This window comes from Anser anser, assembly GCF_964211835.1.
Source record: "Anser anser genome assembly, chromosome: 1".
Taxonomy (NCBI): domain Eukaryota; kingdom Metazoa; phylum Chordata; class Aves; order Anseriformes; family Anatidae; genus Anser; species Anser anser.
Window position 1 is genome coordinate 179,622,707 of NC_139720.1, and position 72,089 is coordinate 179,694,795.

The 72,089-nt window shown below is 41.8% G+C and overlaps 1 protein-coding gene and 1 long non-coding RNA gene across 3 annotated transcripts; both read right to left on the reverse strand.

Annotated features, from left to right (window-relative positions):
- Window positions 1-7,526: 7,526 nt before the first annotated feature.
- Window positions 7,527-39,580, reverse strand: OLFM4 (olfactomedin 4). Its single transcript, XM_083821608.1, has 7 exons — window positions 39,396-39,580; window positions 31,786-31,926; window positions 29,903-29,983; window positions 25,061-25,213; window positions 18,846-19,058; window positions 17,711-17,864; window positions 7,527-9,709 (listed from the first exon to the last, which is right to left on the reverse strand). Exons 2-7 carry the CDS (start codon window positions 31,867-31,869, stop codon window positions 8,916-8,918), a joined length of 1,479 nt encoding a protein of 492 aa, XP_083677734.1. The 5' UTR covers window positions 31,870-31,926; window positions 39,396-39,580; the 3' UTR covers window positions 7,527-8,915.
- Window positions 39,581-54,297: 14,717 nt separating this feature from the next.
- On the reverse strand, window positions 54,298-61,213 carry LOC310898432. Of its 2 annotated transcripts, none has more exons than XR_014583292.1 (3): window positions 60,918-61,213; window positions 60,200-60,349; window positions 54,298-57,630 (listed from the first exon to the last, which is right to left on the reverse strand). It is a non-coding gene; the product is annotated as an uncharacterized lncRNA (long non-coding RNA). The 2 variants fall into 2 exon arrangements; XR_014583293.1 differs by lacking the exon at window positions 60,918-61,213 and adding an exon at window positions 60,509-60,901.
- Between the last annotated feature and the right edge of the window lie 10,876 nt (window positions 61,214-72,089).

Sequence of the window (72,089 nt, forward strand, 5' to 3'; positions counted from 1 at the left end):
ACAACAAAAAAATAATTGCCATCCTTCCTGAGCCTGATTCCGTGCCTGCAGAGGTACCTTTGAATCTCTGGGCCACTTCTCTTACTGGCATTACAAGGGGAAAAGCAGAAATTAGTATGAGCTAGGGGAAAGAGAAAATACTCCTATCTCCCACAGAGAACAGTCACACAGTTAAAGCCCCAAGGCCCTCGATAAGAAGACATCAAAGAATCACTTCCAAAACATAATCCGGTTCCCAAAGATTTGCACTAAGAAATCCCTGCAGGAGCTGGTGATGCCAGAAGCAGGACCAACTCCCATTCCAGTTCCCGTCCTGTGTGGCAGGGCACAGCATGAAGCTGCACAGGCTGCACCCCAAAGTTTCTAAGGGAGTCACGTTGCTTGAAGGGAAAACACCACAGCAGTTTCCTCAAGGGGAGGAAAGCTGTGAAAGAAGTGCTTTGCAGATAAAAAGATCTTTCACAACTTACAGCTGACTTTCTCTCCTTCCCCATTTATAAAGTCACAGAATTTAACAGTAGTATGAGGGGCACTATTATATCTTCCCCTTCTTCACATTGAGGTTTCCATGCTAAATTATTGGTAGTGAAAGCCTCTGTGATCCACACATAAAAGACACTATATGAAGAGCTAATCATTATTATTTCCACTTAAAAGAGCCAAGCAAATCTCTTCACCCTTGAAAACACACCTAAAAGGGAAATGCAGGAAATGTTAAACCAAGGTGCATTTGATCACTCCAAACTTTTCTGAGTTCCAAAGAGCCAGCGTCTTTAACGTCACTGTTTCTTGGGGGTATTTTTCATCACAATAAAACGATTCAGCAGAGAATGTTTCCATTCAAAACGTTTCAAATTGCTTTCCTGTCAAATGTATAAAAAGTCCTGCATTATGCATAAGAAGGATTTGTACCTCAGCTTTGCTAACATAAACAGTATTTCCAGCATAGGCAACTGATAGAACAGGTTAATGCTCTGGGGTTTGTTCATAATACAGATGGTAATGATTTGTGCTGCCTGTGTATGTGCTTCCCACATAAACATCAAGACCTGAGTTCTTTTATGCCTATCTTTTGAATGTTGATCTTCCCTCACACAAGCAACGGCAGCAACCCTACACCACCTCCGTTTTTCCAGAGACTTCTTTGGCCCATCCTGATTACAGATCAGGAGATAAATAATTGAGTCATGTGTATGCATGTAAAATTAGCCAAGAACCAAGCAGGTTATCAAAGCTAGAGCCCACTGGGTAGAGCCACAGAAAGAATTCCCGTCTCTGGTTGCAGGGTGCCCAGCACAGAGGAAAGTGCCTGTTGATGTACCCACACCATGCTGAGCATGCCATGGAGTGGGCTGTCAGGTATTTCTAAGCAAGCTGGGCCATCTGTGTTGCACAGTGCTTGTGCTCAGGAAGCAAGTAGTCACATTAGCATAGCCTGCGAGCCAGGTGCTCCTGTTAGCATCATGCTAAAAGAGCTATCCTATTTTTTTCAGCCTAAAGGAGCTGTCTGTTCTGCCAAATGGAAGAGGGCAAAGAGATCTCTGCCTTTGGTCCAAGAGGCACTTGCAGCTTTACGTCCTCTCAGCGTAGGGCCAAGTGTCACTGTAAGGAGTTGCACCACAGGGCACAGACACATCCGTGGTTCCCCACGCAACCCGATAAGAGACCTGAGCTTCTAAAAGGAGGATGCAGAACAACTGACACGCTCAGACAGACAGAAAGAAATGACAAAGACTAAAATCCGCTAGTCAGTTGTTCCTACAATACTAGGAGCCATAGCCAAGCCCTGTACAATAGAGCACATGGACCTTGGCCCCCAAGACAGCACCAGCAGGGAATAACACAGGAGATGGGTGCAGGGCTTAGCTGCAGATTCCCCACCCCTCCTCTGAAAAGAAGGGCTATGAAGATGATTAGAGGACTGGAGCACCTGTCGTACGAGGACAGTCTGAGAGAACTGGGCTTGTTTAGACTGGAAAGGAAAAGATTGAGGGGAGACTTCATCAATGTCTATAAACATCTGAGGGGAGGGTGTCAAGAGGATGCAGCCGGTCTCTTTTCAGTTGTGCCCAGGGACAGAATGAGAGGCAATGGACACAAACTGAAGCACAGGAGGTTCCCGCTGAATATGAGGGAGCACTTTACTGTGAGGGTGACAGAGCACTGGAACAGGTTGCCCAGAGAGGTTGTGGAGTCTCCTTCTCCGGAGATATTCAAAACCCGCCTGGATGCCATCTTGTGCAGTGCTCTAGGTGAACCTGCTCAGCACGGGGGTTGGACCAGATGATCTGAAGTCCCTTCCAACCTTGGCCATTCTGTGATTCTGCAAAAACTGTATGACCTCAAAGGCAGGAATGCAATATTTCTGAAGCCTGATCAATAATGGCAACCTACTTCTGCTGTGTCTCTCTTATGAAAAGAAAGTCCCATGTCTTTCTGCTGTACTTTAGGCAGATTATGTGTATTTCATGCATACCATTCATGAACTTTAGGTACACCAGGCAAACCTTGGGACTGTCCATGCTCAGGGGAATTGCTTGGTCTAGAACATTAACCTCCTTTTTGCTTCTTCTCTTATTTTGTCCTTAGTGCTTTCTTTCAAAACAGATAGGGCCCAGCCCAAACAACAATACAAAAGATGGTCCCAGTTCAATAAGTTCTGCATGAGATTTGCAGGTAACTGGTACATTCTTCTTAAAGATGATGAAAAGAATTGTAGGTTGACTGAAAGACCAACACAAATTTTATAGGATTTAGAAAACATGACCTAGGAGAAAGGGGTGGGAAACTGGGATTTCTTCCCTTTATCTAGAACAGAGAAAACACCGTAGACATGTAAAAGCATTTTCCACCATGTAAATGGTTCTTATACAGATAAGAGTTAACTATGCTTTGAATCTGTTGCAGACAGAACACAAAAACATTACCAAGCTTTAGGTTAAAATAGTCCAGAGGAGGGATTATCACCAGCACACTTTTCTGAAGCCTCTGCTATTGGCCAATATTATGTACAGGATGCTGGGCAGCTGAGCCTATGGTCTGAGCAACAACCATGCTTATCTTTTTAAATCTGCTTAATTTGCAGCAGATAAGATTTATGAAAGATTTCCTAGTTTTGAGGGTAGTTAAGTGCTTAAAGAGGCCACCTAGGGAGACTGTTAAATCTCCATCGTTAGAGGTTTTAAAGAACAGATTACACAAACATCTGTCAGGGGCAGCTCAGACCTATGTGATCCTGCCTTCAAACAGAAGGGTGGACAAGATCTCCTGGGATCTCTGTCCAGGATTCTGCCTCTCTTCTACACAGTTCCAGCTAGAAGCTTTGTACCTGGGTGTCGTCCTGAAGTGACACTTCTGCCATGGGTGCATTCACTAGTTATATAGCAGTATTGTCCATCTCCTTCCTTCTCCAGAATAGTACATGTAACAAAGGCAGAGATGTATGTGGGATAAGGCTGGATCCCACTACTGCTTAGGAAACACAGAAGTTAAGTTTGGGAGCTGCTGTTCAGAGGACTGGCTCCGTTGCTGAGGAGGAGAAATGGTTTAAAGCCAGATTTGCCCTCATCTGTGGCCCAATGCCAAGTACAGCCCAACTGGCCTGGAGAATGTAGGCCAGTGGCAGGAGCCATTCCCTGAAGACTCAAACAGTTGCCCATGTAGCTTCCCTCACTCCATTTGCTTCCCTGTACATGGCTAACAGCTTGCAAACTGGCAGCAACCCAGGAAGCAGAGGGGAAGACAGGATTCCTGCTAGACACACACATTTGGCCTCACACGTGTTCACTTTTACAAAATGTAGCATTGTGACTCCTCAGTTCTGATCTCCCCAGACCCAGCTCTGGTACAAGCAAGTATTTTGATCTGTTAGAAGGAGAACTCCTGGTCTTGCAAAGTCACAGGTGTTTGGCAGAATGAAAAGGATCGTGCTGCAAGCTCTACATGCAGTGCACCCTTGTGCTGTTGGTGTCTGGCTCTCAAAGAGCAACCATCATGCAGTCACAAAAATGCAAAGGAAGAAAGGAAAGCAATCTAATATTTACAGGCAAAGTGATCCTACCCCACAACATACAAATTTAGGGAAGCATTGTAGCTACATTATGTGCACATAACTATTGAAACACAGTTTCCATCAGAATGTTTACACAGTTGTCGGCAAGCATATTGTTTGCCTACTTTTCAAAGCCAATTTATATGCAGCACACGTAGCAGCATGCATGAAAATTCAGACAAAAACACAGATGCATACAACAAGCCCTGGCCAGCTATTGCTTCTGTTTATTGTTTGTTGCTCATAAGTGCCTAGGAGAGAGAAGGAAGGTAGCAGCCCGCTGTGCTAGGCACTGTACCACCTCAAACTAAGACAGGTATTTCCCTCGAGGAACATATAATCTCCATTTAAGACAAGATATGAGTGTAACAGAGAGTGAGGGAGTGACATACGGGAATGAATAATAAGAGAATTTATATGTGCCAACTTCATGCTCGCATGTGCCAGCTAATTGAATACATGATGCAAATAAATACCCGTCTGCTACTGAAGGCAACAAGTTAGCTGTAATCAGTTGGCAGTTTATCAGGAGCTTCACAGAAGAAGTCGGTCTTGGTGAGAAATTTGGAGCAGCCCGGGAAAGCTGATAGATAGATTTGTCTGGAGAGGGCATTGCAGAGAAAAGTGTCAGTGTGGGTGAAAGGGAAGGGTGTGTGACAAGGGAACAAGTAGATGAAGGAGGTTGGTATCATTTAGGCAGCCAGGCAGGGAGTGCTCAGGTAATGGGGTGTCTCGGACGGAAGGATGTGAAACTCATGGAACAAAGAAAAAAGAGTTTGCATCTAACCTGGGGGGGAGGGGGGGGAGGGGTGAAGAGCTGTGAAAGGAAGGCCTGCAAAAGGCAAAAGAGGATGAATTTGTCCCTGCCCTTTGAACAAACCTGAAGGGAATGAGGCCAGTGGGTGACAGGAAAGCCTGAGTGAAAAGGATCAGAGTGAAACTTCTGCCACTGCAGCCAAAAACGATGCCTAAGAAATGGTATGGAGTCACCAAATCAGTAGCAAGTGGTGCTGGGAAATAAGAGATGAGGACTTCTCCACGCTGAAGGAGGAAAGAGGGAAGAAAACATCTCCAGACAAAGCAGGAATAACGCTATCTACAGGAGAGGCAGCACCTGAGACAGAGAGTGAAGCATGCCCAAGGTCACACGTAATGGCCAGTTCAAGAGCATACTTCAATTTTAACAGCTAGCTGTACTGAACCACCGTCACCCAGGTTTCAAAAGGACAAGTTTAAGGGAAGCAGTGAAAAGATGTATTACTCCTTTTCATGAAGGGCTCTGAATGGTTTTGCAGAAGGCACCTCCCTCCCTGCATGTGCTTGTTGCACAAACTGCAGCCTTGTCCCTTGACTTAGGGGCCGAGAGTCAGGCGGTGTGAAAACCACTCATCAACAAAATTACACTGAAGTCGCTGTACTATAGTTGTCCATGTCACTGTGCAGACAGATATCCTCTCCTCCAAACTCTCTGGCAGGTACTATTTATGTTCAATATTGTTTATAATCCACAAAACCTCCACAGAGAGATGCCAAATCAATAGTCCAAGAGCTGGAATACAGTCATTTCATGCCTTTATTTTTCTATTTTTGAAATGACAGTGGTATTTCTACAACTCTGCAAAGGAGCAGTGCCACCTGCCAGGGCCATGGGACCACTAACAGCCCTGACTGTCCCTTCCCAGCCCCGTAGGGCTCCCCACACCCTGCCCAGCTGTATTGGGTTTACATGGCAAGGTTTTGGTAGCTGGGGGCTGCAGGGGTGGCCTCTGTGAGCAGGGCCCAGCAGCTGCCCCATGTTAGATAAGGGCCAGTTTCAGATGGCTCCAAAGGGACCTGTTTTCTGTGAGAACATATTTAAGAAAGGGGAAAAAAAATGCTGCACAACAGCAGCTGGGAGAGAGGAGTGAGAACCAGCCCTTGCAGTCCCCAAGGTCAGTGCAGCAGGAGGGCAGGAGGTGCTCCAGGCACACAGCAGCAGTTCCCCTGCGGCCTGTGGAGAGGCCCCTGGTGGAGCAGGCTGTCCCCCTGCAGCCCATGGGTCCCACACGGAGCAGATCTCCACACTGCAGCCCGTGGAGGAGCCCCCGCTGGAGCAGGTGGAGGTGGCCTGGAGGAGGCTGCGGCCCATGGAGAGCCCCCGCAGGAGCAGGCCCCGGGCCGGAGCTGCAGCCCATGGAGAGGAGCCCACGCAGGAGCAGGGGGTCTGGGGGGAGCTGCCATGAGATGCCCACTGCCCGGGGCTGGTGTCCTGCTCCTGACTGTGGTGGTGGGAGGGATCCTGCCTGCCTGGACCTGCCTTGATGTCCTTACAGCAAACCCCTATAGTGCCCAGTCCCTGGGAGGCCCTGCCACATCCTGGCACCAGCAGCCTGAGAAATATTGGGACAGGACAAAATCAAAGGATGAGCTCAGCCTTGCCCACCCTGAGCCAGCCCCTCTACACAATATATTTTAAGGTTTTCTGAGTGCAAGGATATTTCTGTTTTCCTTCTGATCCTGAGCTACCAATGTCTAATGTGATCGTATCTCATCTTCTCTGCAACAACATTATGTGGTACCCCGAAGAGACAGCTGTCACCACCATCTTCCCACCTCTGGGCCACCTAATTCAAACTCCAGCTGGAGCCCAGTGCCAGGTCACACTGGGGCTGGGACACACCACAACAGAGTATGACAGGCATCCTCAGCATCCCCACCTCCATTGCCACTGCAGAGACATCTGGCCCAGACACACTGCTTTTTCCAAAAAGGAGAAGGCCAGACCACAAGGGACCATCCATGGAAAGGACTGTGGGAATGGCGATTCATTGCCAGAATTAGTCACACCAGATCTCTCCCTAAAAGGTGGTGAGTCGAGGAGCCTCAGGGTCTGTGCCTATGGCATTTCTTGATAATAAGTGGAAAGCTGCTCACCTTTCAAGACACACAGATGTAGAGGAAAAAAATATATATTTTTTTTTTCAGCATTTTTTACTTTCTTTTTCAGCCAAACCCTTACTGGGGCTGTTATGGATTATTCACACAGCAGCCCTGCCTGTGCTGACTGATCAGATTACTGCACCAATGCCTCCATGGCTTTCAAATTCATTTCACAGGTTTCCAAGAAACAGATGCTGATACCTGATAACTGGCAGCACCTGGCTTCAAAACATGTCATCAGTTCATCAGCCTCTAATGTCTCAAGTAACATCCCAGCTTGGTGGAGAAATGTTACGCTAACCAGCTAACATATTTCAGTGTGGGGAAATAAAGCTCCTCTTATGTACTTGTTGACATACTGATTCACACCTTGGTGCTGTTGCTGGAGCTATTTAAGTACATGAAGCCTAAGTGAATACAACGATCCTGTTTCAAACGTTAGGTGAATCTGGCTTCCTATTGCATCCCCAGTTACCTACTTGTCACAAGCAGCTTCACATGACTCTAAAACACAGCTGAGATTCTTTGAAATACCTTTTAATTAAAAGAAAACTAATCATTTGTATATGTATTTTTTATTATCAGAAGACACAAACATGATTACATAGGTAATAGAAGAAAACAAACCACATGAACTACTTTCTTCATTATAGAGCTCTCAATTTCAGTATTTCAGCGTGTTTTCTAACATGATGAAGGTAAGACATCGATATAGTACACACACTCAAAAATTATTACACATTAGCCATTTAAAAAACAAACACCTATCCAACTAGTTTGACCAGAGTTCTGTTTTCCACAAGACCATTTACCTTGCTGTAACACAGAATGACGCAGGGAATTAACAGGACCGTACGCTAACAAGGCTCTCAGAAATCTAATTGCAGAATGGAAAAAATGTTTAATAGAGGCACATTAAAATACACACCTGTCATTCTCTAGCATTGCATGATATATACGCAATTGGCCCATAGCCAATGAGGTCAACAGAAGGATTTGAAGCAGATTACAAAAGGATAAAGGAAAGAAAAAGTGTTTCTTGCACTGTACTTCCAGGAAAGTGGAGCCATGATGACAACAAAACATGGCTTGACTGCAATAAGACCATCCATAAGGCCAGGTCTATGCACAAGGAGTTGATAAGGCCAACAGAGTGGGACAGAGAGAAAGACAGAGAAAGCCACACTGTCCGTTTGGTCCTGCAGGCACTCTGGGAAGCCACCTTGGTGTTGTGGCAGCTTTGGAGAGGACTGAGAGGCCAGGAGGCAGCCACAGGTGGGGCAGCTGCATCAGCAATGGCAGGGACAGTGAGCTCTATGCTGTCCCAGCCCAAATGCCTTCTTTTCACTCCCCATGGCACGACTTCAAACAGCAAAGTTCATTTTTACCCCCTCTCCTGAACCTTGAGCCAGCTTCTGCTGCATTCACCTAACAAATAGGTTGCTGTCTTCAGACTAAGTCCCATTTCCTATATTATTTTAAAGCTTCTATTAATTTCACTGAGGTCTCAATTCACTCTGACAAAGATCAGTGAAAATTCATTCTCAGTTTCTGAGTGTCTTGCCTGTGTTACAGCAGTGTATATTAGTGGTTAATTAGCTTCTCAGTCAGTGGATAGGCTGTATCCATCAATTTCTGTGAACAAAATGCACTAAATCTATGCAGTAAATCTACCCTTAGGCAGGACAATTGTAAAGCACTGAGCACCAATAAACACCAATCAAAATCTGAAGAGCCCAGTATTGCCAAACACTGCTGCCAATAATACAACTGATCAGAGCAGGCAATTTTTAAGGACAGTAATTAAAGTAATATATGTAACACCCACAAATACAGTACCTCAGATTAGACGAACCATAAAGTGGTGATAGCGTTGTCTAAAGGTATATCAGATCTCTTGTTTTAGTTGCTGCCAGTTCTATCAAATGCTTGTGTCATTGATGTACTAATGCTGAAATGTTATGTCATATCTTAGAAGGTAACCATCATTGTAAACATACAGTTTCTGATCTGTGGGGCTATAAGAAATACCCTGGATTGTATCTAACTTTTTATCCATGATGATACTAACACGACCTTCTTGGCCAGTACTTGTGTCGTACATGTAGAAGATTTCCTCTTTCCTAGTGCTTACTGTCCTTGTGGCATACAGAACACCACATAGCATGAAAGCATTAGAAACAGATGGCTTGTACTGTCTTGTATGCCAAGTATTTATCACATCAAGTGTGGTCTCATTGAGTTTGCTAATCACAATGTTGCCCATGTTATTTTCTGTTGAATATAATACCCACAACCCATTTTCATCTACAGCAAAATCTATGTCTTGCCATGATACACCTGCATATGAGAAACGGTTACCGGTAATGACATCTGGAAGTGCCTTGCTCAAAACTATTTTGTCTTTTGTTATATCGTACTTCACCATGTTTGTTGAAGAATAAGCATGATAGTACATAAAATTATTATAAAGAGCAGCACCACTTCCTTCTCCATATGTTATTCTTCTTTCATACATGGATTTAAACAGCAGCAAATCATCAAAGGTCTTATAAATTCTAAAATATTCTAAGTATCTCCCATTCGTATTCAATGGTGCAACCCAATAGACTTCCTTCTCTGGGTCAGAGGGAGAGTAATCTCTACCCCAGGAACCATATTTGTAGGAAAATCCTTTCCAGTTCAGCTTTACTACATAGGGCTGGCTAACATTCAGTAGTCCACCGTGAATGCAGGTACCTGCAATCAAAGAGAAAAAAGAATAGGTTTTCCAAATGTCATCACTAAAAGAGAGGTTTTGCATAGTGTAGCCTCTACAGTGTGCTTACAAGGGATTAGCTTTATGGCAAAGCACAGACATAAATTCACAGCTTCATGTGTAAAAAGCCTCATTTGGGACCATGGTCATCAACTGGATGTCACTAAGTGTTTCAAGTTGACTTAGAAAGTTATTAAAAGAAATATATATATATATCATTACAGAACATTTTGTGAGGAAAAAAAAAAAAAAAAAGATGGGGACATCCATCCTCAGGATTAATTTGCAGAAAGTAAGAGCTCACAGCACCTTTCCAGACAAGGGACAGATTTTTACCCATTCGATGCATGGTACACTTGGAAATCCCTTGATAAATACAATTTGAGAAGCATTTTAGGTTATTTTCTAGTTCAGTGGAACTGAGATTATTGGAGATAGGAAAGAGGAGCATCTGATTTCTGTGTATTTTGCTGAGGAGGGGAAGAAAGGAGAAACAGCAGCAGTATTTCCAGAGCCACATTTCAGATTAGCATTCTGCTGTCAGAATCACAGTTTTGCAACAGTGCCATCACAGCCACATGGTGCCTTCCACCTCAGGCCCTCAAAGAAATCTGCAAACAGTAACAATCACAGCCTAGGAAATATAGATAGATATTACTCCAAGTTTTAATTTGAAGCAGCTCTAAAGCGAATGTAATTTCAAGCTGAACTAGAACAGTTTTGTTTTCTGTACATCAACCATAAAGCCATTTTCAGGGTCATGAAAATATTCTTTTTTCTTTATTATTTTTTCCATTTTGCTACCCAAAATGTTCTACTTTTTGCACCTAAAGAATATTTTCCATGATGTGCTACTGAGCTGGGTAGAATTTGTTCCACATTTACTAGGAAAAAACAACAAAGTAGAATGAACATTCAATGACGATGAACAGTATTTGGAACAAAAATGTCCAAATGATATTATACACAAGAAATGCTTTCCCTTTACTCATAGTGAACATCAGTGACATTGGTTTCCTGATAAATTCTGACCACCATAAGTCACTAGTGAAAAAAATCCTCTAGACAGAAATGCCCATACACCTTCAATGAGTCTGAAGCTTCCACAGGCAAAAACAGTACACTTTTCTTCAAGTGTAAAAGCATTAGCTTTTGGTATGACTGCCACAGAAGGGTCCCAGACTTTTCATTGTAAGGATGTGTCCACTTGTAGTAATGGAGGCAGAGATATCAAGTGACTGGCATTAGCTCACAAGCTTAGTGGTACTCTGAGGTTTCCCAATTCAGTGAGGCGTTCCAGCCACCCAGCTGTCTTCCTTCTTAAAGATGAAGTATAACCTGAACAGACCCAAGTCTCACATGTCAATTAACCAACAAATTAACAGCAACAACTTTTTGGTGTTAATAATGCCTCACAGCACAGGAACTCCATGTACCACCAGCTATGGTGTCAGTGACAAAAGTCAAACGTAACTTTTGAGATTTTAATACTTTTTGTAGGTAGCATCATGATTGTTTACCATCTGTATGAGAAGACCAGATGGTTATAAACTCAGTCTTATGAAGGAATATGTAGCATATAAATAAGCTATGTCTTAGCACAAAGACGACAGAGGAATAACAGGGAGAAAATTTACCTTTTGCCATCAAAGCTGCCCATCCTTAAGAAAGGCTGGAGCACACTCATGGAAATGAATTGAAAAACACTTAAAAACACTGCTAGGAAAAACCTAGGAGGTATCTTGTGTTCAAATGCATCTTAGTCTTATCCCACAAGTAGAAATGTGGAGAGAGACTAATCTGAGACACTCTCCTTTGGAAAACACTGGGAAACAAGATATTTTGTGTGAAGTAGACTGTTGCAAATGTAAAATGTAAAAAAAAAAAAATGTAAATGCAAATGTAAAATGTAAAAAAAAAAAAAAACTTCTTTTTAAGAGGTAGGGAAAGGTGCCCTGCCTCTGGAACAACAAAATTTGTGGTCTGAACATTAGAAACATCCAAGAAAGAGGGTAAGATTTGTGTGTCAATGTGTAAAATCAATTTGGGCAGTGAAGCTCTCCATGTCTCCTCCTTTCTCAAAATGTGGTATTTATCTCCTTCCACAATGTAACATCCTCACCCCTCAGAGTCTTGTACTCTCTTGTGCTAATGAGCTAGGGGAAATGTGATTCACCTGCAGCCTCCTCTCAGCCTCTCTGAGGAAGGTGGGGAGTATCTTTATGTTAAATATAAATCACTGTGCAGAACTAAACCCCTGTGTCTCCAGGCCACATTGGCAACTCCCTTGGGGTCAGTAATCCCTGTGGGAGCAGCTCTGCATGACTTGAGAGGGTGACACAAGTCATGAACAACCCTGTGTCCTCACTCAGTCCATTTTCTGTCCTGAGATTCTCTCAAGTAAAACATGTGACAGCCCCAGTTGAGCACTTCTTCGTGCCACCAAAAATCACAGCAAGTCAGCTTTCCTGGCCGTGGGAAGACAAGCATTCAGGCATGCACTTAAGTGCTTCACAAAGGATGAGACTCTGGAGCAGAAAGCTCTTTCAAAACACAGCACACAAGGAAGGCACTGCTGTACGGATAGCCGGGCTGCATCTTATGAAACGGCACATGGCATGGCTAGCAACATGGCTTCAGCACTTGGCACAAATACTGATGTTTGGAGGTGCCCATACCTCAGCTCATGCAAGGGCAGAAAACTAAGGCAGATAGTGCAAAATGGCTTGCAGCCTGCCAGCTCCATAAATCAATTTGGACTGTGTTTTTCTTATATCTCTATTATGTATTGTTATCTCTGGCATGAGGGCTTCTTTTAAGCTGGTGACATATTGAATATATTACTGTGCTTAAATCACAATAAACTTATATCAGAATTAAATGGTTATTAAATGCTCAAAAACTCTTGATTTGTTTAGAAAAATATAGCACCAAAGCTTGCAGGTAGTGAAGCACGGCTAAGCTCATCTATATGCGACCTCAAATAATCTTTCATGTCATTAAGCAGAACACAATTCCAGATTTATTTTAATAATTCATACATTGTTTCATAAATAAAAAACAAACGTGTGTTCAGCAGAGAGACCTTTTTTTACAAAAGAAATAGTAAAGTATTATTTCTCCCCTTAAAGAGATCTCTCTGCTGAACACTTGTTTGGTTTTTATTTATGAAACAATGAATTATTAAAATAAAGTTAGAAGCGTGTTCTCTTTTAATGACATCAAAAATTGTCTGAGGTTTCTATATAGTATATGCTTGATTTTGAAAACTCTCCCAGATATATTTTTTTTAACAAAAAACTCTGTGGTAGTCAAGGGGTGATCTGTCTTCTGCACAAGTTCAGAAGAACTCAATGTTGTTTATTTAATCTAAACTTGCCTCTGTCTCGATCTTGTGGGGAAAAAGATGCACAAAGGAAACAAAGTGTCATGTAATTTTGTAAATATTAGAAGGTACTTGAAATATATCCATATGCATTATTCAAACTTTCAAGTTTTTAGCACCTTTTTCCACTGTTTTGGGCCACTGATCAATTAAGTCCTGGTATTTTTGCCTTCCCTTGTTTAATGTTTTTGTAGCAAATAGGGGAGAGGAGGACTGATGCAGATACATAGACACACAGGTCTCTTCTTCTCCCTGCATAAAGCACTTGTATCTCAGCCCTGTTGTTTACTAATGCTTCTGATCCATCAGAAAAGGAGCTGGCACTCAGGTGTCATGACTGAAAAAAGCCTGATTTCCTTGGCTGATGGGTTGGAGAACTGAGCATGAGATGCATCCTGTTAGGTCTCACTTCACCTGTTTCACTCTGAAGCACTCACCAAGCACATCTGCTTCTCACTCCACAATACAGGTGCCAAAAAAATCCAGCAAGTAGCTGTATCTGATTTCAGAAGAGAAGGGACCACAGTTCACCTTTGCAGGTGAAGATCACAAACAAGGTAGCACCCACGTTAAAGGGAAATCCCATGAGGGGCACAGAAACCGACAGCAGGCTGGTGCTGCACACTCACATGCACCCCACTGCATCCAGATGTGCACCCTCCTCTCCCATCTGCATCCAGATGTGCGAGCTGTTACCAGCCTTGCTATAGCTTGAGACACAAGAGACAGAGCAGCACAGGGAAAAACTTATCTTTGCTCCTACCATCTCACTAAAAGGAAGACCCACACAGACAGTCTTCAGTCTCCTTCAGTATCACTGGGCATGGGCACAGACTGATGGAGCTGCGATCAGAGTAGGCTTACGTCTGCAACATCTAAAAGGGGATGGGCTGGAAGGCTTAAGTTCTTCTGACTTGCCTTCAGGCAGCTAAAAGTTCAAGTGCCTTTATAACCAGCAGAGAAATGCATGTGTCTCCGGGGGCAGTTCAGGCAGTTGGAGAGGGGGCACTGGCCAACTCCCTTCAGGTGCCTGTAGGCATCAGTCTCTTTCTGTATGGACATATCCATTTCAGAACACAATCCAAGACACCCCCAAAAAACAGACATCTTGAATAGGTAGGAGGTAAAGTTTAAGGTAAAAGTGAAATTTTTGTAAGACTCCACTCCAGTATGAGTGTCTGAGTTTCAGCATTAGGCTACATCAAGTCTTCCTCCTGCTGAGACCTATTCACCAGTAACTTGAAATTATTAATTTCTAAATGTACAAAACCTGGGAAAAAAATTTATTCTTTTTCTACCTTTTTTTTTCTCTTTTTTCTTTTTTTTTTTTTTTCCTTTGAGAGTTCATCTGACTCACTTCTCCTTGCTGCCTCTCTCAGATCATTTCAGTGAGATGTGACAAAGAATCTGCTGCTGAATCCTCAAAGAACCATCATGGGGTCCTTTTCTCTCTACACTTGTCCTGATGCAGTGAGATGAAATCAGTACAAAAGAAAAACAAATGGATAAATATTTCTTCCTACTCATGTGGTGAGGAAAGAGATAGTGGGAAGTGCTGCAGATAAGAAAGTTAGTGACGTTGATGAGGATGAGTAACTACATATTTGCTGACCCCATCTCAGTCACACAGACACCCACCTCTCCAGTTGGAGGGCACAGCAAATGGAGACCAGCGATTTTCAGATACTTTGTTTGAGAAAAAGGGCCTGCTCTGAGAATACAGCAGCAAAAGCCTTAGGGGACAGAGTCAGAGGGGCTGCATAGTACAGCACTGTGAAGCAAGAAGCTTTAATTAAACTTGCCTTTAGACTCATGGTCTTAGACAGCTTGGGGATTATCCAAGCTCTCTCTGATTCATATTGCCTACCCAAAATATGCAGGAGAGAGGAAGAAGGGAGAAAGAAAATGCAGTCTGAAAACAGGACAAAGAGTCAGTTTAATACAAACATTATAAATATAATATGAACTAAAAGCAGGGCAAGGCCAAATGGTTTGGCAGGAATTCAAGGCATTCAAGCTTGCAGAGAAAACGTATGGAAATTGTGTTCAAACGCACAAATGAGCACAGAGGCCTAGGTGTGAGCATCCATGCAAAGCCTCGAAAATGACCATCTAGAAAACGTAGCTGTCTCACATACTTACTCCATCTCCCCAGACAATAACATTGTCCTACTACTTGTTTTCAGACACAGTCTGCAGTACGTGTAATTGCTCTACAAAGTTCTCTGCCCAGAGGAGGATATTTGCTCCCCATCAGGCACAGGAAGTCACGGTATGTCAATAGTGCAAGGATCAGCAGGCATCTGAGCCTATGTAACACCCAGATTATCTGTATAACTGGCTTCTCCAACTGTCAGGAAACTTGCCAGCCCTCCACAAGTGCTCTGCCAGTCCCTTGTGCTAGCCTCAGGGACCACCGTCACCCCAGAGGTGACCATGACAATACACCTACATCCATCTTCCAAGCCCTCTAGGCCTCCTGTTTCTGGAGGCATGAGATAAACTCACAGACAACACTGGAAGATGTCTTCAGATGATGTCAGTTGTGATAATTCACAGGAAGTCAATAGAGGTAGTTCATACCACCCGGGGTTTTGGCCTTCTAGATTATTTTGTGCTCTGTGGTTCCCACACAATGCTGAGCTGTACCTGAACTAGCTGACACACCAGTAAGGAACAAGGCAATGCTCAAGCAATACCAATCTGATCCCAGATAAACTCTGTCCATCTCATCACCATGCCCTGACAAGCAATGCTAAATAATTCTACTACAGTCACAACCCTGTGCAGTTACATTTACCCCATCCCAGAGATATTGTCCTGCTCTAGGCATGACTTGCCTATCCCCACATGGAGCTGCACCATGAAGGGCAGACCTCCTTCTCCCACTCTGTGAAAGCTCCTATGTTCCACAGACTCTCACAACAACCACCCAGGCATGAAAGCAGCTCCTTCCTCCATCACTCATGGAAGGGCACAGCATTCTTGTTCCAGAGCTCTGTACGTTCCCACCGAAACAAAGACTTGCGGTAGGCTTGAAGAGAAAGTTGTTTCTTTCCACACACCAACACTCTCAATAAATCAATGAGTTGCCCTTCAAATACTTTTAAAACATTGCTTTTTTTTTTTCTTTTTTTTTGTGTGTGTGTGTGTGTGGTTTGCTGTTTTGTGGGTTTGGTTTTTTTGGTGTTTTTTTTTGTTGTTGTTGTTTGTTTTGTTTTGCTTTTTTTTTTTTTTTTTAATTGAAGCATTTTAAACCTTTCTTGAGGAGCTGAGAAGGGCCTTGAAATTTTGCAATGCAGGTCTTTTTTTCAGCTTTTTCTCCCACCTGATCCCTAGACAAGGTGTTGCTTGCACATCCTGTCAGAGCATTGGAGCAGCTGCCTGCACCATCATGAAGCCCTGAGGAGATCAAAATAGGAACGGCTGCTAACCCAAGGAAAGCTTGTCTTTCTACCAGTCGTTGCCTCTCAAATTTTCAGTGAGACACCTGAACTAAGCTGACCCAAAGATGATGAGAGGTAAATGCTCGTAGGTGCAAATCTGTGCTCCCTGGAAGCCAGACAGCATGCCTTGTTTTTTTATGGGTTCCTTTACATTTAATCTTGTTGATTACTAGCCAGCTTATGTGAAAAAGCAGGATTCTTCCCCCGACTACTGTATACAATAGAGTTCTTCCTTTTTTATAATGCTCTGTCAATAGAAACCCCCTTTGTATAAATTACTCAAGGGTTCAACTTTGTCCAATAAATCCTACCATCTGTAAGCAAGTGGGAAACTTGACCCAGCATAACTAAACAAGTGTTTCCTAAACATTTTCCTCCAGTTTATCATCCTTGACTCAAAATTTCTCAGACTACAATTCATTTGCAACAAGATTTTTCAAACTGAGCACACCATCGAGAGAAAAATTATTCCAGTTGTAAACTAATTGCCACATGCCCTGTGACAATTTCTACTTTTATTATGAACTGCACTCTGGGAACCACCGATCTAAGCTCCTGGACATAACCTTTCCTATTTTAAAAACAGGTAAAATCCTAGTTCCACTGAAATCTTTAATAAAGCTCCCACTTATTTCCCTGGGACCAGAATTTCCCCCCAAGGTTCTTGACCTTCCGATTTAGAAGAATCTTTTGCCTGCGAAGCAAAAGTAATCATCATGCAAAGCTACCTTCCTGAGTTTGCATACCAACAGCTTTAGTACATCAGTTGTTGCTCATACATTTCCCAAGCAGGATTAGAGTAAAATTGCCGTGACATAGGTCAGTTTGACAGGAACTATTAAAAATCAAAGCTGGACTGAAAAAAATGTTTCCTACATTTAAAAAAAAAAATGTTTGGAAAAAAGAGAAGGTGGGGGGAGAGACTCGCTTTTCACACTTCAGGTGAGAGGAAGTTTACAACTTTTTCCAGTTGAAAACAGCTAATGTTTCTGGAAGAGTTTGTTACCCGCCCTCGTTTTCCTTTTGAACCTGTTGAAGAAACATTAGTAGCTGTCTGCTTGATTTTTCAAAACTAAGTAGTATCATTACAATTGTTTTTAGTATCCATGTATTATTTTATTTCTCACCTGATATACAAGAGAAATGCTTACCTGGTGGGAAATAAGGGGGTACTGTTGTTTGGTTTCTGCTCTCCTCACACTCCTTCAATCGATTTTGAAGAGACACAATTTGTCGACGAATTGCAAGGATATTGTTTTTGTCCAATGATTCTAATTCATTTACTAGTATAGTCAGATTTCTGATCTAGGGTGAAAAGAAAGAAAAAAAAAAAGAAGAAGAAGGAAGGAAGCGAGAATGAAAGAAAAAAAAAGTTTAAATTCCTGTTAACTTTATCTTATAGATATTTGCAGGCAGATTCGATCATATCATGGAAGATGCTACAGAACAAGTTTTAAGAAATATCCCTAAGAATAGGCCTTTTTCTGCTAGCCTTACATTTCCAGCAGAGCTTTGTGATCACAGGGAGCTGTTTTAACACTCAGTTCTGTACCATAATGCAAAATATAGTGTTATTTTATATGTAGTGTAAAAATATCCAATAAGTCTTAGGCAAGTGCAAGCAATTATATATAAGAAAGTACTTTTTCCAGTCTTGCAAAAGTATCTTCAAATTTTATTTGCAAAGATAATGTTTTCAATCACCTACTTGATGATTTAGAGGACAATGGAGAAACTAATGATATTTCACTTTTCATATGAAGCAATTATTCTCTCTAGGTGAGTGATTAATTATAATTTTGAAAATGTGATTTATAGTCTGCTGGGAAGGTGATAGTCTTTCCCACTTCTTGATTTCATATTGATTGGGCCACTGCCCCCACAACCAGAAGTTAATTTTTTAATTATCTAAGTTAAAGCGCAGAGGCTTTCAAGCATGGGGGTCTATAAATTAATATTTATTTATAATAATTTAATAAGTTCATGTGCTTAATGCTATGCAAAAGCATTTGCTTTCAGGCAGATAGTTGGCAAAAAATAAAGAAGACCTATTTGTTTGGGGTTTTTTTGGTTGGTCAGTTGTTTTGTTTTGTTTTGTTTTTCTGTGTCCTGTTTCAAGGAAAAGGATGTTAATACATTTAAAGTCAAGCTTTCCTTTCATTTATGCTGATGAAATGCTAAAATAGCTGCAGTAGAGAGGGGCTATATTTCCTCAACCTAAACACGAATGAGAGAATTTACTGTGTATATTGACCCCTTTTTGGCTAATTAAGAGTCTAGCAGTACCTCCATATATATTTGATCAACGATGACATTGCTTCCAACAACAGTGGATTTCAGCTGAGTGACCAGTCTGTCTAGGTCACTGATTTCCACTTTCAGTAACTGGAAGTCCAGTTCTGTGTAAGATACACTGCTCTTTTCCATGTGCTCCACTCTGATGGTTAGATTAAGAATTTTCTGTTGATACAGTTCAATCCTTTTTGAGTACTCTTTAACCTTAAAGGAAAAAAAAAAAAAAAAGTTACATATTCAAGTCCAGGTTAGCAAATAAAACAAGCCTGCTTGACATCTTTATCATATTTCTGAGTATCCTATACATAACTTCCCCATGCTTGATATATTTATTCTTTACATAAACTGCATAAATGAAATTCTCATCACGTACATAAAAATGTAAAACTTAACCCTCATTTATTGTTGACAGTTCCACAAAGTCCCTTCAGGAATGCCTGGGGATAAATGAAGGCAGAATTTTACTCAGAATCTTCCATTTTTGTAATTCCTTGCCAATATTGTTTCTGAGCTAATTTTATCCTCAGTATTCCAACAACTTACATTGGCACTTTTTTTATTAGGAAATCTGCGATGCTTTATCTCATGAAAGCAACCCAAGGAGGCTGGAAAATGCAATAAAGAATTCCCAAGTTTTTCAACTTTATTTCCTATTAACTCAGAATCCAAATATGATTTTAACCTGTGTACATTTGAATTGTGTCAAAAGTTTGCAGAATTGGTTTGTGGTTTATCTTTGGGGGGGGGGGGGGCAAATGTTTAAACACAGTGTTGAAATCAAATCTGGTTTAAATGAAAGTGAAAAATTTATTGCAGGCTTTAGCTAAAGTAATTTACATGGCAGCCTCTTCAGCCTCTGAACCATTAAATAGTTGTCTGGATAAATATATTTTCACATACATACCTGCTGAGGTAAAGGTCACAGCACAAACATTGCGATGCAGAATGCTAAGAATATTATATGGGCTTGGAACATTCCTTGGAAAATTTTAGTTTCTTTAAATTCAACACTTGGGAAATTTCTCTCCCATATGCTTCACAGAAATCACATCTGTTTTCCCTTAAGCCAATGTAATTATATCACAAGAGGTAAGTAGGAATAAATATTATCAGATTGTTGCACCAGTAACTCCATATTTATACTCTCAGATAGTATTTGTATTAGTCCCTCTCTCTATAGCACTACAACTTCTGTAGCTATTACTTCTTCAACTGAAATATTTTTAGTCAGCATCCTGTCAGCCATTCTTATGTTACGTTTACATAAACCAAAAGTCAGTATTTTTCCCCATTGGCTCTGGAATAGCCTCCAAAACCCTGTCAGGGAATGAAGATTGTGGAATCCCTGTTCTCCTAGGGTTGCAGCCCCTGGGACTGGAAAGCCAGCAAGAACACTTGTCAAATAATTCTTTGTAATTTTTCCTGAATCTCCTGTGTACCGACGAACATGTATGGGAGCTCATAACGTGAAAATTCATGAATGACAGAAAAGATGTGTTAAGATCACATGGTACCCAGTGATTAGGTTTAAGAAGGAGAACCCTAAGTGAGAAGGCCCTCTTTTCAAAAGTATAGTTTTCAATAGTGGCATAACTACACTACAAATCTGAAAGAAACTGGCATGCCTCCATAAGCTGCAGTGGAAGCATCCTGAGTCAAAAAAAAAAAAAGGATGCTCTAGATCTCCCAAGTCAAGCCTGGGTAACTTCACACTAAGGAATAACTAAGATATTTATTACAAATAAGGATCATAAATGATAGCATATAAAGACTTAGACCCAACTCCTTATATCTGGCTGAAAAAAGAGGCTGCTGAGATGCCTTGCCTTAGCTGTCATCATCATCTGTTAGGAAGGAACATTAGGAAGAACTGGGCAATGTTCTTGGAAAAGCCAGATGTATATGGACCTTACACTTTCACTGATCACCAAACTCAGTCTGAAGTTGGAAGATATCGTCAAAAAAAAAAAAAAGAAAAAAAAAAAAAAGAGAGAAAAATTCTTCAAAGTTCAGTGTCTAAACTGTATGTCTAGATTTTGCACAACAACAACAAAGAAAGCAGATATGATTACATTCTGAGAAATGTAAAGCTGGTCTATGGGTCTATGAACAAAATTGCATTGCTATGTGGTACTACATATATCATAGAGGTATTTGGAAATCTATCTAGGTATTACCAGTCCTTCTCACGGTAATAATAATAATAATAATTCCACAGTGCAGATCAAGTCTTAAAACCGCTAAAATGGACCACTGGAATTAGTGATGGCTATTTATTATTGAGAAACCTGTGAATTTAGAGTTTTCTCCAGGGCCTTGAGACACTGGATAAATGCTGAGGGCTGGGCCGAGGCATACACAGTTATTTCAGCCCTTACTGCAGTGTGCTGCAGGACACTGACCAGAAGTTCTCCTCCCGCATCAGACCATTTTCACTCAGTCAACCACCCAGGTCATTTAAGAACATGTCAACACCATCCAGTGGATTATAGCTGAGAAATACCTATGAGTTAAGGCTGAACTAGCCCCAGCACTCCACAGTGCTCTAAACAGCACAAGTCCACTTAGCCCATAAGTCCTGGGGCTAATTATTAGGCAAATATTATTTTATCAGTGGTGCTGCTCTAAAAGGTCTATACTGCTTTTGTAGACAAATCCAGCAAATATGCCAAGCATGTCCACTGAGCGGACGTTCCAGCCTCCCTCAGACCTGGCTCAGGAGTTTCTGTAGTTTAGAAATATCAGTTGAAAAAGGAACATGGTGTTGCTCTATTGCTTGGCAGATACATTTAAGCAGCTTGCAATCTCTGCTCTTCTACTGTATCAACTTGCTAGGGACTGGCTGGTGTTTATTGATAGACTGGCACAGAAAATGTGTATGTGGCCCATATTTAGGGACACCAACCAGCAATTGGGACTGATTGCTGCCACATTTGTCATAAAAGTCTTAAGTAGGGTATGATGAGTGCATAGGGCTTGTATTAGTCCTTTATAGGAAGAGAATAGAACCATCTGAGGAACATGTGGGGAAAAAAATAAAAATCCTTAGCTCCATTTTTTCCTCCTTTCCAAGCATTATCATCCTCATGGAATGAAAAGGGCAGGAAAAATCTTCAATGCGCATATACTGTGTCATTTACCTGCAACTGGTATTTATCAACACGGGTTTTGCAGCATGCAAACAGACACTTCTCCAGCATGCAAGTGGAGAGTACAGAAGGGGGAACAAAAATGCAAGATGAAGGTGTAAAAGAAAGAAATGAGAAGATGGGTAGATAAGAAAGAAGTGACAAAAGCATCAGCCTTATAAAGTCACCTGGCCCAGGACACTGGCTTCAGGCAGGTGTGACCTCCACAGACCCATAAGGAGTACAGCTGGCAAGCAGTCTGCGAGCTGACACCAAGAAGAAATCCACTCCAGGTTAATCTGTTTTGAAAACAGCTGTTCCTGGTGGAGGGCAGGAGTGCTTTCTTCTCCTGTTTCAGTTACGTGAGGATGTTGTTACCATTATGAGCTGAGTTCCGAAAGATACTTTCTCTCCTTGGGATGAAGTGCAGATCCATCCCTGTTACTGATGTCCTCTCCCCTTTCTTATTTAAAGGAGCAGCCAATTCCTGCTTTACTCTGAAAGGTTAATTTTCTTCTGTAATCATAATTATGTTGGCAAAGGTTGATGTGACAGAGGAAAAATTAGTCTGGTATTTTCAGCCTACAGTTTGCACTCATTTGGCACATGAGAGCATCTCTTTATCTGCAAGCTTCCTTGCCAGCTGATTCTATAAAAGGACCCCCTTGCTTTTTGAATTAGCCTACAATCAGGCAAAAGGTTAACGATTCAATCAGGTTGTTTATCTGGGACTTCTAGCACATGGAAAGCATCCTTAAGAGGGTCCAATCCTGCAGCTCTTACCCAGGAAAAGCTCCCATGAGCTCCAAAGGATGTTTTAGAAGAGAGAATAAGGCAGGGATTCTCGGAGTCAAAAAAGCAAGCACTTAGTAGAAATTCCCACCCCTGTGGTGAAACTAGGTTAGGTTTGAGCTAAAAAAGTCAGATTGGGATATGAATTTCCTGCAAAATTGCAGATGGCAGAATGATTCTCCAAGATTTTGCTCGGGATCATATCTAATAATGATTAATAATGAGAACAAGGCTTTCCTGTTTCATTATTTCCTTCTTTCTTTCCTTAAGTATTATAATGACAAACATAACATATTGGACTATTTAAGGGGGGCTTTTTCCACAACTGGGAAGGTGAAGAATTTGTGTGCATAGAGACTTATGCCCCACAATATCTTAGATTACTGAAGTTCAGAAATCAGTAGGGCAATGCTCAACAGCTTTCTTCTTTCTACAGAAAAAACAATTTCATAACTGAGAAGACTTATACATACACAGTTACACCGAAATACAATCTGTTCATTTTCATTTCTGACCCAAAGTGTCTCTTTGCCTGTATCATAGTGAAGTGTATGTCACACTTCATCTAACTAGATGTATTGTAACACTGCTGGGCTGATTGGTCTCGACAGGATGAAATTCAGTGAAGCCTGAGTGAGGTCAAGAATTTCCACTGTCTGCAGCTAGAATTGAAATCCAAGTTTGGCGGCAACACTGCGGTACATTGCTGGGCACCTGAAGACAATAGAGTTACACCAGTTGACAGCAGCTGGCAACCTAGACATTAAAGTCCACAGCAGGGATTCAGCTTGTCCTGACATTAAAGGTAAGTTTCAGATACAAATTTAGACACCTGGTTTCAGGTATCTATAGTAACCTGTGTCTTTACAGGAGCAAGATGCCACCCATTATGGTCAATGAAGATATGAGGTTGTCCATACAGAGAGGTCAAGCAGTGCTTGAGATGCTCTGCAGATATGCATGGGTCTGGCAGATATGGCACACATCCTAAAGGAACAAATACCATTCTGAGGATAGTACTGGTAAGAGGCTGGTTACACCATGGGAAGAACCTGGAAAAGGTGGTACACAAATACCTTGAAGAATCACACCAAGTTTCTGGCTGGGAATCCTGGCTCTGATCCTGTCTCAGTGCAGTTAGTTTAAAGCTCTGGCAGTAACCACAGTGGGAACAGTATGAGAATCTGAAATCTCAGTGATTGTCACAGATCATTAGCTGAGCTACACCTCCTTCCTGCAAGTGATCAGGTAATTTCTGTGCTTGGAAGCAGTGGGACTTCTGTCAGCTGGCCCTTCACATCCCTGTTGACAGCCAAATGCGTTTCATCGTCAGCTCCGGTTCTTTCAAAACAAATGATTTGAGCTGAAAGATATTTCCATAGGATCCTCTGCCTGTTGTGGGTTTTTATGCCTAACTTCTTATCTGTTCTTGATTATACCAGAGGAGGTTTATGAATATTTATGGTTAGAATTCATAATTTAATGCTGTGCCTTTTCTGCTGATTAATTCAAGGACACTTCATTTGTTAAGATGCCTAGTTCCTGAAGAAAACACTTTCTGCTGGACACCTAATCTGAATACTGAATATTTATCCACTATCAAAAGTCAAAGGCAGACTTCTGCCTTCACAGGCAGCTTCACCCAGTGCACTGTAGCATGTGTGGGTTTGCCCGAGTTCCTCAAAAAATGGATCTGAATTCATGCAACAAGCAGCCGAAGTAGCATAAGGTGTGTTTGTCTTCAACAACAATGTATAATTCAGCACTCTCACTGCCACAGCTTCAGATGTTGACACATATGTTTGCTTGTTTGTTTTTTAATCCATGAAATCGAAAAGAGTGAGGGGACAAATATTCACCTTCTTCACTCTGGACTGTATTGACCTTTCTCCTCTTTCCCTTCATTTCCCTCTTACTATCTGGCTGTCCTGATACAAATAATAACACATGAAAGAGCAGGAGGCTTGGCTTCCTATAGCTCTGTGTAGCAATCACAGACCAATAAAACCAAGCCAAAAGAGGAAAAATATAAATCTTCTTCCAAAAATACCATATGCCTCTAGCTGAAAAGGCCTAGAAAAGAAAGCTAAGAGTATTCAAATGTTTGACATGTTATAACGTCAAAGATCTGAGATTTAATCACCCTTCTCCTTGTTCTTACAGAAACCCCTTTTCTCTGCTGTCTGAAAGAGGTCACAGAAAAGTGCTGACTGCTGTACTCTTCCACAGGAAACTACTTTTCAGTAAAGATACAATTATTGTATTTATAAGAAAAGAACACCTTACCTGTGACAGCTCTCTCTCAAATTTCTCCACAAGCGTTGTGGCTATCACTTGCAATTGCTCAGCCTTCTGCACGGGAAAGGTGGTATCCGGCAAGTACACAGAGCACTGACAGTTTCCACGGTCATCCAGAGAGCCAGACACATTGGCAAAGAGCTGTAATAATAAATCAATGAGGAAAAAAGTGTTAATATTCTTCTCTAGAATCAGTAACTAATGTCTGACAGTAATCTGAGCTGTTACAATCATAGGATCAACAACTTTGCTGCTAGACATCTTTCACATTTTTATTCCAATGAGTTCATAATATCTGATAATTTTTTTTTATTTTTTTTGACTCAGCCTTACAAATCTTCCTGAAAACAGTTAAATACTGCTGTGAAGATTTTACCATTGGAAAAACAGAAATACATAATAGTCCTTACTTTCCCAACCTTGTGGACAATGGTCCTAAGATAATGAAGTAAGTTTTCCAGGAGATGGAAAAGCACACAACTGCAGGAAAATAATAACTTAGCAACTTACTCTCTTACTGCTCTGTTAATATGAATTGAATCAATCAGATCATCTAGTCGTTTCCATACATAGAGCTCAAAGCACCAAGATAGAACTAGTAGCAGGAAAAGTTTTGAAAAGAAATGTGCTTCATTTGAAAATTCTCAGCCAGCCCCAGCAAACAGACATATGAATTTAACTATTCACCACTGAAAGGTGAAGAATTAAATGTGCAGGCTCAACCTAACATAGAGATAACTCTTTTTCTACAGTTCTCCACATCATGTCTACACATCACAGCCTGCTCATCCTCAGTTGTGGATGGTCTACAAATCTACCACCCATGCCATTAGCACGAATCTCCTTCTCCTGACTGCACGCTCAGAGCATCATCACTGGAGCAATGGGTATGGTGTATGGAAAGGTCAGGGCTGGCAATTCATGATCTTGACATAATTTACAGCCAGATCACATTTCCTATAAACACTAGGCTGAATGCAGAGTGCGTTTGGGGCAGTGATGCATTTGGGTTTTGCTTGTACACAAAACATTTACCAGTTCATAAATCTATCACAAATTTATTAATAAAGATATTTGATGTTACTTTAAAATATTCTGGCACATACTTCAATGCAGCTGCATATTTTAAAGCTACAGGCTTGCTCTTCAAAAACATTTCTTACTATAATCTCTCCTCCTGTCTTGCAGAAATCCCAGTGTTATTCATGTATTTTCTCTTTCTTTCTCCCTCTTAAAAATAAAAAGGCAAATAAAATTATTAACCAAAAGCTGAAATTTCAGCACTTCTTCTCTTGCTTTTTCACAGTGATTTCAACTAACTTTTTCACCGCTGAACCAGCCCAGAAAACACAGTGATGGCCAGCAGCAAAGCTCTCTTGCTCTGTAAGCCCAAGAAAAGAACCAGCGGCATGCAGGAGTTCACACTTCTGGCAACCTCTTTTCCACAGCCATAACAAACAACATGCATCTCATTTTGAAAGAAATCATGAAATGACAGTTTATCTGTGTTATTCAAGTACCATGGGCCTTAAAACTTCACTCCAGGCCAGACTGCTGAAGACATTTAACATGAAAAGAAGCAGAGAAGTATCTCATAGGATTCCAGAGAGTCCCAGCATTGATTTCCCTGCCAGGTAGGTTACCAAAGCACTTCTGAAAATCCCACTGAGAACATACTGCAAACTATTTCTAAGGTTCTCAGCCCATTAAAGATATATCTATCAGCACCTCAACTGGTATGAAAAACAGGTTCCCAAGTCAGTTAGGTCCTTTTGCACCTCTGAGTCCTCTGTGTGTGAGCATGACTGGGACAGCACATTTCTCAGAAATAAAAGGAAAATAAACAGCAAATAAATCGAAGGAAGGAAGGAAGGAAGGAAGGAAGGAAGGAAGGAAGGAAGGAAGGAAGGAAGGAAGGAAGGAAGGAAGGAAGGAAGGAAGGAAGGAAGGAAGGAAGGAAGGAAGGAATATGGCTTCGTGAGTATATGGGATCTTCTATAAGACTGTCATTTGCACTGGCATACTGATTTTTGTATGGAAGGTATAGTATTCCATCCCTTCTGTGTATAACACAGATATATATGTACATACTTATGTGCATGTGTATACCAATACAGAGTTTGCCATCCACAGAACAGCATAGTATGTACTACACATATGCATATGTTTCCACATATAGGATAGTGTGATCTATACATTGTATACTCAAGTATAAACTACAATCTTGACTACATAGAGCTATCATCTTTTCTAGAGGTACCATGCTATTATATATGTTAAATAAACCCTTCATAAGTGTATTCAAACGTTCAACCAAAATGATCCTCCCAAAAAATAACTCCAAGTTGTACATTTAAATTCCCTATGAGAAACAATCATTATATTTTAATATTGGTGTTGAAAGAGAGCCTAGATTTGAAGGCAGAGCTTCACTTCAGTAAGTGATATTTATATGCATGCCAAGAGATGGTTTCCCCAAAGGAGCAGGCAGCCTGGGCAGGCAGAACTGCTTCCACTCTTCCATTGACATTACTAACACCAGCATCACGATGTTGATGAGACCAAGAAGCACTGTTTAGTTAAGATTCTCCTGGGTCAACAAGTGTTTCAATCAAAATATAATACCAGTCAAATGATAACCATATAAAAAAACTGTCTTCCCTCATCCTGTGGAAAAATGCAAAAGACAGGCTGTTACTTTTGATGGAGTTCTATGTTTTTTAAAGTTTAATAATTTACACTGAATCTTTAAAAGAGAGCAAACTGTCCTAGCCTACAGCAAGGACTTGACAGCAATATTTCACTCTGTAAAATTAAGTTGTTAAATATACATAGTTGAAGCTATGAGAAATGTTCCTTTCTCACATCCCTTCAATTTAAGAAGGAGAGTAAGAGCCAGCAGACACCTGATCTGCTGAAAACTGGGAAGTTTATTCATCTGCTTAAAAGCGGACTTAGGGTTACAGCCTCAAAACAACCTAGCCATTTCAGTGCTTAACATCCAGCTACGCTGCAGTCCAGTGGCATTCACAGATTATAATTCTGAGGTAGCTGCTCCCTCTTCCTAAGAAAAAGGATGGGATCCACAGAAACTACATGGCAGGGACAGAAACCGTCTCAGCTGGACAAGGAAATGGAGGGGGTTTGGGTCCCACTACTGAGTCTCAGAGAGAGACTCCTAACTCCATTTAACTTTCCAGAGGGACCTGTATCGGGTTGAGAGGTGGGCATGTGCAAACCTCATGGAGGTCAACAGGACCAAGTGCAAGGTTCTGCATCTGGGCTGGGGCAATGCCAAGACTAAATAGAGGCAGGGCAGAGAATGAATTGAGAGTGGCCTTCGGAAGAAGGACCTTGGGGTGCTGGCTAATGAGAAGCTCACCATGAGCCAGCAATGTGCGTTTGAAGCCCAGAAACCAACCGTATCTTGGGCTGCATCAGAAGTGTGGCCAGAAGGGTGAGGGAGATGATTGTCCCCCTCTGCTCTGCTCTCGTGAGACCCCATCTGGAGTGCTGCTTTCAGCTCTGGGGCCCTCAGCAAAAGAAGGACATGAACCTATTAGAACAAGTCCAGAGGAGGACATGAGGATGATCAGAGGACTGAAGCACCTCCCCTACGAAGACAGGCTGAGGGAGTTGGGGTTGTTCAGCCTGGAGAAGAGAAGGCCCCGGGCAGATGTTATAGCAGCTTTCCAGTACCTAAAGGGGAACTACAAGAAAGCTGGGGAGGGAGTCTTTGTTAGGGAGTGGAGTGGTAGGATAAGGGGGAATAAACTTAGACTAAAAGAGGGTAGGGTTAGATTAGATATGGGAATAAATTCTTCACTCAGAGGGTGGTGAGGCACTGAACCAGGTTGCTCAGAGAAGCTGTGAATGCCCCATCCCTGAAGGTGTTCAAGGCCAGGTTGGATGGGGCTTTGGGCATTCTGATCTAGTGGGAGGTGTCTTCTTCCAACCCAAACTATTCTCTGATTCTGTGATTCTAAACTCTCCGCTGGAGGCAAAGATTTAATGCTCTCTCACAAGAGGTCCTTCCACAAATTCCAGATGCCACACTGGGCTAGCTTGGATGATGAATTCCTGCTGTCAAGTTGCATCTTCGGCCTGATCTGGAACTGTGCATTTTGGATAAACACTGTTCTTGACAATTAGGTTGCAGGCCCATTCAGAGCAAGTGTGTTCTGTTGAATCACCTCCAAAGGAAACACGCTATTGAGCTGTCACTGACAAAGAGAGGGAAATAAACCAACTCCTGAAATCCATAGGCCTTGGAGTTGAGCACTGTACAAGAAGGTACAAAAATCACATTGAAGCCCTCTAACAGGAAACAGATGAATACAATTTCAGCTAAGTAGAATGAGGAGAATCGTGATTTTCTCAGCCCCAGCAACCACCAACGGACACTTCTCATAGGTGACAGAATGTAGCTTCAAGGTCCTGCTCTGGTTTACACGGGGAAGGCGGAGTTGAAAAGCAGCCTTCACCTTCCTCCAGGGAGACCACCACCAAACTGTTTGGCATATTGCCATCAACACCCCATGGCACCAGCTGTTTCATGTCTGGGTTCCCATTCAGAAGTCATGAGCACAATCTCAAATCTTTAGATGTGACCAAAGCACTGAATGACACAGAAGCATTACTAATGACTTTGGGAACTCAACACCGCCTAAGCCATAGATATAAAACACCTACAGGCCTATTCCTGGGCAGCCTGACTTACCTGCATAATGATTAAACCTCCAAGTGACTGCATATCATTTAAAAAATAGGACACAATTTCTTAATTATGCTCTTTCCTGGACTTTATTGAACAGTAAGTAATGGTCATACCTCTGGGGTCATGCGCAGGCGGCTGGCAGTTGTCTCTCTAGGCTGACTCAGATACTGAAGAGTCGTATCGATAAGAGGAGTCTAAAAAGGAAAGAAAAGCTTCTTTAAGTGTGAATTCCTGCATTAGGCACCATCCTTTCCCCACCAGCTAGCCCCCATCCTGCAGCTCCAAAGCACTTTGTTTCGATTATGGGAGCCATCCCCAGCAACTGTAAAATTAATTGGCTTTCCTAATCAGCAGCTAATGAGACTAGCATTTCCCACAGCACAGTGTCACTTCGTGGACACCTCTTCTCAAAGAAATGTTAAGTGTGACCAGGGGAAGGCAGGGGATGCTCAGCCTGCCCAAAAGGTGTGAGCTGGGGCTCTGACAGACATATCACCGAGAGCCTACCATGGCCCCACGCAGCGTGCTGAGGATGGTGTATTGTGGTGATGCAGCACACTGTGACCCATCAGAGAGCCTCGCCAAAACCCATGGCAAGATGGGAACTGTGGTGAGGCACCCTCAACGTCAAATGGCGTAACAGACTGAGCACCAAATGGGCTTCCCCCACAAGAGGACACCCACCACTCCGTCTTTCTGCATTTCCCAAACCCCAGCTGGAGCCCCATTCCTGAGGAATGGTGGGGAGTTCCAAGTGGCTGGCAAAGGGACGGTCTATTAAAGAGCACAGCATAAACAAGCTTTTGTGGGACAGTTTGTCAAAGAAACCCATTTGAACAACCATTTGTGTGTTCAGACGATCACACTGGAAATCGTGGGGGCAGCCGGTAGCAATTAACAGTGGCAGGGCAGAGAGCACCACAAATTGTGTAAATTACACACATTCAGAACTAACTTTAAGCCAAGCAGGATGAGAATAAATTTCTCCCATGTTAAGTTTCCTCTCCTCAGTTCAGCAGCATATATTTAAACCTCTGTCTTAACTTTTGCAGCTTTCTGTTCCTTACCCAGGTACTTGTACCTTCCCAGGAGATGCTAACTTCACTTACTCTATCCACAGCACTCCCAAACTTCAAAAAAAGTAACTAGGGGAATGCAGGATTTTTCTGGTTGGTGACTAAACCAGACAAATCAGAAAGAGTCATTGGGAACCACAGTGGGAGTCTTCTTAATGTTAACTCAAAAAAAAAAAAATTACTATAAAGCAGTCATTTGGGGTCAACCTAAAACAAAATATTTTGTTCCACTTGGGAATGCTTTAAAGCTATTTGCAAAACTTTTCTTCTGACAATTTGACTAGTTTTAAATTAAAAAAAAAGAAAAGAGGCAGTACAAAATCAAAATAAATCTCTCACTGATGCCATTTTTTACTTTTTAAAATATTTCAAAGTTTTCTCTTCTCCCCTCTTCCATTATTTTTTTTTCTGATTGATGGCTTTGATTTGAACTTCTCTATTGCCCAGACAGATACAATTTTAGGGCAAAGAGGGAGAGCACCTCACAAAGAACACCCAGCATGGCTTTCATGTGCCTGGACATTGATTATGACAGCAATGATGCATCTGGTAAAGCCCCCACCTCCCAACTCCTTCCACATCAAAGATGTGAATCCTTTCCTGTTATAAGCCCTTGCTAATTAATTAGAAGCTACACAGAGCATTAATATCCACTCAGATCCTCAGTGGGAGTTGCACTCATCTAACCAAAGGCAGAATTTGACTCTGATTTTAAACCCGTGCCTCATTTTTACACTTATTACCCAGTCCCTATATATTAGCGGGGGGGAGGATGGGGGAATACTTTAAGGTTTCTCCATGTAAAGATCTCAGCATTTGACTAATAACTTCTCAGCAAGCTGGAAAGATTTTACACCAACCTAAATGGCATGAGAAGAAATGAAGGCATCAAAGCTTATGTTATCAGACCCCCATCTTACCATGTTTGTCGTTGCCGCTGTGCTTGAAGCCTGTGTGATCATGCTCAGCATGAGGAGCAGCAGAGCCACCTGTATGTGCTTCATCTTCTCAGTCAGCAGATGTGATAGCCAGGGGACAAGGGAGCTCTTTTATTGTAGACTCTGGGGATTTCCCCAGCCAAATCTTAAGGAACTTGCATGATATTTTTTAAGTTTTTTGGGGAAGCGATGTCATGAAGTCATATAATAATAGGTGTCAAATGACTAATGTACAAAGAACATACAAGTTACGCACTGTCAGAAATTAACTACCCTCCAATTACTTAACAAGAAAGCTTTCCCATATGGTGTAGTATCTAATCTTAATCTAGGTTATGCAGGATACCAGGTGCTTATTTGCTACGGTGGGTAGATAGACTTTTCCTCTTAATGTGACTCAGACACAAAATTTCTCATAGACTCATTCTGAGGTATGCACACAATACAGGTCAGAACAGCAGGTCAGGTTAGACTTTTCACACACCAGGAACACCCTCCCTGTACTTCAAAGGCCAACAAACCTTTTACGATCAGTAAAATGTGTGGTCTCAACTCTCACATAGCACAGGTGGGACACAGTCAGACTGCCTCCTCCCATTTCCCTTCCAGTAGTTATATCTTGTACGTTAACACTGTATCCACTAGTGTTTACCCATATGTTAACTCTGTGTACCCACTAATGCTACTCAATAGTTCTCCTTCTACAGAGCTGCATGCCAGCTGACCACAATAATTCACTGTCCTGTCTCTGAAGCTCTGATCTGAAAAGCAATAAAAAAAAGCTGTAGACAATGTGTAGTGTAGCCCCACGCTCCCTATCTGCAGCTTGGAGTTAGAGCCCTTTTCCACTCCCATGGTCCTAAATGCCAAGCTCAGCTCTCTGGCTTGGGACAGGCCATCACACCACCAGGGATGCTGGAAGAACATGGAGAGACATGGGTTTGGTCTACAGGTAATTTCCGTGGAATAGCATTAAGGATGTTAACATTGACCTCAACCCTACAGCTTCCTCCCTAAAACTGTTCCCTGCTTCCTGAAGGGCAGAGAGGGACTACACTACAGTATGAGTGGCAGTATTTGCCTGCAGTTCCCAAGGCATTCAAACCACCAAGTGAAATCCCCACTTCCAGCAAGCTACCAGCTATCACCCTTGTGGAGTCAGCTGTGAGCCCTCAAGCCCGCATCCAGCAAAACAGAAATTAAAATTACTCCCCAGACTTTGTAGATGTCTGAAAATTAGCTTGTGAGGAATTTTCCATTTGGGACAGAGAAGATGACCATGTCTCTGCTCTTGCCAAAGAAGCCAAGAGGTCCCTAGACCAAAACATGTCACCTGTTGTCCCTTCCTGTGCCAGTGCCTATATCGTCATGAAGCATTTGCAGTTTCCTTCTTCATTCTGGCCACTGTGTGTTCAGTGGCTGCAGTGGTGTGCAAGTGGAGAAAGCGGCTGGCAGACCCTTATTTTCAAACACTGGAAGGCAGCAGTAAGAGCAGGAGCAGCAGTACTACTTCATGTGAAACATGTCTGAAACAGCTTTCTTGTTGCAATCACAGCATTATCAGCTCCAGTTTACAAATGGAAAAAAAAATGAGGCTTATGGTAGATCCATACTAGGAAAGTCTTCAGAGCAATGAAGTCCATTATGAGTGATGTTTTTAACCACCGTTTTGCATAAGCTTAAGCCCCCAATAGATTCATGAAGCTGGCAGCAGCATCTTTTTGAGTAGCTTATTTTGTAGGGCACAGATATAATCTGTTCTTGCAAAAACACTTTTCACAGCAGAAGTGGCATTTCCACTGGAGGATTTCATGGTACAGATAATAATTTAATGTAAGGTAGACAAGACCTGGAAGGCATGTAATAGTGTCTAAGCTCAAAGAACCAGAGCCATGGTGGTAAAGCAAGAAACCAAATCCAGGCCTCTTCCTCCCAAGTTATAGCAATCTGCTTTCCTGGGGTAAATCACAGTTCTTTAAAGGGAATGGAGAGACCTAAGCTGTCGTTAGTGTTTTCATAAGGGCTGAAGCCCTGAGCCCCTATCCAAAAGGAGCACACTGGCTCACATCATAGCAGTTATAGGCTACCAACCATTCTCTGCACCGCAAGAAAAACGCTTTGCACACTCCAGAGCAGAGTTCAGGTGCAAAACAGCACATACATACTGAAGGCAACCAGTAAGCCTATGCTAAATCCTGGTTTACTCTCAGATTGTGGTATTCTGATATTGCATAACCACCACTTCTTTCCCAGATAGTCTCTTTGTGTGAATGAACTAATCTTCTCCAAACAAAACTAAGGACATCCTGGAAACAGACCAAAAGGTGCTATTGATGAGGGTTTGTTCCTTATCAACCCTGTTTGGTCCTAACCAGCCCTCCAATGCTGTCCACCCAGGTCTTGTTCTGACAAATACCTGCCATCCTGGCACATCCCTTGTTAGGAAATACTGCTCTGGTGGGCTGCAACCCAAGTCTCAGGTTATGTTCAGATGTTAGACCAAAAGGGCCCAGAAAAGACCCAAAAGGACAAATGCTTCTTCACTTGGATATGAGGGAAACAAGCAGGCTGCTGTAACGAGTAAGCTCAGAGCAGGGTGCAAACAGACCACCCCGCATCACTTTTCCTTAAAATCAGGCCTCATTCCCAGGGACAGAGACATTTAGCAGGATAGATGTAGCCTCAAGGGAGAGCCTAGTACAAGGAATAGGGAAACCGGCCTGACGGTACAGATGCACCTATACATACGTACAGGAGGCTCAGGGGAGACCTTATTGCTCTCTACAGCTACCTGAAAGGAATGTGTGGGGAGCTGGGGGTCAGCCTCTTCTCACAGATAACTAGTGATAAGACTAGAAGGAATGGCCTCAAGTTGCACCAGGGGAGGTTCAGGTCAGAAATGAGGAGACATTTCTTCTCAGAAAGAGCAGTCAGGCACTGGGATGGGTTGCCCAGGGAGGTGGTGGAGTCACTGTCCCTGGGGGTGTTCAAGTAAAGGTTGGATGTGGTGCACGTGGACATGGTTTAGTGGGTGACATTGGTAGTAGGATGATGGTTGGATCAGATGATCTTGGAGGTCCCTTCCAACCTTCGTGATTCTATGGTTTTATAGACAGTGAACAAGCTGCATGCTCCATTCCCAACCCACACGGCAGCCCCTTGGAAGCCTGCAAACTGCTTGAAGACAGCTGGCTATGGCACGCACAAGCCCACTGACCTTGCTAAGGCACCTGGAGTCCTGCTGGCTACAGAGATGACAACCTGGCATCACAGGCAGCCACACTTGCAAGCTCCAGTGTGTAGCAGGCGAATGCAGATTCAAAGGCAGCTTTGGATAGATAGCATAGACACAGCTTGTGAGTTTGGAGCCTGGATCTCTAATCAGGAGAAAAACCTGCTTTCTGAAATAACAGTGAGCCTCTGTTCCTTCCATAGACCAGTACCGCAAATGAACTGCAAAGCTCACATAACAGCTTCTCGACGGTTTTTCTTTTAACCATGAGAGCCAGTCCCGATAAAGGAAGCAAATATTAGCCAAGCAATGATAGCTAATCAGTCTTTGGCAATTTCTATTGTATACCTGTTTGTACATTGTCTCGCAGAGACAATGGGGATCTACATTTTTCTTCTTAGTCTAGGCAAAATTACTAGTACATGTAAGTATCTTTAGATCAATGAAACACCCTTCATCTGAAAAATAAGTCAGGCTTTCTGTCTGCATTTTAGAGGAGAGAAACTTTGCTTACATGCCATAAAGGAAGCTTGCACTTATTTAGGAATTTCCACTTGGAAAAAAAAAAAAAAAGAAAGATAAATACAGGAATTTTCTCTTTGAAGAGCTGCACCCACCATTACTTCCTTGTTGTGCAACAGACCTAGTGGGCAATCCGGGGCAAAGTCCCTTGGGCACAGACCTTCTGTTTGATTTCAGAGGGAGTTAGACACCAAAATGCTTTTGCAAAGAAAAGAAACAAAAACTTTATTCTCTCAGAGGCCTGTTCAGCAGAGCTCTTCTCAAACCCAGCCTAATTTAGCCATTATGTTTATTACGGCAGGGATTATTGTGATTATCATTCAGCAGAGATAGGTGATTCAGATCATCTGCTGTCCAAAACTGCTGGCTCAGTCTGAAGTCTTTGGAGTCAAATACTATTTGATCATACTTGGTGGTATGAATATAACCCATCTACATATGGAAAAGGGAGTATTTCCATGCCTCAGAGGCACATGTTGACATCAAATGCATTAACAAGAATAAGAGGCACTTATCTGTTACAGGAACAGGAACCAAATTACACATGCAGAATTAAAGGCACAAAGATATACCTTGTCTCAGTTAGCTTAGCAGGCCAATGACAGGATGAAGAATTGAATGTAGGTTATGCATCTTGGTTCCAACTATCAAATCATCATGAACTCATATATTTATTAAAGCTTACGTGACAATCTCATATTGTTTCTGAACTGCTCAGGACATTCCCAGGACAGGCTTATGGTGTACTTTCTTACAAAACAAACAAAAATTAAAACCAAGAAGATTCAAAATGGGATTTAGTGTCTAATTGTGTTAACCTGACAGAACAGTTCAGAAAGTACTGCACTGCACCTTACGTTTTGCAAGTCTAATGTAAAAACGTTTCCACTCTTCGCCTGCAGACGCGATAAGACACCAAGCCTCATGGAATCAGCATTCCAGTGCCTGTCGTCCGGTTCCCTGTATACTGTGGATTTAGAAAAGCTTGCCTAAAGTTTGTAAAATCCCCCCTCCCACCAAAATATGTATTTCTGAAGCCAAAAAGACAGAAAAAAAAATATTAATTCAAATTCATCCTGTGACACAAGAATATAACAGATAATATTCTTTTTTTTCTTTTTTTTTTCTTTTTTAAAGGTGATTGCAAAATAGTTCTTCCTGAATCTAACTAGTTTGGGCTTCTTTGGTTATAGGATCATCATGTAGTGAAACAAGAAGGTCAGGGTGGGCAGCGCTCTTTGGTAAGATATTACGTAACAACTGACACCATAAAATCCTACTATTTCCCAAGATCATTGTCAGATATAGCCCTATTCTACTGTGCTAATCACTTTACATATTACTTGCTCTTTTTCCCCTCTAAGAGATTTATGTGCTTATGCAATGTACTTTGGTGTCACCTATCAAAAAGACCATCTTTTTGGAAGCCATTATGCAAATACTTTCATTTAATCCCTTTATCAGTAGCATGTCAGGTTAGTGTTTTAAAAGCCATCCCTCTGGGCTATGTCCAAAGTAAGAAAGAGTATGAGAAATGCTATCTCCTAGTTTAAAAAAGGTTTTAGTAAGGATGAGTCTCAGTTTTACAAGACTGTAAGAAAGGGGAATCTTTCTGTAGCAGAAAAAGGCACAAAGTACTATCTGCAGAGAGGGCAAAATTTCCTTTACAGCTTTAAAAATGCCACTGACATAAGCTGAGCTGATTGAGCTGCCAAAACTGAAAAAAAAAAAAAAAAAAAAAAAAAAGATTACCTACAATGTCAAAGAAGAAAGACTTAAGCAGAAGAAGACAGCAGGTGAGGTATGTGCCAGACAGAAGGATGAGGAATGATTAACAACAGATTCTCTGGCTTGGCAGAAGAGCTTGTTACTTTTTGAAACAAAGCAACCTAGAGACTCTTGGATAAATTAATTATGTCTAGTCATAATCTGCCTGTGAGTTCAACGCCAAAAGAAATCAGGGAAATGTAGTCCTGTTCTGTAAGAACAGGAAGACAATGAGCAGAAGAGAGAAAGCATGGCATAAAAGAGAGAGCATAAACAAAAACTGGTACGTTTTGTTAGAGAACATCAAAATTCATGAAAAGCAAAACCTAGAGGAGACATAAATGTGTATATATGAGATATGGACAGCAGTGCCAAAGTATGCTGATATGGCGAGTAAGAATGAAATCCCACTGCAAGGACATTAAAGAAAATGTAATAACTACTTCATTAAGAGAAACAATAATAAATCCAGAGAGTGGGGTATATTCATACAGCATGATAAAGAAGGGCAGAAGAAAACATTTGGGATGAGAAGGGTCAAAGGACAGCAAGGCTAGGAAAGAGGTGTGTTTTTGCACTCAGATTAAGATACATTTGCATGGAGGGTTAACCACATGTATAAAGGCAGGAGAAACCGTCATGAAAATGCTTTTAAAGAGAAAGAATAATTGTTCAACCATAACCTGGAGCAATGACAAGGCAGGGGGCTTGTTATTGCTGACAACAGATAACTGCTCCATCGAAAGGCATCTTGGAAATAGAGCCAGAAAGAAGTTGAAGTGAATTATTCACTTCAGTATTACATTGAAGATAAGTTGATTTTCAGAAGTAAAATTCAATGCACAGTTAGGAAAGACTCCAACCTAGTAACAGTTCTCTTCTCACCCAAGCTGCTATTTTTTTAGCTCTTTAGTACACTGCAATCGAAACGCTCTGAATCTTGTGTTTTAGTTCCTGTCCCTTCCCCTCTAAATCCACATCCAGTGATGAGAATCACTATGCCTTCAGAAAGACTTGTCATTCATACTTATGTCCTCAGTCTCAGGGAACAGAGGAACATGCGGTCATGGTCTGAGCCACTGACTCCAAACCCAACACTCACAGGCACCCATATAATAAAGACTTAATCCAGAAAGGTTCTTGAAACATCTGCTCCACATACCACCGTATTGCAGATCCCAAAACATTCCACCCCTTTGAACAACAAGACCTTTATTAATAAAACAAAAGCCACTTCTCTAATGCTTGCACATGCCTCTGGATGGTGAATATAAATACAGCCACTTGGCCAAAGGGAAGGCTCCCAGCTGCTTTTATGACTCGGCATGTTCCAGGCAAACTGCTGCCTCTGTCAGCTCACAGAGCAGCACTAGACTCACGCACTGATGGCCCCAGCTGCTCCATGAATGAGAAATGTGGCTGGTCCATGCAGCAGGCAGCAAGTGTTTCATGACCACATGGCTCAATACGCACGTTCCCTGCTGTGCTGAGTTAATGGATAGGAAACAAAAAGTCTTCTCCCCCATAATAAAGCCACATCTGAATGTTGTGGTCATCACTGAATCATAGAATCATGGAAGCCCAGAATGGTTTGGGCTGGAAGGGACCTTAAAGTCCATCTAGTTCCAACCCCCTGCCATGGGCAGGGACACCTTCCACCAGACCAGGTTGCTCTAAACACCACCCAGCCTGGCCTTGAACACTTCCAGGGATGGGGCATCCACAGCTTCTCTGGGCAACCTGTGCCAGTGCCTCACCACCCTCATAGTGAAAAATTTCTTCCTTATATCTAATCCAAATCCCTTTTGCCTTTTAAAACCATTACACCTGCCTTGCTGAACTTCATGAGCTCCACACAGGCCCAGCTCTCAAGCCTGTCCAGGTCCCTCTGGATGGCATCCCTTCCTTCTATCTTATCAACTGCACCACTCATCCTATCTGGTCCTCTTCTTCTTACTCTTTCTACTCATCTTGTATCTCAGCACAGGGTTGCCTTCACCACCCTAAGGAGGTAAATGCAATAAGTGATTTTTCGTAGAAGTTGTACCAATACTTTCCTTCTCACGGATACAAAAAGATCTCCCCCCTTTTTACTTAAACAATGTAAAGTGCAATATGTTCAAGTGCACCAAAAATGTTAGTGACCACATGCTCTTAAAAGGCAAAATCTTCTTGGCATGGTAGCAATAGGTCCTCCTTCAGATCTTCATCTTCAGCCAGATATCACAATGAAGACAATATGGAAAATACCTGGAGCTGGAATAAGAAATGAAGAAACCTATAGACTATCGTTTGGATACAGCTACAACTTCATTTAGCCATTAGCATCATGAATATTTTCACATTAATATTATATAACCCCAAGGAGGCCCTTAACATGCATTTCAAAGGCCTCATTGGCTCCCAGCAAGGAGAATATTCTCATGCCTTTCCTGTGGCACACACACAGAGTTACACCTTCTCTACACCTACTGAGCCTGCTTGGAGCATTGTTACCACCAGAGCATTCATATATCCAGGATCAAGGTGTGGCCATTGCATCTTCAAACAGCCCGATATCATGTGGCATAGACGTGATGCATTCATACATGAGATAGACTACACAGGGACTTGAGTATGATCCAACAAAATAGATGAGCAGCTATTTGCATGAGTATTCTTTTCAGCTACATTCATCATTCTGGAATTAGTGAAAAAAAAAAAAGGAAAAAAAAGAAAAAAAAAAGAGCTCACACCCAGATTGACCCTAGAAAAGAAAGTGCTCATTTGGTTTTATAAACTATTCATCTGTTTTGTTTTGCTGTACTTGTAGACAGACATGTGCTTTGGGCTTTACTATGGACACAATAATACATTCTGACCAGATAGACACTTTGCATAATGGCAACTGCAAGCAATGCCAGAGCAACCTTGTTCTCCTTGAAATAAATAGATGGAGCACAGGAGAATGTGCATCCTGGGCACAGTGGAGGAGGGACACGCTCAGAGATATTCTCTGTAGCTGATTGACCTGAACTCTAACAAAAGTGGCAAGCCAGATATCTGCAAATCTCAGGATGGGATAGGCTGTGTCACCTGCAGTTGCTATTATGCAACTCAGCCTGCTTCTCAGAACAAATTAGCATACCTGTTTTCAACTTTTGAGATGAATGAAGCAAGGAAGTCTGAAGAAAATAGTGTGGCCCAAGCAGCCCACCCTCTCCCCACCCTGGGGAGCCTTGAGCAAGGAAAGCTTTCCTACAATACTGCTCACACTATAACATGCATTCTGATTGTTTTCCCTGCTGTTAAGAGTACTGTAGGCTTTCTACAGGCTCCAGAGTTTATTAGTCCAATCCATCCTCAGCTGCAGTGAGTTTAATCCAGTCGCGCAGAGAGCATAGGTAACGACCCCTGTATTAACACATTTACAAGGGCAAATGCCTCATTTTCAGCCTTTTGTAATAAAGCCAAATTTCAAATGTCTGAGTTCAGTGTTTGCCCTAATGTTTTTCTAAGACTCAAGAGGACCAGAACAATTTTTTGTTGCTATTGCTTTGAGAACGAGGTTAAAGGAGAACAGACAGTTCTCCTGAATGCTGTTTTTTCGGCAGAATTGTGAAAAGCCTCACTGGCTTTCAGAAGGAACCCAGCAATCAAATGAACCTAGTGCAGGGGCTGAAAAATGTTTCTTGCTGAGCTCAAGAGAAATCTGATTGAATTTTGCCAAGTTATAAATTCATATTTGTTGTGGTTTAACCCGGCTGGCAGCTAAACACCACACAGCCGTTCGCTCACCCTCCCCCCTCCCTCTCTGGGATGGGGGAGAGAAACGGGAAAGTGAAGCCTGTGAGTTGAGATAAAGACAGTTTATTAAGACAGGAAAATAATAATAACAATAATAATAATAATAGTGATAATGGTAATAGTATTAACAATAATAATGTGTAAGAAAACAAGTGATGCACAATGCAATTGCTCACCACCCGCTGACCGATGCCCAGCCTATTCCCGAGCAGCCGGCCCCCCCACCCCGGCCAGCCACCCCTATATATTGTTTAGCATGACGTCAGATGGTATGGAATACCCCTTTGGCCAGTTTGGGTCAGCTGTCCTGGGTCTGTCCCCTCCCAGCTCCTGCTGCACCCCCAGCCTGCTCGCTGGCAGGACAGAGCAAGAAGCCGAAAAGTCCTTGGCCTGGTGTAAACACTGCTCTGCAACAATTAAAACATCAGCATGTTATCAGCGCTCTTCTCATCCTAATCCAAAACATAGCACCCTACCAGCTACTATGAGCTACTTAACTCTGTCCTAACTGGAACCAGGACAATATTTTACAGAAAAATATCACATACACAATACAAGGTCATTCATACAACAGAGGGGAAAGTCTCTAATGCAGAGACCCAAGGGTGAACTGCTGAGCCACGTTACCTCTCAGGCATCTTTGGACAAGTCTCTGTGCCTGGTTAATCAGCACCAGCAGAAGATGGTGTTGCACCCAGCTGCCCCCCTGCAACAGTACAGAGCCCCCTCAATAGAGTCAAAGGAACACAGTATGAGCCCTCACCCCCATTCCAGTTCACAGCCCAGTTTAACCCGTTAGTGAAACTGGGTTTGTGCTAAGATGGTGCCCTGTGAACACGAGCGGTGAGACTTGAATGAGCACATGCTCCTGTCTGATATCTGCCGCCCCATCAGGAACTTCTGACAGAGTGGCTGTGATAAACAGTAGAGAAGGATGGGGAAGTGATAACATCTTGAATTGCTATAGGTTGAATTGCACATGAACGTGAGTTGGAGTACTCACAAAAGCTTGCAAATGTAATTCAGAACATATGGCATGTTCCCGGGGGCCTGTTTACACAACAGTGTATTTAGACTGAGACACTGTCAACTTAAAGAAAAATAAGACTCTCCTCAATCATTCTTTGCATGGGCTCTCTTATTTCAAAATATGAGTGACTGATTCTTGAATAGTTTAGTCCACCCTGACTTGAAGTAGGCTAATTTGAAAACAACACCCCAACTATGGAATTGGAGCACCCGCCTAGAGAATGAATAGATATTAATAGATCTCTATGTAGACAAGTCTGGAGCAATTTCTCTAAACACGTATCAAAAACAGGTTAGAGTGTAGCAGCAGAGGAATGAGAGTAAAAAGGAAAGATGAGCAGTGAGAAATCTGGGTGTAAAAAAAAAAAATATATTATAACGTTGACCTATCTAGCCATTAATTGCTGTAAATGCATCTTTTTGCATGCCTGTCTAAATAGTCAAACGGAGTAACTGCAAAATATATGGATTTTTTTCACAGATTTTGGCTGTGGAACCTGTTTTTTTCTTTACAGTTTGGATTTCAGCTTCTCCCTGAAGGTAAATGAGTGTCATGTCATAAGCTTGACAAGGACCCATCTGCACCTCTACGTATTAAAAACTCAATCATCTTCCCATAAGACATACTCCCAATCACTGTTTTAGCAGAACAGCAGCTAATTTCCAATAGCCTGTGGAAGGCTGCCATTGGAATTGGAATTTCCTGCCAGGCTGGTTTCTGCCAGTTCGTGACAGAATTTGCACTGCTTTATCATCACAATCTCACTAGGAATCTGAAGCAGTGGTAAAAATGGTATTTATACAGAAATAAACCTTGTTCCCATACAAATACATTCTATGACATCAGAATAGTTCATTTTTGCCCACAAAAATTATTAAGTCCGTTATAATGAATGATTCTGTGCATTTATCTATAATTATCATGAATTAATCTGCTACATTTTCTGTTTCAATGGCAGTTTTTAAATAACATTGTTAGCATCCTCATCAAACAGGATCTCATACTTAGAGATCTGATCTCTTCAGTTGTTTACTTAAAAAATGTATCTTCACCTTCCTTATATACCAGGTTTTAAACTCTGAATGAAAGTAGAAATTCAGTACCTGAAATTCAAATTCAGTAAATTCAGTAAAATTCAGTAGAAATTCAGCCTTGGATATGGGGAAAGCAGACTTCAGGCTGCTCAGGGAACTAGTCAGCAAGGTCCCCTGGGAAACTGCTTTTGAAGGCATTGACGTCCATCAGTGCTGGTCAATCTTTAAGCACTGCCTCCTAAAAGCACAAGATCAGGCGATTCCAAAATATCGGAAGGCAGGCAAGCAGGGCAGAAGGCCGGCCTGGCTGACCAGGGAACTTCTACTGGAGCTTAGGCAAAAAAAGAAAGTGTACAGCTGCTGGAAGGAGGGTCAGGCGACAAGGAATGAATACAGGGATGCTGTTTGTGTATGTAGGGAGAAAATTCGTGTGGCCAAAGCCCAACTAGAGTTGAAGCTGGCCATGTGTGTGGGAGACAATAAAAAGTTTTTTTTAGATATGTGAACAGAAAAAGGAGAACCAAAGAAAACATAGGTCCTCTACTAGATGGGGAGGGTCTCCTCACAGACAATGACATAGGCAAAGCAGAGATGTTTAACGCCTTCTTCGCCTCTGTCTTCAACACTGATGATGGACTTCGGGACCCTGGGTACCCTGAGCTGGAGGACCATGACGGTGGGAATGACAAACTCCCAATCGACCCTGAACGTGTGCGGGATTTGCTGCTCCACCTGGATCCATACAAGTCCATGGGTCCGGATGAATTCATCCCAGGGTGCTTAAAGAGCTGGCTGATGTCATCACGGGACCTCTCTCAATTATTATTCAACGATCTTGGGAATCTGGAGAGGCCCCATTGGACTGCAAGCTGGCAAATGTTGTGCCAATTTTCAAGAAGGGTAAGAAAGAAGACCCTAGCAATTACAGGCCTGTCAGTCTCACGTCAGTGCCTGGTAAAATTATGGAGAGGATGATCCTTGAAGTTACTGAAGCACACCTGGGGGACAATGCAGTCATTGGTCCCAGCCAACATGGGTTTATGAGGGGTAGGTCCTGCCTAACAAATTTTATTTCCTTTTATGATAAGATCACCCATCTAGTCGACCAAGGGAAACCAGCTGATGTAATCTTTTTGGACTTCAGCAAAGCTTTTGACACGGTTTCCCATAGGATCCTATTGGACAAAATGTCCAGCATACAGCTAAACAAAAACATCATACAATGGGTGAGCAATTGGCTGATGGGCAGGGCTCAAAGGGTTGTGGTAAACAGGGCCACATCTGGCTGGCGGATGGTCACTAGTGGGGTCCCTCAAGGCTCCATTTTAGGGCCAGTCCTCTTCAATGTTTTTATAAATGATTTGGATGTAGGACTAGAAGGAGTTTTGAGCAAATTTGCCGACAACACCAAACTTGGAGGAATTGTGGACTCAGATGAGGGTGGAAAGGCCTTGCAGAGAGATCTGGACAGATTGGAGAGCTGGGCGAACACCAACCACATGAAGTTTAACAAAAGCAAGTGCTGGGTCCTGCACCTGGGATGGGGCAACCCTGGCTATATGTACAGACTGGGCGATGAGATGCTGGGGAGCAGCCCCGCAGAGAGGGATCTGGGGGTTGTGGTTGACAGCAAGTTGAATATGAGCCAGCAGTGTGCCCTGGCAGCCAGGAGGGCCAACCACATCTTGGGATGCATCAAGCACGGCATTGCTGGTCGGTCGAGGGAAGTGATTGTCCCGCTCTACTCTGCGCTGGTGCAGCCTCACCTCGAGTACTGTGTGCAGTTCTGGGCACCACAGTACAAAAAGGACATTAAACTGTTGGAGAGTGTTCAGAGGAGGGCGACGAAGATGGTGAAGGGCCTAGAGGGGAAGACATATGAGGAGTGGCTGAGGTCACTGGGCCTGTTCAGCCTGGAGAAGAGGAGGCTGAGGGGGGACCTCATCGCAGTCTACAACTTCCTCATGAGGGGGAGTGGAGAGGCTGGTGACCTATTCTCCGTAGTCACCAGTGACAGGACCCGCAGGAACAGTGTTAAGCTGAGGCAGGGGAAGTTTAGGCTGGACATCAGGAAGAGGTTCTTCACCAAGAGGGTGGTCGCACACTGGAACAGGCTCCCCAGTGAAGCAGTCACTGCATCAAGCCTGTCTGAATTTACGAAGAGATTGGACTGTGCACTTAGTCACGTGGTCTAAACTTTTGGGCAGACCTGTGCGGTGCCAGGAGTTGGACTTGATGATCCTTATGGGTCCCTTCCAACTCGGGATGTTCTATGATTCTATGATTCTATGAAAGTCTCTCCCTTCACCTTTAAAATGCAGTTAGTTTCTCAACTCACTAGTTTTGATTTTAATGGAAGGAACACTGCTCCATGTGTTGCTTAAAAATGGGGAGTAACTCTCACCATCTATAGATACCAGGAGAACCTGAAGTCTCTGACAGATGAGTTCTGGCAGCTTGTGGCACAACACTGGCAGAGGGTTCTGCATCCGGCTGCCTCACTTTGCTGGAGACATCATTCAGTAAGACTGCAGAATGCATGGTACTCCCCACCTCAGAGGAAATGCCTAGAGGAAGCAGTGTTTGCATCCAGGATGTGCTACCCTTTGTTCACTACCTCTTTGGTTCCAGGAAAATGTGGAATATGGGGCAGGACCAGCAGTAGAGAAGTGGCAAGGGTTGCGACGTCTCCTACATGGGTGACAGCAATCGATCCAAGCCTCCATGAAACAAGGTGTGCAGGAATGGAAATGGGAGTACCCAAGGCAACCCAGCTCTCAGAAGAACATGGCATACTGTGAAATGGATCTTAAAACTTGACTCATTTCCCCAGCTGGTTCAGCTACACTCAGCTATGCTATCCAAGCCTGGGTGAAGCCACCTCGCCGAGCCCAACAACACTGCTAGCCACTGGCAAGGCACTTTGTGGATGTCAGACCATAAAGAGGGAAAAGCACGGGAGAGAGATGCTACACTCACACCAAATGCTGTATAGATACTGTACAAGGAGCTTTCCTTCTGTTGGATTTACTTGCACCTGCTATAATCTAATTAGGAGGAAATTGGACTTGTCTTGCTCACATCATAAACACAGGCAAACATAAATGTATAAATCTTCCTCTTAAACTCCTTTTTCTTCCTTCTGAAATGCTGGAAGACTGCCCTGTGAACCCAATGTGTAATTCTCTTTTGCATAGCATGATGAATAATGGATCAAGGTTATATCTACCACAGATGAAAATGATGCTGTTCTGAAATCCATTCACTGCTTCATGGACCCCAAATCCTCTAGGTGCTATATATTTCAGCTGTCATAAATCCATGTAATGTTCCTGTGCATGACACTATTCATTTAGATCACCAATATAGTTAAAATGACAGATGTGAAAAAAGCACATGTAACCAAACAACTCCCCAGTGATCACACAGCTGCTGATGCTGAAGGGACTGTATGTTTTATTCTGCAATAGTCAGGCATTTACCACCTGCTATCAATACAATGTCAGGTGGAACTATGCAGTACTCCTTCAGCTTACTTGTATTCCAGCTGTTCTCCTGAATTTTTTTGCAGACAGTAAATGGGATCTTGGCCCCACTGCCCCTGTGGTTCACAGGAGTCTCTCCATTGTTGGATCAGGGCCCAGAGACCAGCTCCTGAAAGATGAGGAAACCTAGGAGCTGATCCTCATTTCATCTCTTTCTTTGCACAAAACCCTTTTGCACATCAAGAAGAATTGAATATAAAACCAGAAAAAAAGGGCAACACCCTAAAGAAAGGGTATCTATTACACTTATGTTTAACGTTTAGATCCTGCCGTTCTCTCTACAGTTCAAAAGTCCTTATTCTGTAAGTAGTCTTGGGTGTCCTCAAAGTAGTTTGGGGACCTTCTCAAACCCAGCTGGGCAAGGTGTAGCAAATCAGGCTATTAGGTCTCTATTCAACAATGCCCTTAAGCAAGTGGTTATGACCCTTTAATGAAAGTAGCCATGTGCTTTGATGAATTGGGTCTTTAAACAACAAGGAAGCCATATTTCAAAGTGTCTCCATATATCTCTAAAATGAACATATGGCTCTTAATGTTCTCCAAAAGGCATTTGTTTTACAATATGCGTCAATTTATTGTGCAGTATCCAGTATTCCCTCATTTTTAACATAATGAAAATTGTCAGGATAAACTAAATTTGCTTTTCTGATTGAATGAACAGAATGTCTTCAGATTATATTTCTCTTTGTTATATGACAAAAAAAAAAAACAACAGAGGATGTGCTTTCTTCACACAGAATTCACCATTGTCTTGATATGAAATGGGAGAAATACATGCTTTTCTGCTCAAATCACTACACATCAGCTTTCATCGTGGACTTTGTGCATAAAATTAGCCTGCGTAACCATCTAAACAAATAAATGAATCAATGTAACATTGTTTTTATATGGCATATTGTCATAATTCATTAGCAATTTAATTCTGCATGTGTTCTGCAGTTTGATAGACAAGTTGTGCACAGCAAAAAAAAAAAAAAAAGAAACACGACATTCTTAAAACTTTGGCACCTAGAGCTAAGCTGTTAAATTCATATTAATGCATCAAAATAGGTAATCAGCAACTCTGAAAATCAGGTCATTCATTTTTGTGCCTAAATATAGGTCTAGCTGACTAACTTTAGGCATTCACGGTTGAAAAATGTTCATCCAAATGTGTCATCAGGGAGAGCTGAATAGAATTCTAGAAGAAACACTTGAGAGAAAATTTCTAAACGATAACAATTTGGATGATAAATAGTATTATGATTTATTATTCATATAGTTCTATTAGTGTGCTTGGCATTCTAAAAGCAAGAGAAGAAATACAATAAATATGTGATTCTAAATATACATTAAAGACTAGAACTGAGGCTATGAAGATTTAGAACACAAGTATGAGTGATCAGCTGATTGTAGTATTTATCTGAGGAAAGGATTTATTCAGAAAATTTTCTCCTCTGCCCTATGAAAATAAAAGGTATGATGACACTTGTGAGCTTTCACAGACACAAACACAATCAAGCAAAATTCTCCAACTAGACCTAGATCCATATGGTTATTTAGGTGAATAATTTCTACATCAACACCCAACTTCCCACTGACATCAAGGCGAAAACAATGGAAAGCAGGGGTAGAATTCAGCTCCAAAATCTATAGAGAGAAAGGTAATTCCAAACAGTGACTTCTATTACTCTATAGTATGTGTCTTAGAAGGGTCCTAGATATGGCTCTCTTTCTGTTAATTAGATGAAGAAAGACAACTAGTTTTAACTGGACATCTGACTTCTAAAGGTGAAATAAATCCTTTTGTTCGTGCCTTCATGAAAGTTGTGCTCCCATATTTCTTTTGGATTGAAGCATTACAAGGTAGATGGTGACATCTAGGTATATTCAGCACTCAAAAATCCCATGGATTTGTATGAAAATGCATGACCTCTCTAACCAAGTTTTGCAAAGGGAACAGTCACACTGCTGATGGAGTGAAAAGCAAGAGTTCATTTGGACTGAGAGGAACAGGTATTTGCACCCAGAAAAGATGTGCTGCTTTTTAAAGAAGCGTTAAGCAATTTACATACTGCTGGTCAATGCCCTCTTGGCTGCCTGTGTAGTAAGCAGTGACCATATGAGTTTCATTCGGTGCCAGCTTCTATATCTAGCCTCCCAGCCAGTTAGCATAACCTGCTTCACATCCTAATGATCTAAGAGCACTAATGAAGAGCTATTGATCAAGTTAAAATGATAAAGAAAATGGATTATGGCTGGGACATTCGCACAAATAACTTACTAATAACTGCCCATTTTTCAAAGAGGAAGACTGATTTGTTTAGCAGAGTCTTGTTTGAGTAAAACACTCATTTCAGTTCTAGAGAAATGTGTCATCACACATTACAGAGAAACCATTCTTTTTGTGTCTAGGGAGAACACATTTGAGGTGTAAAAATTTCCCATGAAGACAGCAATGAGGCCAGAACCTAGAAAGCATTTTAGATGTGCAAGCCTGCATTACATCTAAGAAAAAATGATTACAGATGAAATTTCAGCTGTACTACCACTCCCCAGTATGAGTCCATCTTCAACAGTCATACTAGATTTTTTGTGGAGCCTTCCAATATCAGACAGTCCATCTTTGCAGACTAGTCAACACAGGTGGTGAAGCTGAGGCTCAGACTCCGGTAACTATAAATGATGCAGCCCCCCTTTCTTTTCATAAAGAAGAGAAGCATGAGATGGTTCAGAGAGGGTCAAGCCCAACTGTGTAAAATAGGAAGGATGGATCCCCTCTCCCTCTTTTCCTTTCCCTCCATTGGCAGTAGAGTATAGAAGCAGGTTGTCAACTAGCTTAGACTAGGCACCTAACTTTTGGACAGTGACATTTGGATAACACCAATGCAGGGAGTAGCCTACAGCAGGGAATAGCCCTAAAGCACCAAGATCCAAAATGTGTACTGAAAGCTCAAATGAAATTGTCTGTGTGTTGGTAATTTAGCTCCTTGCTACCTCATCTGTAAAGTTCCCCTCTTGGTCCTGTTGTTTTAAGCCCCTCACCTTTAGTCCACCATAACAGAGCAGGTTCCCCGGAGGGTAGCCAGCCAGGAACAGCAGTGATTTTCACCTGCATATGAGGGCCAGCCTGAGTGAAAATGACATTTGTAAGTTAAAGAGAAGAATTTTGCTGTAACAGAAGTAATTCTTACAATCTGATTACTGAAAGAAGAAGGGTAATAAAAAACATGCAAACTTCAGCAGAAGCGAGGCAAACCAATATAAATGAGAAGCATACATTTAACTGGCTTCACCACCGCAAAACTGCATGTAGAGGCGTGCCATCCTCAGAGCGCAGCTACACAAGCCATGCATCAGCTGGTTACCAAATCTGAAAAGCACAGGCTGTCAGTGCTTTCCTGACATCTCTAAACTTCTGCAGGACTCCTACCATGCCAGCGGAGCCTCTGTCTTTGTACAGTGCATTTCCCACCAGCAGGTCATACAGCAGTACAGTTGCGGGGGTGCAGTGGATACAATGCCAGCTCATGATCACCCCTGTCATCAACAAAATTGACTACCTTTCCAGGGCTCCTGAGCAGCCCCTGATGAGGAACTCCTACTGGGACTTGTCATTTTGATAGAAGGCATCAATGACCTGTTTTCTCCCTCTGACAACTCTGGCAGAGGTCCCACTCTTCCTTCTATTGTCTCTGCACATCTTTAACGAGAAATATTAAATTCTCACATTCTCAGAGTCCTCCCCACTCAAGCCCTGCTTGCAGCAGGGTGAAATAGCAATAATGAGACTGAATAAATCTCCAATGCAGTGAATATCACTTTCCCAAGGACTGCTCAAGAGCAAGCCCAAAAATAGTTTTGCATCCTGCAGCCTCCATCATCCTCATGATTTGGGTCCTACTAATCTAGGCCTGGATCAAATATCATGTGACAAATTTGATCTAATCGATCAGACAAACAATCAATCTCACAAACAGAAAACACTTTAAAAAACATAATCATACATTTAAAGTAAACCTATTATAGAAGAGGGTAGAGAAGTCATTTAATTATAATACACATTTTACACAATGTTTACTAACACTTTTCATGGACTGGAAATTTTTTGACTGCTTACCAAGGCAAATATTCTTCTTTAACCTGCTCAGTGCTGGTGGGAAAACAGATTAAAGAGGATGTTTACAGTTTATGGATACATCTGGTGATGCTGAAGTTCTTGAGCCACACTGACATCATTGGAGTGCCATCTTCCACCAATTAAATACAATCCCTACAGTTCCCATGTCAAACAGTTTGAAACTGGACCTATTTGAATCAGTGTTTCAAATTTTCGTGTCTTTCTAGCCATTTGAAAAAGAAAATTGTAATTTATAACCATGTGCTATTCTGCTACCAAAGCAGCTAAAAGGAAGAAGTCTTCATATTCATAGGGCTTTCACATAGTTGGAGTATGTAACCTTGGTGACCTGCAACATCAAATGAGAAAAGACAATGCTCAGTCTTTTAGCTTTTAGCTTTGAGCACTTTGAATCTACAATGAAGTCAATTCTGGGCATCTGGTCTTTTTAACCCCTTACATTCAAAGGTCATTTGATCTTCAGCAGAGTCAAGATTTGTCGATGTTATAGACATCATTCCATACTTATTAAGAACGGGGAACAGCTTGTGATATGGGAAATTGGCTACACTGGGGTTACATGTTTTTCCAATCCTTCCTGTTACTTACAATTTTGTTGAAATGCTAAAAAAATAATAATAATAATAATAATTTTGACCATTTGTATGACACATCTTATAGCAAACGTGGTATGGGTTGTAACAGTTTACACATGCTGATGAGAGTTAGTGATTTGCAAGTAGCTCAAGCTGTCTTTTGTCTTTCCTTCAGACATTTATCTTGTGGGTTAGCTTGGTTTGACTGGTTTGATTGGAGCCACAGCTATTTTTCTAACTCGGTCGTGTCCTGGTGCTGAAGATAGCAGGTCCCAGCTGCCACTGTAGTCAATAATATTCCTAAGATCTTCAGCCTGTACAAACAATTGGCTGAGAAAAAGTTGTAACTCTTTACATTTTTATTATAATATTCTGTGCAGAGATCGATCCATCTCTGCAAATCCCAGTGCAAAATTCACATCCAAACTTCCACCTGTTTCACTGATATTGGGTACAATGCATCGGCTTGGATCTCTACTTGAGATAAAAATGAGCAGCAAAGTCTAGGTTTCTGTCCCAGCTTTTTCAAATATGAAGCTTTCCAACACAAAACTTGTGGATCTTAGTGTCTGAAGTTCCTTTTAGGCAGTTCCCCAATATTGTGAAACTATTTTTGTGACCCTGCTTGAAGCACTAAATTATTCACCTTGAACATCCATCCAACTTGAACATCCAGCTTGTTCAGAAACGAACTCTTACTTCAGTTTATATTATAAAGCTGGTAACTATAAAAGATGCACTACTCTTACAAACATTTAGGCTTCATTTAACTAACTTACTGAAGTCAATTCTACTATTCGGCACACAACTCGAAGCATGAGAATTCAGTACGCTATTTAGAAGGCTGGGAAAGAGGTGGGAAAGGAAGAACTGATTTCACCTAATTTGAGACAACTCACTGAGGCACTAAATAAGGAATTTAGTCATCTTAAATGTTTTTATACAATGCAAAAAGCAGAAGAGAGATCTCCAGAGAGCAATTCATGTTAAATCACCCTTAGCTGGCGTTGTCACACACCCCCAGCCCAATACTTCAGTGCAGGATTGATAAATAATACCAGAAGGCAGTCATCTTTTTTAACTGCTTCTTGATTACCATTCACACCAGAATTAGCATATCAAGGTAGGAAGAAACACATGAATATTTATTGCCTTCATTCCTACAAGGAAGCTTAAATGAAGAATTTGCAGGAACGTGAGGGACAGACCTACAGATGTCATTGTGTATAAGTGTACTTAAGTAAAAACCTCTGAGCTAAAATTCGGATGACAAAGCCATGACTTTGAAGGAGCGAGAAAGCCATGTCTGTGAGCATGTTATTTCCGTGAGATATCACTGAAATAATAGAAACAATCTCCCTAATTGGCTGTACTGACAATGAGTGTAATCCACGGAGCCCTTGAAAACAGGCAGCTAGGAAACAAGGGGAAGAGCACAGCTGAAGCTGGCTGAGCAGTGGCAGCACACATGGAGCCAACCAGGCAAGCACTGCTCGGGAAACATTTTGGCACAATGGGGATGCATGAATTCCCAGGACATCCTTCCTTTCACCCTGTAAATTTCCAAAACTCCCATCCTCTGCCTGGCAGCTCCTCCCCATCACCAAGCCCTCCTTCCCCACAGTTGCTGGCCCGAGGGAGTGCAGGGAAGGCACTGCTGGAGGTACCCGGCCATCCTCAGGCATCAGGCACAGCATTCCCACAAAATGGTTCAGGGCGGAAATCAGCCTGTCTCGGTTGTTCTAGATATGAGACAGCCATGCATAACCACACACCTTGTCTCAGCATCACACAGCCCTTGCCAGCCCCTGCCTTATCTCAGAAATTACTAGTCACAGTAATGTGTGAGTCTCCATTCATTTTGTTGAATGAAGAGAGGAACATATCTAATTTAGGAGGTTTTCAGAGGTGTCCGCCTTTCTCAGGTGCCCACCTTTCTCCGTTGATTAGACAAAAGAAGCCAGGCACTCCCTGTGGGAGGACAGATTAACCCTCCCAGGCAGAGGTAACAAAACTTGTGAAGGAAATTAAAAATAATGGTATGCATTCATCACATCGGAGCGGCTAGCCCCCCTCAAATCATGCAGCATCTGTTCAGGTGCAGAGAGTATGAGAAAAGGGGGTTTTTTGAGAAGGAGAAAGGAAGGGAGGAGGGGGAACACAGACAGGAAAAACAGAACAAGGAGGGGAGGATGAGAAAGAAGATCACTGAAAGCAACTTTCACTGCAGTTTAAGATTAATGATTGCTCCTCCACAAGCACTCCACAATCTGAGGTAAGTGGAAAAAGCTGCAGATGCTACTCAGTAGCCAGTGTAGCCCCTTGCAGACACAAAAAGCAGTACGGTGATGTTCCCACTCAGACATATAAAACCAATGTGATGTATGTAGCTTTTAACTGTTGGTATGGTATAAAAGTTTTATTGCTGCTTTGGCTTCAAGAAAGCTACAAACCTTGGTTTAGGAATTGCAACCCCTTGTAAAAATGGTTATGAAAGGCATCTTTCCTAATCACGTTAGCAAACCCTTCTCTCCATTTTCCCTCTCATTAAAAAGCTTAAATATTTTACAGCTATAGTGTGCGGGCTTATGTCCAGATTACCCTTCATTAAATGACTTTTACAGTAGCTGGATACAAGCCTTGTCTATTATTACACACCAGCTAATTATGTCTCCTTTGTTTTCATTTCATCATTTTAAACAAAGCTTTTGGGGACCCAGCCACTCTGTGAGAGGTGTTGCCAAGCTGAACGCATTTCCAGCAAATCCCAGCTGGGCTGCATTCATTTCAGCTGATGATCTTTGCAACATGAAGTAGGTCTTTGTAAAAAAAAAAAACAAAATAAAATAAAATAAAAAGGGGGGAAATGGGTGGGAGGGAGGGGAATAAAAATAATAACAACAATGTCCAACCTGCAGTGCTTACTGTAGTTAAATTCAAAGATGACTTCTCATTGGGAAAAAATCCAGCAGGGTGTCAGTGAAGACTGAAATATGATGTACAGTGATTCTAAACATCATAGATAAGCTGTGTGAGAGACTGGTACTATCAAGCGTTTTCTGATCTCTGACAGCATTGCTGTTTTCAGATTACCCCAGTAATGTTTCCACAGTGTATTATTATACTCATGGCAAGAAGAAGGGGAGGAGGCCTGAAAATTACTTCCCCCCTGGCAATGAATTGTCATTTAGGTCTCACATTGAGCCAGCTCTTTGCATTGCCTGAGAAGCCAAGGGAGCCAGCAAAAAGATACGATTTCCCCAGAGCTGGGGGGACAAGGGAAATGATCAGGCATCTGAAGTCTCCCCAGGGTGTAAAGAGCAATAGCAAAAGGCTTTGCTAAAGAAAGATATTTTTCAGTATCTGTTCAACTAAAATCTACATTTAAATCTTATTTTAGTTACAGACTCCTATCTAGGATACACGAAATAAACAAAATAATATCAGAAACAATAATGAGAATTGTTGTGTGTTTTTGTGCGAGCAAAGGGGGATATCAGTCTCTGTATGTAGTACGTAAGATGGATGGCCCTTGTGCCACAGAGCCAAAAGCCCATTTGTGACATGACAGAGAAGCCAAATGAGAAAGGAAGCTGTGCGTCACTTCATGGGGGTCTCAGTTCTCCTTTTCTCATTGACATTTTGTAATTCTTCTTTAACTTTTTTTTGACTGCTTTTCAACTCTTGTAAGCCTTCCTTGACCACATAGCTTTTTAGCCTCCCTTGAGCATGCCATCAATCTAGAGGTTTATTGAGTTCTTAAGGGCCTATGTTAACCTTTCTAAAAGTTTTTGGAAAACTATGTCACTGGTAAGGAATTCAGTAGAAAACTCACTAAAAATATGACCACGTCTCTACTGAATATCATAGGATAGTTCATCTTCTGTTAAAACCTGTGAAGTCTTTCTGTGGCATTCTCTGTCATCACACATTCTTACTATGCACTGAAGGGGAAACACTCCTTTGCCTCCTAACTGCTCTCCCACACAGGGGAGAAACGAGCTGGTGAAGGCAGCAGATATAACAGCCTTCCTTCAATCTTCACGTCTTGGAAAGAGGTTGTGCACGGGTGGATGTCTTCATGCTTTCCTGTTCCAGTTCCAGGTTGTTCTTTAGCTGAATAGGATCCAGACTAGCCATTCTTCCCAAAATATCAGCTCCAGCTGTCTAAATGGCCCATCACTGCATTTCATCCCTAATATTGCCAGAGCAAAATGACCAATACACTCAGAAGATCAATAGTCAGCAAGCATAATGTATGCACTCTGTTCCAGCAACCCTCCTTCTCCAACCACTTCACCAACTCTTTTTCTAACAGCTAACTTGATGGTTTGTTTCAAAAGGACCCGTGAGACAAGAAGGCATTTTTATCTCCCACTGACACAGGGCAGGATGCCACCTCCCATTCTATTAGCCCACAAAGCACCAACCCCATTTGCCTCATACAACAGCAATGAGTAACCACAACCTCCCTCCCCATGAAATGCAATAGGAAAATGAAAAACAATCTGGCAGAAATTGATCTCTGCAAGCTTCACAGACAGGTTATCTTTCCCAGTTGTGCATGTTTTTCAGAGGTATTTGTTCGTGGAAAACAATGATATGGAAAATGCACCCACTTCAGCACATGCAAGTGTTGCCCTGATTTTCCTCTAAAAAAAAAATCCCTCTAAAAATTTCCTCTAAATTTTCTCTAGGAAAAAAAAAAAAGTCAACCTGAAGGGAGAGGGCTAATCACACAGTGGGGCACTTAAAAGCCTGTGTCCTTCTCCTTGTCCCGTCACACCAGCTTTGGCAGCAATACAGCAGGGGTCGCAGCAGCTGTTGGAAAGCCTGCTTGGCTTTGCCTCTGCTCCTGGTATTTGCTACTATGCTTGCGGTATAAATACCATAAAGAAAAACCTGTCAAGCAGACCATTTCTCATTATTTGGAAATTAGCAACCTTTATACTGTTTCTAAAACAAATTGTTTCCATTATCAGAACATTGCAATGCTATATGCATCCACAAGAAATCACCACATGAATATATTTCTGGCTTGAATATAATACCTTTTTTTTCCATGAACAATTTAACTCCCTTTTTCCTGGGTTTCCATTCAGGAGAAATACAATAAAAACTCAGGTAAAAACACAGTGTTTGCAATAATTTTCTTGTGCCCCTTCAGTACCAGGAGAACAATTTGTTCTCTTTAATTTCAAAAGAGAGCAACAATTAATTAAACTAATGAGAATTAAAGGGGGAAAAAAGTACTTCAAAGGATTTCTGACCTATGAAAAAAATCTTATTTTGGTCCTGATGCAAAAATAAAGTATTTCCTTGCATAAATAATTTCACAGAAGCTGTATCCTTAAAATGCATTCCCAGGATTGTGGTTTTGGCAAATGGGGATTCAAACTGCAGTTATGTTGGTGAACTGATTTTGATATGTGCATCTGCTTGTAAAATCCTTTGCTAAGGGAGGATATTATCACCAAGCTGGGAGCTAAGACACAAGCCCAGGATGTTATCCAGTCGTAAACTGGCCAAACATTTGTGTGTTTGGCAAAAGTATACAGACATAGGCTTTTTGACTGTTGCTTTACTAACGAGAAAAAGAAAAGAAACAGGAAAAAGAAGTGCATTCACTGGTCCAAAAATCCCCCTTAGCAGAGAAAGACCTGCAGGGAAAAGAAAACACATAAAAATGCACTGAAGCAAAGTAATGCTCCTTGAAGCTGACTGTGCCCCTAAACTATGCTCCTGAGATTATATCCCGAGGCGGCAGGGGGCATGGTTAAGAGCAATTCTCTCCGGCTCCAAAAGAATGAAGGCAAGTGTCAGCACTGCCATAAAATCAATGCATGGATGACTGCTCCCAGGGTGACTCGAAGCAGCAGTGACATGAGTCTGGACATTGTGCTGGTGAGGAACCACCCTTAATGGCTTTCCATCTGATCCCTGGCTGCAGGGGTCAGCTGAGCCACTACACAAACACAGGGCTGAAATACCAGGTCACAGATCCGACGCGTCAGTGTGCAGCCAGCTCGCGACAGTGACACTTGTTGCACTGTACAGAGAAGGCTGCCAAACAGGCTGGTGGATTTTAGGATACCACGCAGATCTGGCAGGCTTCCTTGTACTCTCTTGATCCTCTGTTTCCGTACCTTCTACAGCACTCTTGTGTGTTTTCTCTGGCTTGGAGGTCTGAATCACAGCTTGATCATCAGTCAGATCCTGTTAACATGGGATAGATTAACATGTATCATCATAATGCAAAGGGCCTGGAAATTATTTTTTTCTGTGATACAGTCTTTTCCATATGTGCTAGCCTGATCTAGACGGCGCAAACCAGTCTTAACACTCCACTACTGGCATCTCTCTCCTTACCACCAAGGCTGTGCTTGCACACAGAATTTGTGCTAGAATAATTAAAAGTGTTTTTCAAAATGATTCAGCCTTTAGCTAGCTCAGCTTCTCTGTACAGGGATGTTTTCATCAGCTTATCTTCAGGTTCGACTGGCTAGCACAGGATTCAGTCACGCAAAGCATTCAAGATACTGCAGCTCACCAGTTGCTATCTGTCAGCTGAACCACGACTACATAATCTAAACCCCTTCCTGGCCTGTCCCTAGTGCCCAATAACATTTTTAAAAGCCTCACTCTCTCACTCCCCTGACCAGCTTTTCAAGATCCCCAACCACCCTGGGGCATGCCAAGCATAGCTGGGACTTCTCAAGCCTGCTCTCAGAGTCAACACAGCAGCTCCCACTTTCTGCCAGTATGCTTAGCACCTTCAGCTCATTTCCTCTTCACTGAGCTATGCAGCAGACCTGGAAGGTGAAACAAGGGAGACATATGCCCTGAAATCCCAAAATGGTGAAACAAGTTCCTTTCTGTGTTGTATTCTGCTGCTCGTCATGAAAGAAATGATGGTAACACAACAACCACTGGTGCAAATGCTCCTCTGCTCTCGGTGGCACAGCAAAGACAGCAACGACATAGCCCCTTACACTGGATGTGTAAGTGGGAGGGTAATGAGCTTGTTGGTCTTCTGCCTGTCATCTTTCTGTATTCTCCGCTCCCCAGCTTCTTGCATGTTCCCCTCGCCACTTAGGGTAACCACTGGTGGCAGCTCAACCCTGGGCAACAGCAGAAGCAACAGGAACCCAAGGAGTAGTGTCAGGGATGAGGGAGAGGCCATTACAGACAGACAGTTCTCACCATTTCTCTCTCATACACACATCACAGCCCTCAGCACCACCTTAAGTCACCTCCGATACCCAGCCTGCTGCCTGCACAGCAGCAGAGCCAGACCTGCAAGAAGTGCAGGTGAGGTAGCACATCCTGTCGACTGAAGCGGATCTCCCATGTCGGGCACAGAGGCCTGCAGCAGCACAGCCCCCAGCTGTGCAGAGTACCTGCCATAGTATTTTGTACAGCTAGTGTAAAGCTATCTTCTATTTAAAGCTTCACTCCATGACTGCAATGTAGACGTACGCTAGATCTTCCTGTACATACTCTGACACGCAAAGCAATAATGTGACACCAGGAAACTCATCCTGGTACACAATGGATTATACCGAAGAAGGATCTGTGCTTGGGATCTTAACATGATACGAGTTAAAATCAACAGAGACTTTTATTTTGTACTAAACAGCGGTAAGTAGGGCTTAGATCCTGCAAGCACAGAAGCATCCATATTATTTTTGTTTTTATAGTAGTCCCACGCAGTTGGAAGATCATAAGTCAGCAACAAGTTTTCCTCTAATTTCAGTAGGGGTAGAATTTTTAGCTATATTTTTTAAGTAGTGGTGCCTACATGCTAAGAGGATTCATCCCACTTAATGTCTAAAACCACGGTGTCTAGTCTGAGCTAATTGCTCCAGGCTAGCCGAGTCGGTGAGAAAAGTTAAGCACTTTAGGTTGGGTGAGTTGTCTCTCATGCAGTCGATGTCTAAGACATGCCCTTTGGCAGTCCCAGCTTCTTTCTGCTGACTATAACAGGAGCCAAAGGTGAGTAGCTCAAAAACAGATATCATTTCAACCATACACTTCTAGAGGCAGAAGAGATGAATCCTATTCCATGTATTTAAGCAATTGAACCTGAATTCTTTAAAAGCTGCCCCTGTAACGTCAAGAAATCTCTCTGCTTCGGCTCTTTCCAAATGGACAATCTAATAATAATTTAAGTAATTTATCTAGGGAATTAGGCCAAGGTGCTCAGCATTTTTCAAGTGGAAAAGGTTTGCAGAGCAGCGACATCGACTGTATGTCTCACCTCACTCCTACCCAAAAGGCTTCTCCCTCAGATCCTGTAGGCATCCTGTTGGCAAGCAGGACGGTACACTGCACATCCTTGTTTGTGACAGTTGGGTGCCTCAGGCACATCCAAGACTGTATTACAGGTTCAACACTCTGCTTAGTGCACAGCCACCCACTGGTCCTGCCTCTGATACAGCATCCAGACATTACGCAAGTGCTGAAGCAGAAATTCAGTGTGCAGTATGCCACAGCCTTTCCCTATGATGACAGTAAGAAATAAATGTCTTCCTTCAGGAATGCCAGAGACATTGCAATCAGCATTCATCTTACCAAATCTACATCTGACCATCTACAACTACTAAAACCACCAGTCATGTAAGAGTGTCTCTCCCTTTCACAGACAACACCACTACAGTGGAAAAGCTGTACTTCAACTAGATCTAGCACCTGCTCTTAGCCAATTGCTCCCTGGGCTTCCTCCTTCTACAGTCAATAGAGACATTTCTTGGTGCTCATCACAGGCTACGTTTCTCTTACATACCTCTATCAGAACAGAATGCCCTGCACTTGGAGAAGACTATTGCTCTTCGTTGACTAAAATGGAAGACAAGATGGCTACCTTCTGCTAGCTGCCTTTTTTGTTGTTGTTTTTGAACAGCTAAGATGAGATGAGATGAATCCCACCTGAAAACTGCAAAGCAATTCAGCATGATTTACTACAAGGCCAGAAGTAAATGCAATATTTATTATTTGTCTCCACATTAAAAAGACAAACTAATGTCCTCTCTTAGTTATAGAAAGTGGAGACTTTTAATAGAAACATAACACTACATAAATACTTAAGACCTACTAATTTTCCACCTGTTTTAATTATTCACTTATCATAAGATGAAACACTCAAAAATTCTCAGTCTGATCCCTAGCAAATGCCTGTCTTTGTTTTCATGGGCTTTCAGGAACAAAAAATATTTCAAGATCACATTTGTGAAGTCAAGGCATTTCCAAGCAAATAATTACTAAAAAAAAAAAAAAAAGAGAGAGAGAGAGAGAGAATTGGTTACTGCTGAGATGCTGGGTTTATTTTTTAAGAGGCAATCTGCTGTACTTAAGATAAACAATGAGTTCACTGTTTTGGAGGGTAAATTTTGATGCAAGCCCCTTTTCAAGTCACAGTTTAAAGATCTGCAAGGGAAGGAAGGCAGGACAGGGCAAGACATAACTCAGCATACTTGAATATACGTTGTCTTCCTGTCACCTACCCCCTTACTACTCAGAGAGTCTGTAGATCCAGGCCAGTTTGAATTGCTAGCAACCTGGCTGCAGAAGTTAGTCCCATGCAGTATAAACAGGGTGAACTGATCCACACTGAGCTCAGTACTGCTGCAACTAAACAGCTCACACAACTCAAATTAGCTGTTTCAAAGGCAAGGTAGGTCAAGTTAGCTGTTTTAAGGTTAACTTGGGTATATCAGTTACTTAATAAATGCCACCATGCAATAACATTGTTGGTGTTGCATCAGAACTGTTGTTTCTCACAGTTACCTTTTCAGGTGTAGCTCACTAGTCCCTGATTAAATAATTAAATTAATTCTTTAAATTTGTTGAATTACCTCTAGTTTTAGTAAGTTTGAGGACTTCCAAAGGACATCAAGCTCTTGCTTTTATTCTATTTTTATTAGATTAGATGTAATTTTTGTATTCAAATGAAGAGTAACAGATGTAGCTCTGTGTGGTAATGCTGAATCAGAAAGTAATCTTATAGTAAACACTTGGACTTTTTACCAATGTTGACTGTTCAAATCAAATTACAATATGTGCATTTCTAAATTTCATTCTCTCAGTTATTTTCACTTTGACCTGAATACAAATATTGATTGTGGATACTCTGATTACTTAACTTTTGGTATTTTGGCTGTTTTTAAAATCTCTTAATGCCATTAGAAAAAATCACCTTTTAATGTAATGAGTAATTTTTTCCCTTACTAGTTTTACATCAGATTTTCAGATAGTGGTTATAATTAGGTGTTTGTACCTCAACAATAGATTTTATTCATTCTTGCATCCAGTGCCTTTCAACGATATTTAATTCCAAACCAAATTCTCTCCCCAGCAGCCTGCTACCAATACTAGAGTGTGGCAAGTTTTTGTCTGAAAAATAGACATAAACAAAAACATTTGAACCTTGCTGGATATTCTTTTTGAGGTAGCAGATATTTAAAAGGCAGCTAGAACAAACAACACAATCTGCAGAAAGAAGTGCATTATCCTACTTTGCTTTCTGAAAGTAATAGGTTTGTAAACAGTACCATGAATGTACTCTGAAAGTGACTTTGATCAAATTCCATCCATTCCAGCTACAAACAAAAAAGTTAATTGAAGCAGAAAGAGTTGCATACTTGCGGACTGAGGAGCAACTGCAGTTTAGATCCCGAGCCTTCACAAATCTCTTAATTACTAGTTAAGAGATTCCTCTGTTTATGGTTCTGACCCAAAGCTTGTAATAGGCAGTTGAAAGACAACTTCTACTTTCACAGAATTCAAAAGCAAGCCTAAATATGTAGGTTACCATTTGCAAAGGATGTAAGCACATACTCGACTTGAAGGAAGGAAGTAGCCCCACTATATTCAGTAACATTTCTGGAAAAATTTGAGTGGCTTGTGCTTACATGCCTGACTGCATAAGGTCATCATTCCCAATAATGAGCCTGATTATGCTCCTGAACTGAAGTTGGTGGGAATAAGAGCACGGAAGCGTGTCTCTGGAGGGTCACACTGATACAAGAATTAAATCAATACCGTGCAGCTCCACTCAAACAAAATCGCTGGAGTTAACACCAGCAGAGAGTGGAAGCATGCAGTGGTAAATCAGCCCCAGAGTCTGCTACGTGGTTTTGACACATCCTTCAGTTTTATCAGAAATCCAAACACAAAATTTAGCACTCCGAAACATCAGTGGATTTTAGACACTCCCTGAAGGGCCTTGAGTACTGAAATCAATGAATAGACTGCAATGAACTGACCTATAATTGTAGTTTTTCAGCTGTGACAAATAAAATATTGATAATGGTCTTCATTCTGCTTAACTCTTTCCCACTCTTTCAAAACATCATGTGTAATAGAGCATAGAAGAATGGAAAATACTTATAAAAATGTGAGATGGGTTGGCAGGGTTTCACAGAAAGCAACAATGATTTTTATTTCCCCAAGAGACATGCCACATGCCATGAAATGCAGCATTCTATACCGCAAGAGGCTGCAGCAATGACTGGTCCAGCACAGGGAGCTGATGAGCTGTATCGATGTAGGACTATGACATATATAAATAGGTTATTCATTTGGGGATTCATTGTTACAGTGAGTTTATGAGCCTTATCTAGCCTTATCTAGTTCTCCTACCTGAATGCCCCCCAGCACCATCGTGGCTTTAAAGAAGGAGGTTCATGGAGCAATGCTGATATTTTCAAAGGGATCTTGGAGCCTACCAGAAACTGAGTGACACTGGTTGATCCCAAAGCCTTACCTAACCCCTAAATTATCTATTCTCAAGTATTCAGTCTTATCATAAGCAACTGCATGCATATGTTGTAGCACGTTCTTCAGGCAAAGACTTCACCACTGCACAGTCTACTCAAAAAAATTTTGTTGATCCCAAAGCCCCCCTGCTGCTAAACACAATATTACAGCACCTTTGTGGATGTCCTCCTTACGGGCTAGTCCAAGGCCATTCAGGAGGTTAGAAGTTGAAGCCAGGTTTCCTTAGCACCACCATTTTTATTAGGCTTAGGAGGTATTTGTGGGATGGAGGGAAACTGATGTTTCTTACTACAAAGACAGCCACAATTCCATGAAAATCTATAACATGATAGATTAGGAAGCACACTCAGGATTGCTTAGTCCACTTAAAAGGTGAGCATAGAAACACCTAACCACATCTAGACACTGGGGCAAAACACAGAGACAGGTCCATAACCATAGTTTCAGAGGAATCAAATAACAGGACTAGGGCAATGCTGCAGTGCAGGTTCCTAAGAGAAACAGGGTGGCATTTGCAAGTTAGATAGACACATCTTCAAAAGACCACAATGCTGTCTTTCATTGTGAATTACTTACAAAATTATAATTCTCCTTCAGTAATCCACATCTCTTGTTCCTTTAAATGACCTATGATGAGAAAGCAATCAGGAAATAAGGATAAAGTAAATAAAAATGTTATAAAAGTTATTCTGATCAATTTTAAATGCATTCTGTTTGCCTCCCCTTAACACAGCGTAATGAAGTTTCATTGCTGTCTCTCCACAATATAAAAGGAATCACCAGACATGAAGAAGCATATGTAAAGTGGACAATTAGTGAAGAGCTGGCATGTTCTGAGCCACTATTCATTTATCTGCATGCATCTTTTCATTTTTTTCTTTTTTTTTTTTGGAATTGGCTTTCAAAACGTTTCCATGGAAAACAGAGAGGAAGGCAGCTATCAAGAGCAACAACAGAGCCTACCCAGCAATGTGCTTTTCGGACCCTCCTTTTCCTTTTCCCCCTTTTCTTTCCTCTTTTTTTTTAAACTCGCCTGGGCTTAAGTTGAACAGTTTGCACCAGCATATGGCAAAGGTTGAGGTCAGACAGATAAAACGTTTCATTGCACCGAAGAATGGTTAACAACACGTGAATGTAAATTCTAACACATCGTAAAACTGTTGCAGAGCAGGCTGAAAGGGGGCTTTAGTTATGGCAGGAAATCTGCTTTCCAGCTCCACCCCATCCCTTCCAGTTCACTTCAGGTATTGTGGAGCGCAAAGGGACTTTTCAGCCCTCCCCTGGCAATCTGTGCCCTGCTCCTCTGGCAGATTTCTAATGACTTTCCAATGGAGATTTAGGGGGTTTTGTGTCCCAGCGCTGTGAAGGATTTCAGCCAGCCGAGGCAGCCCGCCGCTTTTGTCCCCTCCTCGCCTCACTGCTCCCCCAGGCTCCACCTCTAGGTCACCAGATCAACCTAGCGGAAAGGGGAACACACACAAAAAAAATATATATAAAAATAAAAAATGCCGAGCTCCGCCAGGCCAGCGTGCACGGCAATTTGTAGCTGTGCTGGTGGCAAGGGCAGCAGGCTGCCTGGGCCGGGCCAGGGCCTGCCCAAGCTGGGGGCCGGGCACCTGCTGGCCCCCTGGTGCTGTCCCCTGTGTCCCCGCTGTCCCCTGTGTCCCTGCTGTCCCCTGTGTCCCTGTGACAGCCGTCATCTCCAGCAGGAAGCCTCAGGCCTCCAAGGCATCTCCCCTGGCCTCTGTGATCAGCCCGGGCCTTGCTGCGGTGTTCGGGGCACGACCCGGCTCCCCTCAGGCGCCTCCGTGTCCACCCTTAAGGCCCTTCTGGTGCCGCCCTCCCTCAACCATTCACTTCCTGGCGCCCCCAAAAACACGTTCTTGTCTTAGATACAGGAGGGGTGACCCCGCTCCCCTCCGCAGTTTTCCTCATTGCAGCAAAAACAAGGCAAAGGAGCGGCAGAATGCGCCTTCCAAGTCTTGATGTTACTGCTTTTTTCTTGCTTGCATTTATGTACTTTCTTCCCCCCCCCTTTTCCCATTCCCACATTTTGTCACCATTATTATAATAAATACAAAGGTTCTGCGCATAAGAAGAGACTACAAAAACATAAATGAATAAATAAATACTTAAATATCGAGTGACATGTTTGTGTCAGGCATTAGTGCAGGCTCTAGGTTGATGTTTTCGTTTATCATTTGCTCTAAGTTTCTGCAGCTGAAGAAGATAAACCCCAGCTATTCAAGAAAGAAATGTATAAATCATAACAAAGTACCCAGTTAAAAGGGAGCTTTTTCTTTTGCTTCTCTAGAGGCAAACTGCAGTAGCGTGGTGCTCAATTGTACACCATCACCGGAGTGAAACTATTAAGGTGGTGGTAGATCATATATATTGGAGCTGTATTTTGGCCTCAGTAACCTGCCTGCAGGGAGGTTTTTTGTTTGTTTGTGACACTGATACAAACAAATACTAATGCTCGCACATAGATACTGATCACCTTAACCCCCCAGGCCTCTTAGAAACTGTGCCTCGCATCCGACTTCCCTCTTCAGTATTGCTCTGAGGAGAGAGTGATTAATGTTCTTTTTAAATCTGGGAAGAAGTTAAAAGTGTGAGGGACATTGAGTTCAATTATGAAATATGAAAAGCTGAGAGGGTCAAGTCTACTCAAGCCCCACGACAGAAGAAACACTCCCAGGAGACTTTGATTCTTGGTCGGATGACTGATTGTTATGTCCTCAGAAAGAATTAAATTTTATTACCAGCTTTTTGGCAGCATTTAGAGTTTAACGTGGCTAGAATTAAAGAGTGCCTCGTCTGATTTTTCTTTCTTCCCTTTTTGTTCAAAAGCTGCTCCATTTTTTCACTGACCTGGAGGTGCCTGTTCAAGAAATGCAGGTGGCAAGTTATCTCTGGAGGGGTTGTACTGCCAGGCTGTTATTCACAGCTCATATTTGCATAATCTCTAGTCTCTTCTTAAATCTTCTCTTTTCTTCTCCTTCCCTTCTTTCTCCCCCAAGAAACCCTTACTACAATCTGGCTAGGGTTGTTTTTTTTCTTCCACGTGCCTCAGTAACACTGATTGTTTTTATCGAGGAGTTGCAAGTCGGTGATCAGTCACACCTTCCTTCCCTACAGAGAGGCTACGAACACAGCAGAATGTGTTTACTTTTAACATCTGCCAAGACTTTTAACATCACTGTGCAGTGAAAGCCCCAAAGACAAATCCAGAAATGAGCATATTAATAATTGTTGGCAACTGGGATCCTGCGGCGAGCCAGCGCTTTACCTTTTGGTGCTGTTTGCCCTTCCTTAAAGTTCTTTCTTGCCCTATATTATGAAAAGACTTCTCCTGGCTAAGAAGAAACTAACTGGTGTCATAGAGAAGCCTGGTAGTAAATCTTAAAAAGCTCAGTTTACTGTACTGGGAACATTAGAGGAAAATCAGTAGAAGGATCAGGCTTGTACAGAGGGAATTCACATGCCCAATGCACATGGAAGGCTTTACTTGGGAATGAAAGTTACACTTTTAGATGATTTCTTTTTAGTTTAAATATGCATAATTGTGTTTGCTTTTCAAGATTCAGAAGTCTGTTCTGAAGTGTGTGACTGCCTTAGCTAACTAAGACAAGTACAACAGAAAATCAGAAGAAGAAAAAAGAGAGAGAAGACAAGAAGAGAGGACAGAATTCTGTCAAGGGGATGACCACCAGTGATATAAGACACACCTCTCTCCCCTGTCTGAGGTCAAGTTCGGTTTCCTGAGCTAGTCATTCTACAGGTCCTGTGTCATATCTGCCTGACCTCTGCAGATTTCTTACTGGCCCTAAGACCTCTCTGACGGCATAAGACTCTCTTCCTTTGCCAGCTGAATCAAAACCCTTTGGTCTATGAAATTAATTAACTTGGATTGGGATGAGATTCCCATGCTAACACCTAAATTGAGGTGTCTAACAGGGGTGTTTACTCATTACCATTAGTGGAGACCAACCAAATGCTGATATCTACTTCTGACTGAGCTGAATTATTCTCTGTTCTGTATGGGATATAATGGGAGCTGAAAACATTTAACTCTCTTCTAAAATTAGATGTCTGCAGCCTAGACCTGGGACTCCAGGTAGAGAAACTGGAATCAACATCTGAATTCACTGACTTTGGTCCTTTATTACTATGGGCACCACATCATGCTTTCTTCTTCGGTAACCTATCATGCTTCGTCCTTGAAGCAGTGAGTCCTTCCCTACTCTAATGGAAGACCATTGCAGAACCTCACTTCTGTTACCACTGGGGACATTCCCATTACTGTAAGGTTTAATATATCCACAGAGAGCCTATACCCACATGGTCCTTACGTCAACATCAGCCTCTGCATAAAAAGTTTGTTTTCCTTGCTGGTGTTTAACCCCCTGCTGCACAGAGAGCATTCATATTCACTCTCAGCCTCCAGTTTTTGGAGGTAAACATGCCAAGATCTTCTATATTTTCTGTCATATGATAATCTTCCTTTTCCCCAATCATCCATTCAAGAGTCTGTCTGTTCCCAGACAGAAGTTACATGTGGTATCCCACAAGAGGCTACAATGTTGTCAGTGCTTTGCTATATCAGTAAGATCATTTAAAGTACAGAAAAAAAAAAAAAAAAGCGCTTTATAAAGCAAGCATAAACTATGAGGATAGTTTAATTCAGGGAGGAAATGAATAAGAAATGACACAGGAAAAATACACAACAGCAAAGAATATATAGAAATATAAATTGTACGTTAATCATTCTCTGTCACAAAACCAGGCAATGCACATCAGAAAACAACTACCAAAGATATCTTTGAGGACAGCAGTTTAATGATTCTTAGATCCAAGACTGTCTGAAAAATAACAACTTCTCCAATTGCAATAGGTAGAATTCAGGAAGAGGGAGAAAAACAGTCTTTGTTCAGGACACAGGCTTCGAATTTGTTGATAAGGATAGAAATAGGAAGGAGTTTCTCCTATGAGCATGCGTTGTTTTACTCAGTACAGGAGCACCCCCAGAGCTAGCTAGCACCAAAGACTCTGGTACTAGCCACTGACAAAAAGGGTGTGTGGGTATAGCTTGACTGCTGACTTGCATTGGACGTCTCTGCCTGTAGTTCTGCTCATCTTGGACAAACTGTGTGCTGCTACTGTGAGCCACCCACCATGGCCCCTGGAATGACAGCTTTCACTCATTTCATCAGTGTCTTGGTCAGAATTTGAACCTCTCTCAGATGCTCCAGAGCTAGGTTATTGATTATTGTATCACATAGTCTTTAGAGTCTGAACTTTAGGTTCAGCCTTGTCTGTTCTGAACCAACAAACATCAGCCCATAGCGGGCTTGAACTGCCTCAGTTGTATACCATGCCAAAAAGGAAAATGGGATGGAAAGCAAAGATAGTGAACTCATGCTGAGGAAGGCAGCTACTCTGCTGCCCACATCATCATGAGATGTGCATAACTCTGTCCCCGTGCCTATGGTGGAAATCTTTGATGGTCTGAAGGAGGAAAAATGCAGCAAGAAGGTGACTTCAAACTGCAAGTATTGAATGCAAAGCTGCTGTTCAAAAAAGCTACAAACTTACATGAAAATAAATAAATAAATACATAAATAATGCAAACTAAGGAGATGGTCCCTAGTTAAGGTTTCTTTTACGGTTTTTATAGCAACCAGTTAGAATTTACTTAAAAATGAAAAAAAAAATCCATCCACAAACTACCAGAGTCATAGTTTAGCATGTCAATTTTTGTTGGACAAATATGACACCCATTGACTTTACTTTTGTGAGGAACACATTAAAATGTGTTCAGTAGTAAGGGAGTGCAGAGCAACAGCATCATCACTGTACTAAGTGATGACACCCCCATTTTCACAAACCTGACAACTATTCAAATAGATCTAAGATTTACTAGCATATGTCAGGTCATAATTTTCCCTGGAAGACACTCTTAGTGGACCAGATGAGGCAAAACCATCAGAGAACATTGCCATTTTCTTAGCTGCTTCCTGCTGAATTCCTGACATTACAAATTCCAGTCTCTGTTACCAAACACACTCAAGTTTATGAGCATATCAAATTCCATTTCAGTATAAATCAGTGCTACCATCTCCACCCAAATATATATATATTTACCTCTGCTTAATAAGAATTTGGCTTAGACAAAGCAGAATATATTTGGCATCATAGTTGCTTTCCATGGCAGCATGAAAAAGATGCCAGGCTGCCAGAACCTCATACTCTCCTACATCATGTTTTCTGTTTCCCTTGTTTCCTTCTAAGAAATGACAGGAATGAAACTGAATTTAATCTCAGTGTTTCCACATAACACTCCTATAAGTAAACCTAGTGTTATTTACGATATTTTCAAGGAAGGATTATTGGGCTTCTTTTTTCAAGGAGAAAAGAGAAAAAAGCCTTTTTTTTTTTTAAGTTGCTGTACAAACAGAAAGAGACTAGTATGTTAAAATGCAGATTGGTTTGATTTTGAGATTCAAAAAATGCTGTTCCACTATCTGGAAATGCAAAGAGTAAGTGCCATGCATTCCAGCCCTGTTGTTGGTAAGAACTTGTACTGGCCCATGGACAACAAGGAACAATGATACACATTTACAACAGAGGATGAGCCCTGATTACTAGTCATAGCATGCCTGTGAGAATTCAGTTCCTCTGAGTACGTTTTGATTTTTAATGAAAAACACCAGATCCAGGATAGCTCTACCATATGGAATACAGCGTAGCACTTGGAAATCACATTTACTATGACATATTGACAATGAAATCAAGTGCAGTGGTATTGTAGGAAGAAATAGATCAAAACCCCAAGCTTCTCACCAAAACATGATAAAAGCAATTCTATTTATGAGGGTCCTCCAGTCAGTGCGATGTTATTCTGAAAATAAATAAATAATAATAAATAAAATAAAATAAAATAAAATAAAATAAAATAAAATAAAATAAAATAAAATAAAATAAAATAAAATAAAATAAAATAAAATAAAATAAAATAAAATAAAATAAATAAAATATAGTCTATATGAAGTTACACGGCTATCAAAGTAAAGCTTTAGTTCTCCTAGATTTGATTATCCTTGTGTAAATTGTACACCTACCGGGCTTCTGTTCTGTTCATATGTACAACAAGATCTTCTGGGTTAATTTCAACACTCAGCATGCATTTCCCAACTACCCTCACCTCCCTCTGTGGAAATGAAACCGTCCTTGAAACGTGTTCATATTCATGGATGACAGCATATTGATTTTGCATAACTTTAAATGGCTGAGTCTTCTAATGCAACCCATTTACAGAAATTATGTGAAAATTTGCAGTGTGTTTGGCATGAGTGCTCTCTTTTCTTTTTTTTGGTCCAGCCTCTGAGAATTATGTGATGAGAACATCTCCATTGTCTTCTGCCCCCCCCCAGAACATTTCCACTCTGAAAGTTCACGGACAGGCAGCAGTGAGTAGCAAATTTTACTGTCATGAGCTTGAATGTTCACCTGAATTCCTATAATTCACCCAGTATTTCCACCCAGTAAGGGATGCAAGATTGGACTGCACATATTAACATATATCCTTTAAAGATGAGAAATAGCCTTTCAAAACAAATTTATTAAAATAGCGTAAAGAAATAAGCTGGCATACATCTTTTCTTGGCAGAAAGAGAGCAGTTTTGATTTATGGGCGGAGACGATCCAGTTACATGTATAGTTTAGGTTTATTCAGCTGGCCTATCTCTCATCACTGTATGATCTCATTGGTATCACTAACTCATAAGTGTTTTCATTTACTTGAGAGGAAGGAATAATTAAAGGGAAAGGAATAATTAAAGCCATTGTCTGGGAATCAGAAGATATGAAACCAGTTCCTGTCTGTGACATTACATTCTTTGGTAACCTTTGGAAAAACAGTTAGTCTCTTCTATGTCCAATTCCTCATCTCTAAAGTGGGAATAATGGCCTCCATCCCAGCCTTTGTCTCCTTCTCTATAAAGACAGCAGCTTGGGGAAGGAAGTGTCCATTTGCATGTTGCCTGATCAGCAGGGTGTCTTATAATCACAGTAACAGAATTAATCAAATAGCAGTATATCCTGTCTTTAGTCAGTCTGTGAAGGGACTGTGGGTTTAAAGAGGGTACGCTAGGATCAGTATGGTGTGCTCACATGTATCAATTAATCATCCTAAAATGGAAAAACTAAACCCCGACTTACCATGAGTGACTCTGTAAAAGTACCTGAACAGCTTTTTCTTCTCTCTTTCCCTGCTAACCACCACATGTAACAAGTGGTTAGTGCCTCCTCCGTGACCAAAGAGGAGAAATGGGACCTTACAGGTTTCTGTGGCTCTTTTCACCCTTCCTTCAGAGCCATTCTCCTGCTGCTGAGCAGTCACTGCTGCACACACAGTGCTCTGAGATCAGCTGACGCACTCACATCAACAAGTGGCACTCCAAATGAATACGCTGTACAGGCCTGAGTGATACATATCTTATTTATGTTTATTGTCATTTACACATCTGCTAAGTGCTCAGCAGAAGTGGCAGAGCTTGCTTCCCTCGGCTGTTGTCCAGGAAATCAATGAAGCTCTCATGTGAATACAAGCTTATCTGCGTAGGTAATGACTACACAGCCATATCTCTTGTGAGACTGACTGTCCAGAAAAATAAAACCCGGAACAAAAAGGAGTAGAATTTTTCCTAGCAAACCTAATCGAATTCACTTTGCACTCCGTAGTAATTCAGCGTTTGTCATTAAAAGGGTGCAAAAACATTCATTCTTTCCCTTTGTTAGATTTGGTTGTACTGTCTGACAAACAGAAATCAATAATCCCGTTTATTGTAAGCAAGGAAAATATGTCTATTTGGAGTATGACAGAACTGTGACTT

What these genes read in the sequence shown, in the direction of transcription:
- OLFM4 (XM_083821608.1), bottom strand. Translation starts at nt 31,869, where the DNA reads ATGAAGCACATACAGGTGGCTCTGCTGCTCCTCATGCTGAGCATGATC. An exon ending in TTGAGAGAGAGCTGTCACAG is followed by an intron (nt 19,059 to 25,060) that starts GTAAGGTGTTCT and finishes TTTTCCTTTAAG; the next exon opens with GTTAAAGAGTACTCAAAAAG. An exon ending in ACCCCCTTATTTCCCACCAG is followed by an intron (nt 9,710 to 17,710) that starts GTAAGCATTTCT and finishes CTTTGATTGCAG; the next exon opens with GTACCTGCATTCACGGTGGA.